Below are 72,089 nucleotides of genomic sequence, written 5' to 3'. Positions count from 1 at the left end.
CAGTTGCCAGCTCTTCCATGAATTCTATCACTAGCACATAGAGCCCTGTGGAGAGAAAGCATCCCTGTCTGGTCCTCTGCCCTAATTTTAGTGGCTTGGAAACTCCTCTGTGTGCCATTATCACCTTTTCTGGCTCATTGCAGGTTGCCTTTATCATTTCTATAAGGTTTTCCCCTATTTTGTCTTTTTTCTAGCACCTCCCAGAGGAATTCTAATCTGGCTTTGTCAAGGGTTATTTGTAGGTTAAAAAATACCATCCCTGCCTGTGTTTCCCTCCATTTTTTCCTCTTATCTACCTATAAACTCTAGTAGGACCCACCAGTTCTTTTTTCCTCTTTTTCCTTTCATTGAAAACTTTGTTCCCCTCCTGTATTATTCTCAGCAGAATCTTATCCGCTCTTCTTGCTAACAATTTTGCCATCACCTTGATTTCTATGTTTATTAAGGAGATTGGTCTGTACTCTCCCTACTTCCACCCTGTTTCTACTCTCACTTGGGATCCATAGCACACTGGCACTTTTCATTTTGTCTCTTTCCCTTGTTTCATTTGTCCTTTCATGCTCCCTTTTCATAGCTACTCACACTGCGTCTCCACCCTACTTATGGAACTGTATTTAGCATCCATCTACTCCCCTTTCTCTTTTTCATTGCCATCTCTGCCTCTTTAACCCATCCTCCATAATAATTTTTGCATTCAGTTTCTTCCTCTGTATTCCTTCGTTATCCCTCTGCTGTCCTCTGTCTATGACCTGTCAGTGGATGTCGTTTTCCTGTTATATTTTTTGGTACTATTCCTTAAAGGCTTCTCTAACCCTGCTGTACTTCTCCATGATTTCTTCCTTTTTTTCCCTAATGATCAGTACCTCTCTCTCTCTCTCTCTCTCTCTCTCTCTCTCTCATATTTTCCTTTTTCATACACTTTTGCTAGATGTTTTTGCTGTTTCTCACTAATTACTCACAAGCAGTCATTCCAGACCATTGCTCTACTTACACTGCAGTTTATTATCTTTCCTTTTGGTTCAGTTTTATTAATATTTCCTCTGTCCTTAGTGTTTTTCTATCTGTATATGTTCCATATTTCCTTTATCCCTTACTAAGTGCTCCTTACAGTTTTGTTATCGCCTCCTCATCTTGCCTCCTTTTCCATCCATTCTTTCTCATAATTTTCCATACCATTAATAGTTTCCCCATTTCTGTCTGTCTATAGTACTCTTCTCTACTGTCTCCTCTATTACTTTATTTTATTTATTTATTTATTTTATTTACAGTTGTTAACCGGGAAAGTCCATTGAGCCAAAACAGCCCATTTTCAATGGAGGCCCGGGGAGAAAAGCTCCACATACATTTATACAATTGTAAATTTAAATGCGAAACATGAGATATTGCATAGTTTAAAAGGAAATAACAGATATGCAAGAGTATAGAAGAAATGGATCTATATTAGATATTCGAACGCTTAAAAGTTCGAATCACTAAAGAACGAACTTTAGTGATCGAACGCTTAAATGTTTGCATATACATAAAAATTAAATAAATAAAAGAAAAACTAAAGGGTGTAAGTAGGGGAGCAAGCCCCCCTGCACCCCGTACATCTCCCACTACTTAAATATACCAACTTTAAGATTGTGCTATAGTGTAGGAAATGGGAAATTTTCCGTTTCTGCACTGTAGCACACTGAAGTGCGATCTTGGAGTTGGTATATTTAAGTAGCAGGGAGTGTGGGGGGTGCAGGGGGGCTTGCTCCCCTGCTCAAACCCTTTACTTTTTTTTTTTTAAATATTCTTTTTATATTCAAACTTTTAAGCGTTCGATCACTAAAGTTCGTTCTTTAGTGTTTCGAACTTTTAAGCATTTGAATATCTAATATAGACCCGAAGAAATATATTATAAACAGTAAATAAAGTTAAACAAAAAAATCACAGAGAAAAATACAATGTCAGAGCATTTAGAGGCAGTATCAACAATAACAAGTTGTTAAAGCATAGTGTAAAACATTTGAGGCCAATGCTTGCCTAACTGTATTTAACAATTGTAAAGCATCAATGAATACAGATTTGCAAGTCTTACTAGTGCATAATTATGCTAGAAGTAATAGGGAATGAATGAGAGAGGAAGGTAAGAGTAAAGGTGAAGAAGTAGAATAAAAATGAGAGGATGGCAGTAGGGAAACAGGGGTAAAATAGGGAAGTCAGGTAGGGTGAGAGCATGAGCATTCCCAGTGAGATGAAAGGTGGGAGTGGAGTAAGATCTTAAAGTCAGAGTGGTTGTTGGGTGGTACAATTGTGAGGTGGAAGAGAGTTCCAGTGGTTAGGGAGAAGGACAATAGAAATTTACCAGGACTATGTGTGGATTTATACACTTCTAGCAGGTACTGATTGTTGGACCTGAGAAGTCTATCAGGCAGATGCATTTTGAGGGTACTTTTTCTAGTTGTTGCTGATTTTACTGGTCTTTCCACTTGTAGCTCACCCCTCCCTATCCTAGCCCCTCCCCTTGTACCCTCTTTGCCCTTAGTGACATTACTACCACTACATGATTGACACACACGCACGCACATATCTATCTATCTGTCTATCTATCTATCTATCTATCTATCTATCTATCTATCTATCTATCTATCTATCTTTCTATCTATCTATCTAGCTATCTAGCTATCTTTCTATATATATATCTATCTATCTATCTATCTGTCTGTCTATTATGTATTTCTGCATCCTGCCTTCTATTTTGACATTTTTTTAGTTTCCTTTCCTCTTTTCCTAGTATCCAATCCAGTTTACTGGCTCAAATCAAGCAATAGCTGGTAATTGTATACTTTCCTGTTTTCAGTGTGTATTTCTCTCTGTATATTCTTTTACTTTCCTTTCATGTTCCTTTCTAAGTTGCTTTTCATCTTTATACTATACTCTCTTTTGCCAAACAGCCTGCCTTTTTTGTGATATAGTATGACATTGAAGTCACCGTAATGATTTCCTGTCCATCCCTTTTTATCTGATTCCATTTTTCAAAGAACCTCATGTAAATGTCAGGATCAAGATCCTTGTCTGAGGCATTCAGCTGCCCTATTGTCCATCTCTTCCTCTTTATTCTTCCTTGCCAAATGATCCATCTCCACTCTCCACTATTCTGAACCCCTTGAATCACTACAAGTAGTCCCTTTCAGAAATGGTTGTCCACTCCCCTCTTACCACCCCCTACTTTAATGTCTGTTTCTCCCTTGGGATACTGTGGGCTCATGATCTGCACTCCCTCTTTTCCCTTTAAGTTGGCCTTCTGGAGCAGTGCCATATCTCCTTGCATCCTACTCATCCTGCTGTGTCCTTTTTCTGCTTTGATCAAATGTGAAGTTGTCCCTTCCATGTTCCAGGCTATAGCCTTCAGTCTATATTCATGCCTTCCTGTTCTCTTTGGTTTTGTGCCCCCCCTCACCCACTGCTGCCTTTGAATGGCTCTCCTGTCCTCTTCTGAGTTTTCCTGCTGAGATGGACCTTCTGTTCTTAGGTCTTTGCTTACACTCAGCTCTCTCCTCCTTCTCCTCCTATAGAATTGGATTTTGTTACCATCCAGCCTGCGATTTGAGTGCCTCTGGGCTTGGGTCATTCACCTTGTCCTTTTTTCCCAGTTATGTTTTGGCCCTGTTCTTCCTGCTTTCACTCCTCCGTGATTGCCTCCTATCTGTTGTTTGCTTCTGTTTACCACTCCCCTTAGTCACTACTTGGTTTCTTTATATTTCCTCCTCCTTTTGTGATGGTTTCATGTATTCCATTTCAATATACTATAATACATTGCATTCTGAACCTAAGACAAGTGGTTCCATAATTATTCATTTACTATTTTCCCTAGTTTTCATTCAAGTGTATCAGAACACTTTTTACTACTGCTTTAGAGTTACTACATTTATATGAAAATACAAACATTATAAAATATGGTACCATGTAACAGCAATCTTTGTGCCCCCTTCCCTTATCCAGTACCTTTGTTTTACTTCCAGAGGACTGTGCACTGAAAAAAAAAGCTTTTACCTTTTAATAGTATCCCGTGTTTACAAATCCCATCTGTCCTTTTCTGTCTGATTCCCCTTTCTTTTTCCTGACACCACTGTGATTTTAGTCTCTCATTTCTTTTGAAAAGTAGTCATGACTCAATGCCTGAAATGATGGAGTTTACTGAGTATATCCACTCATTTTCTTTTCTTCCATGCTCTCCAATTCTTAATGGCTTTCATCATCTTGGTCAATATTCTGGTCCAATTTTCCTTCCACTGTTCTGTTACGCTTTTCTTCTCTTCTCCTTTGACCGATCCAGCCTGCTTAGGCATTCTGAGGTCCAGCTCTGGGAGTCTGAATCCCCTGCAGCAGCAGTTGTTGGGCCTTTTCTTTAATGGTATGTTTTCTTTCTTCATCTTATAGCTGTCCATGCTTTTCTTGTGATCACTATCAGACTCTGCCCTTCTGCCAGTTTTCTGTCTTGATCTGCTTTTTTTACTTCTTACTTAATGTTTTTTTATACACTCCCCTCATACTTCCTCTGTTTTCCATGTTGTCTCATCCATTTATATCATCTGCAATATCTAAGATCTTGTCAACATCATCTTGTGTGCCTTTGTTCACTTCTTTTTTCAGTTCCTTTTTCTCCACAGATGCAGTCGATGGTCTTTATAACACTAATAGTTCTGCCTCCTCTCTGGCCCTGAACAGGTTTGTCTGTTAGTCCATTTCTGGTGGGGTATTCAAATTCATTACTTTATGTCTGTTGCTGTCCTTTCACTGTTCACAATCTCTGTAACAAAAGTCTGTTTTTCTTCTGTGTGGAAGCTGTGTCTGTTTCCCTCATACATTACTGTCAAGATAGCAGAGTAGTTAATCCATACAGGAATTCCCTGGTCTTTCAATTGCTTCAAGTCAGCTATCCCTTTTCTTTGTTTATGCAGTGATGCAGAATCCCTTTTCTTAGTTTATGCAGTGATTCCATGAGTTTTAAAGGTATACCATTAAAGGGTTTCAGTTTATGTACTCCTTGTCTTGTAATTGTTCGTAAGTTTATAACTGTGCAGGTCTGTTAATATATGTCTCCTCTTGTACTTCCGGTTCAACCAACTCTGGATTTTTTCCATTATCGGTTCTTGTAAAATTAGTAAGAGAAGTCTTGTTTCCAGTAATTCCTGTAGCATTCTTTCCAATTCTTTATCTGTGACATGCTCTAACACCATTATTATTTGTATGTTTTTGTTTCCTCTGGATCTGTTTTCTAGATCATCTGGTTTTGTTTTTTGCCATTGTAACTTTTCCAATCATATATGTCAGCCTTGTACTATGTTATGGCATCTTTGATCTCAGAGTTGCTCTTTAATTTTTTAAGTCATGGATTACATGGATTGTTTCTATCAGCTTATTCACTTCTCCTTTTGAACTGGCTATTGTTTTCCTTCTTGGACCTACATCATCAGTGACTGCCATCGCTGTCAGTTATCATTCCTATTTTCTCTTTATACTACATTTTGTGATTTTTTTTCTTGTTTATTTACCCAGAACAGGTTGCTTAATTGTTTTTTTTTCACAGACTCTTTGACGAGAGCTTTAAGCTTTAGCAGCCACTGTGCTTGGGCTGTCAGAAGCCCATAAAAAGTTGAATGATTTTGAGAAGCATTGTGCATTTCTACAATTAAAGATGATCAACAGGGCATGCGAGGACCATTTACATATTTTTTTTTTTTACAAGTAAGGATGTGAATAGTAGCTAAAACCTAATAAGTACCTTTTGAAGTTAACATTACTAATTGGGCACTACACAGGCTTGATATGTTTTTGGCAGATTGAGGTCTGAAGGTATAGATTGCTAAGCACAGATCTGAATTAAACCAAGCTGTCTAAACATCTAACTGAAGGAGGATGCTTATTTCCTTTTGCATGTGGAAAGTACTCAGGAGTTCTGTCTTCAGTCCTTCAGTTTGCTTTTGGGTAGCTTTGGATAGAAAGAGTTGAATTCTCACCTTGGACTGTACCCAGTTATTAGGCTGGATAAGTTAGTGCAGCGATTGTGATGCATTATGTGGGCAGCACAGCTAACGCTACTGCCTCACACTGCTTGGTTCCCCAGTTTATTTCACTACTTTGTACCATATGTATTGTGTCTGCATGTCTTACCTTTGTCCACATGGGTTTTGGTTTTCTCGCACAGCTTAGAAACATAACATTGGTGACTTAGTAATTGCCCAAATTACCTGTAGATAGCAGTGCATGTCATACATGAAGAGTATGTGTGTGCATTCTGCAGTGGGCCAGTTCCTCTTTGGGATTAGTTTGTCAGCCTTAAGCTTGTGTTAAGACAAGCTTAAACTCTCCCTTGGTGCTGTACTAGATGAAATGGGTTGTCAAAGAATAAATGAATAAATCAACTTCGTGATCAACACTCAGACAATCAAGGAAATCATTTTATATTGCCCATACAATACTCCATTTTTTGAAATTCATCCTATTTACACTAACACAGTGGTGTGTCAATGAGACAATACTGCTTTCAAAACTGGCAGATCCAGTGTAATCAGCACTGAGATTGTCTTCCAAATGCTTATTTTATTGAGATTCCCTAGAATTGAGCTAGCATACATAATTCTAAGCAAAAAAGGGTATGAGCCAGTGCCTACCTTATTTCTGAGATCAGAAAATGCTTCTCAGCATGTTTTTTTGTAAAACCTCATTGCCAGTTATGATCCATACATACTTCTAGCTTCCATCTTGGTCATCTAGGCCTGGATTTCAGAAAAGTGCAACTGAGTGAGCTGTGGTTGTTCCTCAGAGTAAATAATTGGATCTGGCTTGCAAGGGAATCAAACCCTGGTTGCATTTCAGATATGAAACCATCAATTCATCAGGAATGCCAATATGGACCCTAGTGGAGCCCATTTTTGGACTGCAGTGAGTCAGACAGTATATGCTACTATGCTACCACATGCTTTCTTCTTGACAGTAAGTTAGCAAACCATTTCAATGCCAATTCTCTACAATCATCCTTAATTACCTAGATAAAAGCCTTGGAAAAATTTTAGGAAGACATCTGTTGTACAGAGGCCTGTATTTAACTTAGTAAAATCTCTAACCTTAACAATAACAACTATATTTAGATGTTAAAGGATGCTGAGTGCGCATGGTTTATTATTCTGTGAAATAGAAAGTTGGTAATTTGCTGTTTTTTTTCTATTGTCTTAGTCAAAAGGCTAAATAAAGGATGATGGCCATCGACTTTTTACATCACTGCTTTTGAAGAGGGGAATAATCATAGTTTTCCTCCAAGTATCTGATAATACCCCTTCTTTAGTGTTCCTTTTGATCAGAATAATTACAGTTACCAGATGAAAGGTCACAGTTTATATCATATTGTCCACTGGTGGTTCAGCTATGGAAACAGAGGCATTGTATTTCATTTTTTTTTCTGAGTACATTATGTGCAGTTTGGAAGTTTGTTTGTATAAGCTTGAAATATCCCCACCTGTTGAGAGTTATTTTTCAGTGGCAGATGACTGTATAGCATAATGCAGTGTATACATGTCATATCTTATATTTATGATATATATATATATATATATATATATATATATATATATATATACACGAATCTACTTCAAATTATTGAATACTTACGTTAACGAATCCCATTTCAGCAAATCTCACTTCATCGGTTCTCATTATATTGAATTCCCAGAGCTATGAAAAGGAAACCACAGGAAAGAAACACTGGGACACCATGGTGAACTTTGCCCTTTCTCCATTGTAGTGCAGTCTCGGAGCTGATATATTTAGTTGGGGGTGTGGTGTGTGGGTGGGTCAAGCCTCCCACTTGGAAGGTTTTTCGTAGTTCTGGGAGCTCGATACAATAAGAGTCGATGAAGTGAGGTTTGCTAAAATGGGATTCAATAAAGTAAGTATTAGATAATTTGAAGTAAATACACACACACACACACACACACACACATATATATATATATATATATATATATATATATATATATATATACACACACACACACACACACACACACACACACACACACACACACACACACACACACACACACACACGAGTATGATATAGTACTGTGATATAATATAATGAGTGGTGTTCTGATACCAGTCTGTGTCTTAGGATTCATAGAGTACTGCAACATAAAATACCTAAAATTCATTATCAGCATCATGCAGATGGTAAGGGAGAGAGTTGTGCAAGTCAGACACTTGCATAAAGGTTAAATAGATGAGGAAATGGTGTAATCATGAAATAGATCTGGAACAGGGGGAGAGAGAGAGAGAGAGAGAGAGAGAGATGCCAGGTCAGGGACTGGAGCAATTTATTTAGCATAACAGGCAATAGATGCAGGTAACCTATAATTGCAAAGAATATCTGTTAGGTGAGTAACTGAGGTATGGATTTATAAGACTGGGAATATAGGACTTTCACAGTTTAGTGGCATAGATCACTATTTGATAAAAGACATCAGATCAGGGATGAGACACAACAACACTGGCTGCAATCTGGATCTGTAAGATCATACACTAGTAGAGCTAGATTACAGTTTTGGATGTGGAACTGTTAGATGTTAAAATTATACTGAGGTATCACATTCATTGGATTAGGGTGCAGGGTTACACTACAAACAGGGGGTGATCCGGAAGTTAACATACTGTTAACCAAAGGAACAACAATGATGAACAGGGAATGGGTGTGTGTCAGGCGATCAACAGTAGTTTCAGCGAGTGCTGAACGATCAAGGAAATTTAGGAGAACCAACTTTTTCCAGTAGTGGAGATGTCTTTTTGTTCTACTGTTATGTCACTTTGGAGAAGATATATTCAAGGTTTGGGATATGTGGGGGTGTTCCTCCCCCATCCCCGAGGTTTGCCAAAAGTTTTTTTTTGTTTTTATTGATTAGCACTCAATGATCGATTTGCCAACTGAGCAACATGAGTCTGTAGGAAGTATAGTTATTCCACTAAGATAGCAAAGTTGGATTGAAACTTGTACTTTTAGACCTATGACTGGCAGAGGTAAGCACTATCAAGTGTTGCTGGTTATAGGATCTCTACCAACAGGGTGGTAAGGAAATTCTAGCAACAGTACTGGGGAAAAAATATTTCATCCTTCCTTCCTGCAGTGATGATTAATGCATTAGCTATGGACATGGTTGTGTTTTTATCTCTAAAATGACACCTTGTGGAACATATCAGCATAACTGCTAGCATTAGGAATGTTGTACATTTAGGACTGAGATCTTATACACTATGAGGTAGGAACTTTCATTTTACAACTGCCCTGAAAATTGTGCTTTAAATAATAATAAATAAATAATAAAATAATAATGGGTAGCATTAACAGCGGAAGTGACAAGAAGTGTTGTTGAATATCAGGCAAGGCAACAGTGAGGCAATCTACAGAGCAGGGTCAGGGGCACAGGATACGTGAACACGTCTTACTTTTCAAGCAGCATTGTACATTAATGTAAAATGTCTTTATGTCAATGTTGGCAAAAGATAACTCACAAAACATAAAATAATATTATGTGAAAGAGCACTAAATCCAGTGTGTCATACAAACTATAATATTCTTATTACAGATTGCTTCATCTAAGCAGGGCGTACTGTGTTTCCCCCACGTTGACAGCTGCAAGGACATAAGTGAACAAATCAACACAAGGCTGGGTATAGTTCAATAAATTTCAAATCTGACAGATGATAGGAGTTCATCTCACCTGCAGTACAGGCCTGGCATGGCTATACAGTTTGGAAATGCTTAGGCAAGAAGGTTACTTAACTAGAGCAGAGCATAACAGAACATCTATCTGTACACAGCATATGATTCTCATGATAAAGTTATTGCTGAAGAACTCAGGCTTTTGATTTGCAGTCCAGCACTTCTGTGTAGAGGGGTAAGGACCTGTCTAATGAGACAGCTATTATTTCTTAGGGAATAACTGCTTTTCTGCCTTGATAAAAACATGCTTTGAGTTGCATTTAATTGATAAGATTATAGGCCATAAGGTGATATTGCTATATGAAATGCATGGTGATGAATGATATAGCAGTAACAAATGGCTGCTGGAAAATAAACTCTGTACAAGACTCACTGAAAACGTGCTAATTTAGAAGAAAACAGATAATGCAAAAAGTGCCCAAAACGAGTGAGAAATTTACTATATATATATATACATATATATATATATATATATATATATATATATATATATATATATATATATATATAATTGCACTTATTTTAAAAAATAAAACTATTAATGCATACATCATGTTACTGCTTTCACTAGCAGCAGTATACCACTGATTTAAAAACATCTAATTCCTTTTTCTTCTGCTGTACTGAGATCTGTTATTCTGACTATTACTAATTCACATCTGTGAAATACCATACTATGCATTTTGCAGATACTGCACTATTGGTTATGTTGTATATACAGGAGTTAGAAATGATAAACACTGTAAATATTTGTAAATGCTGTAAATACTGAACTGTTGGGCATACATATCTAATGTTTATGACTGATAATAAGTCTTATTTTGAATTAAATGTAAACACTGGTGCGATTTGATTGTCTTCCCTACTGAATATTATGTCAATTTAAATTTTTAAACTTTGTCTTGCCTATTGATTTGGGTCTAGTCGGAAAAGGATTCTGAGGAATGGCTTGTCCAGCCACTAAATGCATTAAATAAATAATACATTCAAATATTTTATTATTAGCCTGATGGGAAAAAGTTGTAGAAGGTGAAGAATATTTGGTTAATGCTAAGATAAGCTCATAGACATCAGCCTTTAAAACAGGTAATTTGGTCCACAGCACACCGAATTGTAATAGCAGAGGGTATGAGTCTAAAATTGTTTAGGCTCATAAAACAGTCAAACATTTGTTTCATTATTTGCAGGATGATGAAAAGGTTTGTAGAAAGCAATAGTTTTGCCTTTCCTTTCTGTCATGTTGCAAAGGCTGAGCTATCATATATCCTTTTATCACACATGTTAGTGGAAAAACTGAGACTCACAGAGATGTTATTTCCATACCACTCCCAATTAGGTTGGACATGAGTAACAGAATGTAAGCTCTCAGACATGGTTATAAAACGCCAAGTTAAATGCATGAAGGAAATCCTTCACTCCAGAAAACTGTGTTGGAAATGTTCTGCTTAGTTTTATTCCAAAAGTTGTTAGCTGTGCGACAGTATCTTGTCCTGGATGGTTTAAAATGAGGTAATGGAGACTTAGGGCTGTAATTTCTCAAGCAAAATTTCAAATAGAAAAAATGCCAATCACTTTCTCACTAAAGTAATTGAACTAACATGATATATATGTAATAAACCCTTTAAAGAGGGAACTAGACAGTAGGTGCAAGCCTTCAAAATAACAAATGTCTTCAGTTGTGCTTCTTCCCCTCCAACCTTTTGGGGAAGGAAGAAAAATATCCAGCCAGTATTGTAAACAACCTGCCATTATTGAGAGCGTTTTTTAAGAAATGTAATATTGGGATGGTTTCTTTATACTCTGACCTTTGTTTAATCCATTTAATTCCCTACATCTGAAAAGACAGTATTTGATAGTCATAAGTATACAGATTGAACATTGAATGAACCTGTGATTGAATGGCAATGCACTTGAAAATGTGAAATGAATATAACATTACAGTTATTAGACTCACAAAAGATACATTTTCTGTTCCCACCATACCCTTTACATATAACTATCTCCATGATCACACTACTACAGGAAAATCTGCAACTGAAATGAAGTGTGTCTTTTTTAACCTTACTGCAGTTTGTATGACTATTAAATAGAATAGACTAGTTATAATATTGTAACTAATGAAATATAAAATTACAAAAAAAAAATCCCTTCTGAGGGCTTTGCCCCTTTAAATTCCTTTACTTTTATATGCAGCCCACTTTGACTGTTACAGCTTAAACCAGTGTGATAATGAAAACTTTTTACTAACAAACCATTACAGACTACAAATGTGAAACAAATGAGCAATCCATTGTTTTAACTAAGTGTCCTGTAGCCAGAATCGTTAGCACTCCAGTACAGCTTGTGTGTAACTCCCTGAATCCCTTTGCAATCAGAAGACAGAGGATGACAGAAGTGGGCTTGATAATCAGAATGAATGCAGCATAGGCTTGTAAGCAGAAAAAGAAATACATCTAATAAATAGGGAGCCTAGGAGTAAAAGGAATAATCCATCTGCTGTAATATTTGCCAAAGACTGCTGTGTCAAGACGCAAATGGAAAATGTAGAGAAACGATTATGGTGAAATGAATGTGAACAGGAAACTTCTTCAAGCACACAAGAGAAGCATCGATTAAGGCCAGAAAGCGAAAATTAACTGACCATGTAGACTTGCAGAAGGATCCCATCAGTAAAATGTTATTGTGAATGTGAGTAGATCCAAAACACAGAATCTCTGGATGTTTTCTTATTCAATCTCTATTTCTTTTACTATATCTAGAGTATAACTGATTTTCTTTTGCATTCACTCTCTGTCTTACATGCTTTTAGCTGGTCTTATAAAAGGACTGTAATACGTAGTATCTTACTATATGAAATACAGACTCACCAGGTGGCATCTGAAAATTATTTTGATTTCCTTTCAACGTTCAACTGAATGAGTTGTGTACATTTGTCTTAATAAAGAATATTCATTAAAATTTAAATACAGTAACTGTGAAAAAGAGGGAAAAATGTGTCTCCTTCAATAAGACATTAAAAAATGATGAATTTGGTCAATGTGTTGCCTGTATCACTGATAATGCAATTAGTACTGGATGTGTGCCTTACTGACAAGATAAGCTAATAGGGTAAGTGAACACAGAATAAATATGATGTTTAGGAAAATTAAATATGGAGGTATTTAACTCTCCAGTACTTCTCTCATCACCAGAACTGATCATAAAACTAACGTATGAAAAATGTCAAATTACTTCAGCCTGTTTCTATGGGCTTAACAGGTTAGTTATTTTATAGTGTTCACTATTATACCTGATACCATGAGTTTTTCTGTGGATTTATTGAATAACTGTTTTTGTGATGTTTACTAGTATACATGATGCCATGAATTAAGGTCAAACCAACTGTGATAGTTAATAAACATTGTGATTATAATAAAATAAAAATAAAACATTATTTATTACACTTGCTATGTCTATTTCAGTTACTGTGACAACTAAAATGATTTGTTTCATTTGGCGAGCTGGTGGACCCTTTCCAATCATGACTATAACTAAAACGCATTGCTGACATAATTACACTAAATGAAGTTTGTAACAGACTAATTTGTCACAGGACATCTTTAAGGGGAAGGAAGGGGTTATGAACAGGTAAGGGATGGTAGGCTTAAGGAGGATGGGTAGGAAAAGGCAGGCTTTACAGGGAGAGAGGGTGAGAATGGGTTAACTAGTGGAAGGAGAAGGGAGGAAGAGAGGTATGAAAAGGGGAGGGTTGTTATTGCTTTTGAAGTGAGGAGTTGCTGGTTCAGGTTCCCATTTGGTGTGATTTTGTGTGCAGGATCACATCTGAGACAACTTGAGGTATCTGGCAGTAAGGTAGGGCTTTGGTGGTTGCCAAGCAAGAAGAGGTAAGTAGAGTTTTTCTGGTTGTTGGGTTTCTGAGTCTGTTTTTTTTTTCTGTTGCATTGAAGTGTTGCTTGGGTGGGGGGTTGCAGTAGGCCTGGGGAGAAGTAGGGGGCAAGCAGGTTAATGGTGAGTTTATTCCTTCTGGTGACCAATTAAATGAGGGTCTTCCCTAGTCATGAATTGCCTGGCAACTACTTCTTAGACAGGATAGGACAGTAGGGTTGCAAATCAAATGGGTGTTGCAGCAAGTTTACTTATATATCCCTTTCCCGTAGTCTAGGCATGCATTTTCCATTGTGAAGGAAGGGCTGGAGTCTCTGGTAACATGATTATCTAGATTCTAGCTGAATGGAGCTATCCTGGTTGTCAGCTTGGTGGTGTATCAGAAACGGGAGGATTTTTTAACATTACAGAAGTTTTATCCAACATTTTGTTTGGTATGGTCAGAGATTATTCCTTGTTTGACTTACAGAAGTTTTATCCAACATTTTGTTTGGTATGGTCAGAGATTATTCCTTGTTTGACTTAAAGAGATGCTAGAAAGTATTCTGCAGTTGAGTGGGCAAGGAAGTTTGTAAACTTTAGGTTGTCAAAGGAGTTGGAGGTGATAGGGGTGAGTGTCATATGGCATGATGAGTTTGCTGATAGGGATCCTATGTGGATCAGGGAGGATGGAGTCCATCTTAGTGACTTTGGTGTGGATTTATTTAATCTGAATTTGGGTTTGTTTTTGGAAAGGCTGGTTAGTGAGTGGAGGGAGTGAGGGGAACAACCTGTGTTAGGCTGGTGGGCAGAGAAGAGAGACAGGCTTGCCCCACTTCTGTTCCCTCTCTGGTGTATAATTGGAGGAACGAAGTTTGGAGTGGTGTAAGTAAGTGTGTGAACGCTGCTTGCACCAGGTGGCTTGGATGGAAAATGAAGGTGAGTGGTTGAACGCTGTCTGAAAGATGAGAATAAGCAAGCAGATGGAGTACACTGCTTATTCATTAATGGTGAGTGGGGTTACGCTGCCATTATAAATGGTCATTTAACGTTTGTCAATGTGCAATAAAGGAAAGTTATGTTTAATAGTGGGAAGCATTTACTTATGTTTAAGCAATAAAGGTCTTTCGTGTTTTGGTCTGTTTATTAAAGTGGAACGTGACAAATAATTAATGCACTTGTTTATGTTTGGAAAGTAAATGCCTAACAATGTGTGAAATATGCAATAACACATTAACTCATTAACACCTATGTGGTATGGAATGTCACACCTTTAGCAGCCTACACCATCTTGCATTTTAGACCATTTTCTGAAAAATAAACTTAAAAAGCATAAGATAAACAAATGTAAATATTCTGTCAACAATAAAACCTATTAAAAATGTACAAATAGCAATGTTATTAGTAAGAAGTATTCTTTCCAGTGATAATAGACAGTACATTCATAGTCTTTTCTATAAGTACTATATTATAATGCACATACATCTAAAATCATATTTTACAAACTTTCACAAATATATGTTCATATCTTGAAAACTATAAATCCTAAACATCTATTGTTAAAACATTTTTGTTAACCAGGCATAAACTTTCACATTACAAGAAATTCCTCTGTTTATGGAGTTGTTTACAGAAATATGATTATATGTTTAATAGTATAATTGGCAATACAAATAATACTGGATAACTCTCAAGATGTGCAACTTACAGTGCAAATATTAAAGGAAAATCTAAGTATTCACCTAATATGATGCAACACTTTGTAAGTCACTTGTTTTTTAAAGTATTAAGCACATTAGAAATATTGCTTATCTTCATAATTACAAACAATTAGCAATAGTATAGTGTGATATAAACCAGTATTTAATTGAATTATCCTGTCTCCCACATTGGTATTTCACACCGTACACCTCAATAAAATGAAGGTCTCCCAATTATGAAAATATGAACATAAATATGAAAATATGAATAATAAATGATAAAGATTAATTTCTTCACTGCAGGACATCCCAGACTAATCTTAGTGTCATTTTGTTAATACCTTCTTGCCCTTTCTAATGCTGCCTATTATTAGTTAGTAGTCATTTCATTAATGAAGCCAGCCCCAAAAACTTCTGGACACCATAAGGAGGTATAGGTGTGAACTGGAAGCATACAAAAAGGTGTTTCAGGCTTGAGTGATTTAACAGCAGCATATACTTAAACAGATAAGTAAAGTAAGTGATTTATTTTGTGCACAAGTATTACTTATGTGCAAGTGAAACATAGTTTCTTAGAGTGAATATGTATAAACTGCAGTAGAAGAGCAGTCCAAATATAATTGGAGTTAGCAGATACTGATTTAGAAAATTAAAAAAGGCAAGATTACAGTTATGGTGTTAAATAAAGCAATTATATAGCAGACAGTCAAAACATGTGTTTTAGTGATGTTCTAAATGATTTTAAGTCTTGGCTGTTCTGGATTTCAGAAGCAGGATTTTCCAAACTGCAGAATCGAATGTGAGGAAAGCACTCCAAATGATACGTAATGTAAAGGGACAGCTGCAACATGACAGTGAAGAATTGTTATTTCTGAAAGAATAACAGGTTGAGAAATTATTTAAAAAAAAGGCCAGGTACAGAATAGAAGACTAAAACAGAAGTTTGCACATGAAGGTAGAAACCAGGTATAGGGCCTTCATACAAATATGAAGGGTAGTTTTAGATACTAGGAGGTTACAATGATGAGGTCTGGTTTCAAATAGATTATGGAAGTGACAACATTTGATTAAAGCTTTTTGCAACATGTTTGATGAGTTACCTATATCAAGTAGTTAAAATAAATTTTCTCATCTTGGCATCATTATGTGTTTAATTATATATTCCCTCGCTTCTATGCAAGGTAGATTTAGCATAATTTTTTTGTAGTGCTATCATTGTGTGCATTGGAAAACAGAAAATGGTTTAACAGTATTCCTAGGTATGGGTACAATTCATTTTGTGAAAAATACAAACCATTGAATCCCTATTTATTGAACTCAATAAATCAAAAGCTAAATTCAGCAAACAATTACTTCTGTGAATTTTTTCTCAGGGAAACTAGTTGGCCATCATTGGGAATTTGCCCTTTTCCTCACTGTAGTGCAGTCTTGGAGTTGGTATATTTAGATTGGGGAGGGGTGCAGCCCCCCACTTGGGTGGGTTTTTAATTATGTGGGTGTTGTGATGGTCATAGGCTGGTCCACTAGTTAGTTTCCAGGGGAATAATTTGTGAAAGTGATCATTCGCTGAATTTAGCTTTCGATTTAAGTTCAATAAATAGGTATTCGATAGTTTGTGTTTTCAACAAAATGATATAGACCCCCTAGGTATTTGTAGTTATAAGGGTATAAAAGATGATTGCCTTTTGTTTCTAGCAGTAGCAGAACTTGAAAGCATATCATTTTTTTTTGTTTGTTTTTTTTTTTACTGATAAGTCCTGTACAGCTTAGTTTTGGTTTTAGAGTACCTGATTGTTAATCGTTTTATTGACAAACAGTTGCAGACACTGAGGAAGTATTCTCAAAAGAGGATTTGGAGTGTGTCTATGTTATATGAGGAGTACAGGAAAAGCAGGTCATCCATATATGGATGTAATAAAGAAGGAGAAAAGAAGAGAGTCAAGTAGTGACCCTTGATGAACAATGGAAGTGAAAGTTGCCATTAAGAAGAGGGTATCACTGAATGTAACATGGAACAATTCTATTATTAAGATAGTGTGAAAAATGTGCTATTTCTAAGTAGGTTCCCAAGCTGAAAACACGGAGTTGTGGTCCACAGTGAAAGGTTGTATTACGATTGAAAAAGATAACTTTTGTGAAGAGACCATTGTCCATGTTACTATATATATCCTTGTTCTATTAGTATCTGTAATAGGAAAAACAGTTCAGTAAAATGCATGCTGTTTTGGTGATAAAGTATACTTGTCCTGGAGGATTTATACTACCTACTGGCAGGATAGCTTCATTATGGTTTGCCTAACAGCTTTTCTTAAGAATTCTGGACAAAGTCAAAAATAATTTGGGGACAAAGGCGCCAAAACACGGGCATTTTTTAAATATTATTCTAATTCACTTAAAAAGTTAATAGAACAACAGGTTTTATATAAACAAACATTTCAGTGCAAAATAATCATGGAACATTAATGCCTGGCATTACTAGCTAACTGCAATCCCCTGTAATTTACCAGAAAATCAAAAGTTTTACAAGGATCAAAGCAAGTATATGTGTCAAAATCTAGGGCAGTTCAGAGGTATATCTAATGTTGCAGTGATTGAAACTACTCTGTACTCCTCTGGGTATGCAAAGATTTTTTTTTGAGGAGGAGGTTGGAGTAAGAGTATCAATTTTCCATTCAAGTGGAATAATGACAATAACTAGGATGAGTTTGGGTATATATGTGAGTGGGTGGAAAAAGGCTTTAGCTGTGGTTTTCCTAAATTTTTGACAGAGGCAAAAAGGGAATACATTTGATGAGTTAAGATGTTTTGTCAGCATTTTGCAAATTGTATTACTGCCGAGTGCTTTGAAAGTAGAATGAGGAATGATGGAATATGGATGTACTGCAGCAACAGACAAGTAGATGCTATTAGTTTGGTTTGGGTAGAATGGCTATGAGGCAATTCAGATCATTGGCAGAGGATGGAAGATTAAGACCTATTTTGGAATTCCTTAAGCAGGACAGTGTTGGTTTGTTTATTAGGCCAAGAAATCTTTAGACTTCTGCTCAAAATATATTTTTAGCTCTAAAGAAGATGTTTTTAGTGATGTCTGAGCTCTGAGAGGTTTAAAGAAATGAAATGCGTGGGTTTTGGTTTGCTTGCCATTTTTCTAGAACATATCCAATTGTTGTATTTGTACATTTGATTTGGGGGTAACAGTGACTATCTTTTTCCCCTGCAGAGGTAAAAAATGGAAGAAATATTACTCAATATGCTTCTACTGTGGAAAATCATAACACAATCATTGACATTACAAGTGTTCTATTGTACACATTCCCATTATATACTATGTAACAGGACAAATGTTTCTACCCCACAGTACTCCTCCCTCTGAACTTACATATATATATATATATATATATATATATATATATACATATATATATCTATCTATATATATATATATATATATATATATATATATATATATATATATATATGTATATCACAACTTCATGATCACACAATATTGGGAAATGTTGAAAATCCCCAAAACTGTATTCAGCAATCTCATGCAATCGGTTGATTTGCTGCAACATGAATGAGGGAATGATTACAAAATATAAGTATTTATTTTCAACTGTTTTCTGCACTTCTGATAGACTAAAACAATATTTGTTACATATCTGTTTAAACTGTGCAACTTTATTTTAGGCTTAGTGAATTGAATACCTACCCCTGTTCGTATCTTTGTCTCCCTTTATTCATCTGCTTGTTCTGTTCATTTTACTTGTTGCTGCACTTGAAAAGCACTAGCATAGAACTGAATCTAGTACTGTTTGTGACCTTTGGAGTTTGTAGTACAGTTAATCATTTGTCTAGAGAGGCCTAGCTGTTGCTTTGTGGGAGGGCATTTCAGTTTGGTCTGATCTAGCTCGAGTTACTGTTACAGAGTTCTGTTTAGGATGTTTATGATTCACTAATTTGAATTTTGACTGATTTCTGTTTCTCTGCCTTAAATAGCCAGTGTTTAAATCAGTTTGTACTAGTTTGCTCAAAGCTGCAGTGAGTTAGGCCTTCTGCCCATGCTCTACTGTTTTCCAAAAACTGCTGTGAGACTACAAAAGATAAGTGCTTATTTTCAAATGTTTTCTCAATTCTGATTACCTAAAACAATATTTGCTGCATTTCAAGGTACACCATAATGGAGACCCACAGGGGTTGCAGGCAACTGTTTTGGAACAAGTAAATACTAGGTTTAGTACTGATGAAAAAATTAAGGAACATTTAAGAAGGAAGGAAGCAATATTTATTTTAAAATATGATACAATGTTTCCAAGAGGTTTGAACAGGGAATTCTCTTGGAAGTATTTAAAGTAAGAAGGTTAAAAAGAATATTAAAATTTAACCTTTTTAGTTGGCTTTTTAGTGAATTCTTAATTGGATGATTATTTAATTACTTAAATGCATGTATTTAAGTGTATGCTTACCAGCAGAAAGATGTACTCTGAAAATGCTTTTCTGAAAGCCGAGGCACTAGAGAAGTGTTATTTGCTCTTAATTGCAAAGGAGTTTGACGTTTTGCTGTTAATTTTTATTGCAGAAGTTATTTTTATTTTAATAAATTAGTCTGTGTACTAAACTGAGTGAATTTATCTGGCCTGGAGCTTGTGGTGTGATAATATTTGTTGCATATCTGTTTAAAATGTGCAACTGTATTTTAGGCTTATTGAATTGAATCCTTACCTCTGTTCTGATCTTGTTTGCTTGGTGGCTTTTGGGTTGACCACCTCTACTATAAATTTGATATTGGACACTCCTCCCAGTCCCATTGCATCAACTCATTCTACTGAGTACAGTGAGATCAGTTGTAAAGACCCAACTATTGCATCAGCTCATTCTACTGAGTACGGTGAGAACAGTTGTGAAAGCCCACCCCTTTAATTTCTTAACCTTGAATTATGTTCTGTCTCCTCATTTTTTACTTAAAAATGTGCCTCTTCCTACTTCATTTTGCTGCTTGTGCTTAGGTGTTCAACTGCATTTAGTTTGCCACATTTGTTCCTGCCTGTCCTTAGCCTGATTAAATTGATGACAGCATTCTACTGAATTGCTGCTTTATTTGAGCTATTTTTACTGTTGTGATAGTGAGCTAATTTAACAGATTTGCAGTGTTTTAAAGCAATTTACTGATTAACTGCATTTTACTACTGTTTAACTGTATTTCATTGCTATTTACTGCAATTTAATACTGTTTAACTGCATTTTACTGTACCTCATTACTGTTTAATTGTATTTTTTCATACTGTGAGTTTTGCTTTTGTCTCTAAGTGGTTAACCTGTGCTTTTTTGTGAGTTTTACTGTGTTCTTCACCCTTAAATTGAGTAGCATAGTCTGGATATAGGTTTGCGGCATCTGGCACTATTTGTTTTTGCCTTCTGTGTTTCTGGCATCCGTCTTTATTCATTTATTTATTTTACATTTGTTGACGGGGCTAGTCTAACTGGATACATGTCCATTTTCAGTAGAGGCCCAGGGAGATAAGCTCCAAACTATGCTAATATAACAGTATTGCAAAGAATGAAAAGACACAAAAAAACTCTCAAATAAAACATTAATATACATTATTTCTGTAGGTTAACATTGTAGAAACTTCATGAAAAGAATCATAGGTACACAGTTTAGTAATACAGTAGTTCTATATGCAATGTCAAGGTTAAGGGGTTGACCTTTGACACGTAGAAGAGTAGGAAAAGTAAAATAGATTAAAATTGATTATTAAGTTTGTTCAGAATTATACACTCAAGTAAAACAGATAGTATACATTCAAAGCTGTAATACAGGTGCCTGGAGTAGGGGTAATTTTCCAATTAAATGTACTACAGGGTAGCTTGCAGACACTAGAAGACTTGAAAAATTAAAGCCAAAGAGAGGCTTAGTAATCAGGTTAGGTTATTGATGGAGGGTGAAAAACAGGAATGCTATACAGTTAGTTTTAATATGGGTTAGTGCATGGGCATTTACAGTCTGTTTTTCTGGCAGCCATCTTGTTTTGGTAGCAGCCTATTGTCTCTGCTTGCGAGAGTAGCAGGGCTGCCTGGACCTTGTCTGGCACAAGCTGATTGTTAAAGAAAGCAGATGCTAGCAGGATTGGCTAGATTTCTATGTTACTAGAAGTTTCTGTTGTTTATAGTATTTAAACCCCATGTTTGCACTGGTTTGGGCTTGTTTGCACATCACACATCACAGTTGCACTTTTTAAACCCATTTTGAGGTATCCCAGCTACAAATTTTCTCTTAGTAGCACTTGTGTGATCACCTTGTAGTACTTCTCTTAGACCTTCCACCTTTACCCCCTTAGCTCTCTCTGGCCTCTCTCCCTCAGGTTCTGACATATTTAGATGGACAATTTCCTATGGCTTCTCCTGCCAGTCTGGTTGCTATGGGCATCCTGAGTGTAGCAACTGCTTCATGTACACGGACAATCGTTTACTATTACCACCTAGGAACACAATTTGTGAGAGATGCAATTACATTATGAACCTAGAGACTATGTTCTCTCCCTCACAAATCAGTAAATCTGGCACTGAGAAGATTGTCAGTACAAGCACCACACCTCAAACACAACCCACACCCACATATGTGGAGGTCCTCAACAAAAACATACCCAAAGATAAGAGGTCTCCGAGGCAAAAACACACGTGAAACTCTACTGCCCAACACAGCACACACCAGACATATTCCACACACCTGTGTCTCTCAGCCACTAAGGCCTAAACATAAGCCCAGTATATTAGTCAAAAAATACAGATGTGCTCCTCATCAGGCTGGATAAGGAGGAAGTCACGGTTTGTTGTTTGTCACATGCCGGAATCCACCATATCATCCAGGTCACTCAAGTCTCTCAACAGCAGGTACTGTTATGACTTTGTCATAGTCAGTGTTGGCGTGGATGATTGGAGATGTACCTCCCTGGACTGTATGAAGAGAGATATGATCTTGCTCGCTGAATATGTGTCCCAGGCAGGGATGTTCCTAGCCTTAAAGAGCATTCTACCGTCATCCAAAATGATGCCTTAGTACAAACAGAAAATGACTGAATTTAACAATTAGCTTAGTTTCTGATGTCATTCCAAGGGGATCCAGTACGTTACAGCCTGGGAAGACATGATCGACAGACCACAATGCTTTGCCATAGATGGCCTGCATCTGTCTCCCTTGGGCTTCAGGCTACTGGCAATGGTTCTTGCCTCATCCACAGTGCTTTTTATAGGCACTGCCATGAGGTCAAAACTACCAATTTGGAAATTTCAGCAAAATGCAAATTCATGCTGCTAACTTCTAGGAGTCTAAACATGAAACTGCATTCATTGCAAGCATTCTTAACCCCAGAAGGAGCTGACATTTGTGCAGTCACAGAAACCTGAAATAAAATCGATAATAAAAGGAAAAATGCTGTCCAGGATCAAGAAGGAGCACGTGCCTAAGAAAGCAATCTGTCCTTTGCCTGAACAAGCAAATAAGAGCACTAGTGAAATCCTCCAAAGCCAAATTGGCCAAATCTACTAAAGACAGTTATAAGACCTTCTTCACATATGTCCCCAATCTCAAAAGAAGCACTCAGGTCTGCTCAGAAATGGTGGTCAAGGACACCACATACACAATTGCAATAGATATAGCTACCATGCTGGCAGAAAGGTTCAGTGAAAACTTCACCCCTCTGTCCCCCCATCAGTAAATTAGGACATCCGAAGTACCTGCCCCACTCTCCTTATCTCTAGGGAGCTAGTCATTGCTGCCCTCTCAAAGGCAAAATGTACAGCCTCCATGGAACCTGATAACATCCCAGGCTGCATCCTACATGAACTCAGGCTGGAACTTGCAGCACCATTAGGCATCCTATTCAACCAAAGCCTGAGTACTGGCTTCATCCCCAGCCAAGTGGAGGATAGTCACTGTCATCCCTTTACACAAAGGTGGAGCATCCACAGATCCTGAAAATTATAGACCTATCAGAATAACTAGCCTGATCTGCAAGGCCATGCAATGGATTATACTGAACCTCATTAAGAAGGACATTGGCAGCCTCCAAACACTCAATCCCACACAGTTTGGTTTCATCAAGGGGAAGTCATGCCTGTTAAATATGGTTGACGTCTTTGAGACAGTCACCAAAACAATGGACGAGGGGAAGGCAGTGTACACCAACTACCTTGACCTGTCCAAAGTCTTCAATACTATTCTCCACTCAGGTATAATAGGTAAATTCTCTCAACTAGGCATAAATCCATATGTTACCAGATGGGAAATAAACTGGCTCACTGATAGAGCCCACCTAATTAAAATAGGGGAAGACACCTCAAGCAGTAGACCTGTAATGAGCGGTGTACCCCAGGGATCAGTCTTGGGGTCTCTGTTGTTTGGGATATACTTTTCTGAGGTGCAGGTCAAAATCAGTGGGCTGTGGCTGACCAAGTTTGCAGATGACTGCAAGTTGGGTGCTGTCATCAATTCCCCTAGTGATATGGACATCCTCCAAAAGGGTCTCTCTCTAACAAGTGGCTGGTGTGAGAAGCATGTCCTCAAACTGAATGCCAAAAAATGCACCATCATCCCCTTTAGGGAGAGTGATGTCCCCACAAATTATCACATGAATAACAAGGTCCTAATCATGCAATCAGCCATGAATGAGTTGAACACCCAGGTTGATAACAAACTGACTTTTGACTACCATATTGCCTCCATTGTACAGAAAGCTTTCTACATAGCCCACCTTATTAGTAAGGGTATCTCATCCAGGGACAAGGAGGTCATAACATCCCTGTATTCTTCCTTTATAAGACCCATTATTGAGTACAATGCCCCCTTCAGCATGTACCTCACAAAGCACATGCAGCAGCTGGACAAACCCAAAGGTTCCTCACCAGGATAATCCAGGGCCTCAAACATCTACCCTACACAGATAGGCTAAAAGCTCTGTCCCTCTACTCAGTCTCATACAGATTCCTCAGAAGTGACCTCTGTCTGACATACAAAGCAATCTCAGACCCTGCCTTGATGGGACTGCTGCATATCTGTAAGTCAAGCTCCACTCAAGTAACCCGGACGTGTGGACGTGTGACCTCAACCTGCTCTGTGACATCAATAGGTGTTGGTGGAACAGATTAGTATCTCAGAGACTCCCCCATATGTGGAATAGACTCCCTCTCTATGTCAAGCAGAGTACTTCATTAACCCTTTTTAAGCACAACCTGGATAACTAGATGGGGAACAAAAAATACATCCCTGGGATTCCACCTGTGTCCCTGTTGGACAGGGGCATTGGATGCTGACTTGTTGGAACATGGGCTAAATTCTTGGCTAGGCTTGTAAGGGTCTCAGAGCTAATAGCCTAGTAACTTCCTATGATCCTATTTCTGGCATTTTGAGCATCTAGGCATCAAGAAGAAGCCATGTTCACAAATTTGGATACGTGCTTATTAAAAAAGATTTCTACTGGCAAGGCAGCTTGATATCACAGTATGTAAAAAACAAGTAATCTACATGATGCAGCACTCAGCTATTAACAGTTATGTGTGTGAGTCTTACATAGACATATGCCAAGTATTGCTGAACAAACAGATGCAAGTACCTCTTTGCTCAACATCCTTGCTTCCTCTTGCCTTCTTCTTGTCTGTCCCAAATTTTCCTCATCAGATTGTCTTTTGCTTTTCTACACATGTGCCCAAACCATTGTAATCTGTTCTCTTTGATTTTTTCTGCATTTGGAGCTACTTTGGCTTCTGCTCTTATGTCCTCATTTCTTCATATGTACCACAGTGTGCATCCTACTGCCTTTCTCAGGCACTTAATTCCCATCATATCTAGCTTCTTCATCTGTTCTGCCTTTACTGCCCAGGTTTCTGTACCATACAGTAGTACTGGTCGCACCACTGTCTTGTACGCCTTACTTTTCAACTTCTTTTGGTCATAGACTACACCTGATACTCTATGCCAGTTGGATGCAGCCCCTCTGATTCTAGCTTTGACCTCTTCATTCAGACTACCCTTCTTCTCAACCACCCCTATCCGATACTTGAAGCTGTTGTTTCACTATCTTCCCTACTATCTCTACTCTCAGCTTCTTCTGAATTCCCCAGTTTCCTGCCATTAACACTGTCTTAACTGTGCTTAGTTTCATCCCATGTGCCTTCAGATTTGCATTCCATTCTCCTATCCTTTGCTGAAGTTCTAGCTCAGTGTCTGCCTGTACTGCCACATCATCTGCATACTGCAGCTTTGTTGATCTGTCCCCGCCAACCTATTTGCTAATGTAGTCTATCACCAGTATGAACAGTAGTGGGCTCAGAGCTGAACCCTGGTGTACACCCACTCCCACTGTTAACCCCTCTGTGAGTCCGAACACTGTTCATACTTGAGTCATTGGGTCCTTGTACATAGCCTGCACTAATTCTATCAATGTTTTGGGGACTTCAAACCACCACAGTACTGCCCAGATCAGCTTTCTTGGGACCTTGTCATATGCTTTCTCCAAGTCTAGGAATGCCCAGTTGGGATTTTCTCCTCATCTCTAGCTTCTTCTCAAGTATCTGCCTCAATGCAAACTTCGGGTCAAGTTGTGCGGCATCTTGATCTGAATCCAAACTGCTCATCTTCCACCTTACATTCTACTACTCTGTGTATCCATTTATCAATCACCTTTTCCAGAACTTTCATGCAATGTGGTAGGAGTTTCATGCCTCTGTACTGCCCACAGTTGTGGATATCCCCTTTGTTCTTGTACACTGGCACACGTATGTTTATTCTCCAGTCATCTGGGACATGCCTTTCTCTCCACACTGCTATTAGTACCCTCAGGAGCCATTTATTTCCTATCTCACCCAGCATCTTTATCATATCTGCTATGCCTCATCTGAGCCTGCTGCTTTCCCTGTCTTCATCTTCCTTGGTGCTGTTCTTACTTCTTCTAAGGTGGGCACCTCTTCTTCTCTCATTGTAGCAGTTTCTGGGGCAGTACAGCTTCTTTGGGGTTATCTTCATTCAGAAGCTGTTGGAAATACTCCTTCCATCTGCCTTTGATGTCCTGTGGACTGGTGAGCAGGTTGTTGCTGGCATCCCTTATGAAGGGTGTCTGACTATCTTCTTTATCTTTCTGTCTTTGCCTTGCAAACTGATACAGTTTCTTTGTGCCCCTTACTGAGTCACTTTCCAGAAGTTGGTACAGTGCCTCTGATGCCCTATTCTTTGCTACTGCAACTTCTTAGCATCTTTGTTAGCCAACCAGTAGTCCTTCCTAACCTGGTCAGTCATTTCTATCTCCCACTTCTTACTGGACTCCTTCTTTTTTTTGATGACTTCCTGGACTTCTGCATTCCACCACCAGCTTTCCTTATGTACCTTATTTCCATACCTGGCTTGGCCACATATCTTTTCTGTAGTCCTAACACATGCTGTTTTTAGGCACTGCCAATCATCTTCAACTCCACCTATTTCATCCTCTTCTTGGGTGCTAGAGCCCTGAGTAATTCCTTGAACTGCTGTACTTTCTTTCTAGTCAGCTTCCAGGTCTTTAGCCTGGTATCTGTTGACCTTAGAGCCTTCTCTGACCACTGCTTGCAGCTGATTGTGGCAACTAGTGGTTTATGCTGTGGACCGACTGCTTCACTGCGGACTTTGCAATCATGGATTTTACCCTAGTGCCTTTTCTGTACTAGGAGGAAGTCTACCTGAGTTGCATGTTGGCTACTTTTGTATGTGATCTTTTAACGGTCTCTCTTTTTGAGCCATGTGTTTGCTACTATCAAGCCATTTGCCAGACAGAAGTCTAGGATGGATTCTCCTTCTTTATTCCTGTTGCCCCACCCATTTGGACCAGGGTGGTTCTTATATCCTGTTCTGTCTGTCCTGATATGTGCATTCAAGTCATCCATTATCAGCACCAATTCATGTTGTCCTGTTTTATCTGGTAGGTCCTGCAACTGCTGTCTGAATGCACTCTTTCCTCACTATCACAACTCTGTTGTGGGGCATATGCTGAGATTATGAATACTGCCCTATCTTACACTGGAGTCAGATTGCCACAAGTCTGTCATTAATTCTGATGATATCCCTCACTGCCTTCTGAAGTCTCTCTCACCAGAATTCCTACACCATTTCTAGCTTGTCCCCCACCTGAGTAGTAGAGTATGGATCCCACTGCCATTCCATCTCATCTCTTGGATACATAGGATGTCCAGCCTCCTCCGTATCATCATGTCATCCACTTCCAAGCTGCATCCTGTCAGTGAACCTACATTAAGCGTAGCAATTCTCAGTTCATGTTTGACAGGTTGGTTGGTTTTGCATCCAGCTTTCACTCAACAGATCTATCCCAGGTAAACAAGGCTGGGCAACTAGACACCAGCCAACCAGTAGCTTAATGATGCAGGGCTGCTGGGCTTTATGGCAGGCACACACTGGCCAATAGGGGTACATATACCTCTCCCACTGTTACCAAGGATCCCTGGCATGGGTCAGTGTAGGCCGGGTCCTCAACCCATGTATCACTGGTAACTACCTATGACCAAATCACATAGAGCCATATTTTACACTGTCAAGTGGCTAGCCCTGCCACAGCATGCAGTCTTTGATCCATGTTTTCCTATGAACCACAGTAGATACCCAAAATGTCTGGTCTGTACAACTATTCCCCCTATAGAGCAACATGTAGAGTCTGTGCTGCTGCCAAAAGCTCCATTCATTAGTGAGTTCGAGCTGGAAACACACAACATGTTTTTCAGACATGGGAGAACCCCCTTGGAGACACAGGGAGAATATGCAAACTCCAAACAGGCACTGGTCAGATGTAAGGATCAAACTTTTTACCTTGTGCATGGGAGGTGAAGACCTTAACCATTAAGCCATCTTGGTATATAAATTTATTTGTCATAGATTTATTTTTACAGAGATTTTCTTTAGCTGTGGGTGCACCAGCTTTATGAAGCACTATTAGCCAACTAGTCTGCTCACTTTTCTGAGTTGATGTAATAAAGCTACAAACCTCAAGAATAAATCATTTGTGTAATGATTCATGCAAATATATGCATGATGCATAACATAAAGGTATGTGAAACACTATAAATTTATATTACTTTTATTGACTTAGTCTGTGACCCTTTTCCAGGGAGATCTGAAATAGTATTTATAATGACTAGGGCACATCTGACAGTACATTGGGGAAAATGCCCTGCTTTCTGCATGTGAGTATGCTTCATGTGTGCAAGGCACTAGATGATGATGTGGTGAATGTGATGGTAATAGCTACTTGGCTGATAGCACATGAAAGTATTTGGTCTATGAGGAAGTTTCATTTATTTCTTCTGAATTTGTGCTGTCTTACAGATTATATAGTGCTTTGAATGGCAGTTTTTCAAGAAGTGGAGTATTTCTGCATTTGAAGAGTTCATTCATTACATTACAGTAACCATGAAACACCGGCAGACCAACCATTTTGCAATTAAGCCATGATAAAGGACAAATTATTATTTCCGAAATGTCGACACCTAAACGTCTAAATCTAATAAACACGACAGGCCAATTATGCAAATCTGTTTCCAGGGAAAAATTTGTGTGGCCAACAAAAAAAACAAACAAACTCTAAAACCCTAATCAAGTGAGGGGGGTTAGCCACCCGCAACCCCCCCAACATGGGGGGCTGTGCCCCCCCAGCTAAATATACCAACTCCGAGATCACTCTATATTGGGGAAAAGGGTAAATCCCCGATGACAGCCAAGCAAATTTTTTCCCAGGGAAAAAATTTGCGTAATTGGTCTGTTGCATTTATTAGACTTCAACATTTAGGTGTCAACGTTTTGGCATTCGACAACTTAAGCGTTCGAAGATCTCATACAAACCTGGGCTACATGCACATCGGTTTGCAAAGTCCATTGAACGTGTGAGAGAAATTGATAAATGTAGGTTTTGTAAAACAGAGATGGAAACAGTCACACACCTTGTTTCTGGTTGTGACATACTAATGGCAGAAGTCTAAATCTCAAAATGCACTCTCTTGAGGCACTCCTAAAAATGGAGAACATTGATATCTGTGCAGTAACTGAGACCTGTTTCAAGACTCCAGAGAGCATCCCTGCAATACCAGGCTACAACTCTTACCACACTTTTTGGCCACCAAACCAAGACCGAAACACTAAAGGTGGAGGAGTGTCCATATAAACCAAGGATATTAACACCTCCAGGCTAGTTGCCCAACACAATGCATCTGAAATTCTCCAGGTGTAACTAACACTAGGTAAGACTGCAATCCAAATTGTAGCTTGCTACAGATCCCCCACCATGACCTAAAATTCTCACTACACCTTTCTAACCATACTGGAAAATATTAAGATACAACCAAACAACGTAATACTGGGTGATTTCAACTACCCTGACATTAACTGGGAAAACTACTCAGGTATCAACACCCTTTCCCAACAGTTCTTGGAAATCATAAATTCCAGCACCCTGGATCAACTAATCCATTGTCCCACCAGGGGCCCCAATATCCTAGACCTGGTCATTTCCAACATGGGAGATAGATGTTCCACACCAGTGGTCACACCCTCTCTGGTCAGGTCTGACCATAAGCAAATCATCCTTGACATCCACATCCCACCCTCACCCCCAGTAAGGAAACCTGTAAAAAACTTCTCCAAAGCCAACTTCATGCTACTTACGTCAGAAGTGACAATCTTCATGGCACCCATGCAGACAGAAGCTGAAAGTTCGACTGCTGAATCCTACACTAAGGTACTGTACGAGCACATCCACTCATGCATGAATTGTGCCATCCCAAATAGAACCAAGATGCTCTCCTCCAAAAAAGGAAGCCAATCTGGTGGTGCCCTGCCATAAACAAACTATACAACAGAAGGAAGAAACTGTTGCCGAAAAGAGGAAAATCCCAGGATGTAAAAAACTCCCTTACCAGCCTCAGTAAGAAGCTGAGATACCACATAAAATCCAACAAAGCTAGTTATGAAAATAAAATTACCAAAGATTCCAGACAACCACAAGGCATTCTATAGTTATGTCAAGAATCTAAATGGCAATGCTCAGATCTGCTCTGAGCTACAACAGAATGGCATTAAATATACTGATCCCAAGGGTATTGCAAATATCCTGGCAGATCAATTTAGTGCCAACTTCACCCCCCTATCACCCCCTAAAAGGCCCATCTCAATACCAAAAGATTGCCAAATTCTGATAATCACGGCCACACAGGTAGAAACCATACTCTCCAAAGCTAAGAATACGGCATCCATGGGACCAGATGACATCCCGGGCTGTGTACTACATGAACTACAAAATGAACTGGCACCTCACCTAAGTGTCATGTTTAATCATAGCCTCACCTCAGGCTTCCTGCCCACTCAGTGGCTTACAGCTACAGTTATCCCACTCCACAAGGGGGGATCCACCTTGGATCCCAGGAACTACCATCCCATCAGTCTAACGAGCCTGATCTGCAAGGGCATGGAATGCATTATCATGGAACTTATAAACAAAAACCTGACTGACTTCTTCAAATCAGTCTCCAGAGCTGTGGGTGAGGGTAAGGTGGTTCACACAGCCTATCTGGTCCTCGCCAATGCCATCAACACCATCCCCCACTCTGGAATCATAGATAAACTTACTAAGCTGGGCATAAATCCCTACGTCACACGATGGGTTGCCAACTGGCTTACTGACAGAACCCAGACTATAAAGGTAGCTGACTCCAAATCCAGCTCCAGACAAGTGACAAGTGGAGTACCTCAGGGTTCAGTCCTGGTACTGCTCTTGTTTGGCATCTGCTTCTCTGAAGAACAGGCCAAAACTAAGGGACTCTGGCTAACAAAGTTCGCAGATGACTGCAAACTGGGAGCTATTATTGAATCCTCAAATGATGTGGATATTCTACAAAAGGGCCTTACAGAAACAGATGCTTGGTGCCAGAGCCATGGGCTCAAGATTAATGCCAAGAAATGTATAGTTATCCCCTTTGGGGAAAAAACATGTACCCATGAATTACCATATAGGTGGCAGTACACTAAACACCAAAAGTGTGATAAGAGACTTAGGGACATAGGTGGACAGTGGTCTCACCTTCGATAACCACATTGCCACAACAGTCAGGAAATCCTTATATGTGGCACACCTCATCACTAAGGGCTTTTCATCCAGAAAAAGGAGGTCATTGTCTCACTTTACTCATCCCTCATTAGACCCATTATAGAGTACAACATCCCGTTTGGTATGTACCTCACAAGACATCTGCAACAGCTGGAAAGGCCGCAGAAATACCTCACTAAAAGAATCACAGGCCTAAAGCAGATGCCCTATGCTGACCATCTAAAAAATCTCCAGCTATACTCTGTGGTATATCGTCTACGCAGAGGCAATCTCTGCTTAACATACAAGGCCATGTCAAATCCTGAGCTGTTGGACATGCTCCACTTAAAGAAATCCCAATCCCTCAGAGCCACACGCTCGAGGGATCTAAACCTTGTCATCACAATGAACAAAACATGCTGGAGGGATAGGCTCCTTACCCAGAGACTCCCCATACTCTGGAATAGACTGCCCATACATGTAAAGCAGAGCACCTCCTTAGCCGTCTTCAAAAGGAACCTTAACGATTGGATTGGAGATAGTATATTCACCCCGGGATCACGTCAGTCACCCTGCTAAACAGGGGTTCAGGGAAGTTAATATTGTGGGAAGAAATATCCGGGGAATTGTTTGGCTAGGCTTGTATAGGCCCTAGGGCCGATAGCCTAGCAACAACCTATGAACCTATGAAAGATTGTATACTGGAAGACACAATAATGTGGCAAGACTGTTGCAATGGGGATTGTGCAAACATTATGGCATTGAAGCAGCTGAAAAATACTGGAAATGTGAGCCATAAAGCATCATAGAAAATGATGAAGTCCACATCACATGGGATCTCCCCTGACCAACAGTTCCAAAGATAGATGCTAGAAAACCAGAAATAGTGGTCCTTGAAAAGAAGACAAAAGTAGAATTGATCACTGAAATCTCTATAACCATTGACTACAGTGTCTTGTGTACAGACAGACACAAAGTCATAAAATATCATATATATTTGCAGACAAAAACAAGAGCAATGTGGAGGAAAGCTGCCCAGATAGTTGCAATAGTAGTGGGAGGAACGAGTCTTATAAAAAAAATCTATAATCATATTTAGATATATATTTTTTTTATTTACTGGGAAAGTCCAACTTGGAACTAAGCCAATTTTCAGCAGAGGCCTGGGGAGAAACACTCCAGATGCATGTCTTTGAATTGTGGGAGGAAACCGGAGCACCCAGAGAAATCCCACATGAACGCAGGGAGGACATGCAGACTCTACACATAAGGCACCCCAGCCAAGAATCGAACAGGAGAACTTATTGCTGTGATGTGACAATGCTACCACTCTACCACTTCACCATCTGGTGTTAGCAATGCATGTAACTCAGTACAAATTGCAGAAGGAGTTACTACTGGGCACCTTCTGGGTGCTGTGAAGAGCACTTTTGGTTGACATCAAAGATGGAAACAATACTAATTTCATGAACTTTAATCATACTTTGACTTAGGAATGGGGTCCATTCCCATCATGGTATTAGAAACACAAGTGATTTGGAGAAATTAAAAAAAGATTTCTCCCTTAAACATTAGGACTTTATCACTGGATCTTTAATGTACTGGGATGGTGTGGAGAGGATATATACAAAATCTGCTTTGCAACTCATTTACTTGAGAAATCATCAGATCAGCGTTCAGTGAGTGTGTCTATGTGTGTGTGTGTGTGTGTGTGTGTGTGTGTGTGTGTGTGTGTGTGTGTGTTTGTGTGCATGCGTGAGTGTGTGTGCGCGTGCAAGCGAGTGTGTGTGTGTGTGTGTGTGTGTGTGTGTGTGTGTGTGTGTCTGTGTGTTATAACTCAACAATACAGAATAGAACAAAAACATTAATGTCTATTAGTTGTAGAATTACTATAGCATCTTCATTCTGCCTGGCATCAGCTTTTACCTGAAGGAATTACAACAAATATTTCACTATGGTCATTTCTGTCATGTGCTGTTCTTACTGTGGACTTTAACATAATTTTTCATAATTTCCTTGATTGCAAAATGTATTCCTGGCATAATTACAAGACATCGCATAAGAGCTTGTTTATTCTTTGGCAGTCCCACTTGCACAACTGCTTTGAATTTATCAAGGTCCAGCTTCAAGACTTCCTATATTAATCTATTACCCACATACCTCAGTTATGTGTCTAGGATTCTACAATTATTTTTATTCAGTTATAATGTGCTTATTCTCATTCTTTTCAGTAACTTAGCAAGACTTACATAAATATTCTTCTCCTTTAGCTATATATGCTCAGTGTGTCATCAGTAATACAAATAATACCATCATACCTTTGATAATTTCTATAACAGCTTTGCAAACCACTTCAGGTACTGCTGATACATTAAATGGAAGTCTGGTAAATCTTCACTGTCTGCATTTTCTGATATATGAATTAAAACCACAACAACTTGAAACATTTTTCATTAAGCTTATTTTGCCAAAATTCCAGACTAGCAACAAAAACAGGTAGTTTGCCTGTGAAATGGTAGATATTATTTCTTCAGGTATGCAAAGCAGATTGTGCTCTTTCTTTATAGCTGAGATATTTTGGCTCTATATAAATACTAATGTTATCTTATTTCCAAAGAGTATTATATTCTCAGTGCAGCTCACCTTTCTACTCCTCTAAAACCTTCTTTGCAGTATGAACTACTGGTGCTACTGAAGGTTTTTTCTGAATGTGATTAATTTCTGGAAAACAGTACAATTAATAAACAGATAGTTATACTCTCACTAAATTGCCAGCCTGCGCATTTTTGACCATATTTATACTGTAAATTCTTCAGCATACAAAGCCTCTGTTATGTTAAAGCAGATTAAACAGAAGAAACATCTCCAATGTCAACTATATGGAAATGGAGAGTGCCTTTTTATTTTTATATTTACATGCAAGCAGTTCCTTACTCGTTTTTTTTTACACAATGACCTTAATAAATAAGCAACTGATACATCAGTGATTTCGCTTTACCCTTTTTCAGATTCAGTGCTTGAGATGTTTGAACATATACACATCATACTTTCTATTGCCATGTACTCTAAGCATCATTCTTTTATTATTATTTCTGGGATTCACCCTTGCCAGATTTCAAAATGATTCACAATAGATTATTTTCTGTGCCATATTCTTGTATACTATTTACTCTGCATATAATCTCAAAACTGTTTTATTTTATTCATTTAGTTAGTTATTTTTTTTTAGCAGGGTAGTGCACTAATCTCAATGGACTATTTGCAGGCACAAGGCAGGTGAATAGAATCAGATAAGAAATGAACAAAACATATTAACAGATGCACAGATATGTTATAAAACATATACAGTACATATTTGCATTTGCAAAGTATGCTGCAGCATTTAGTTCAAGAAGCTGTTTACAAAGTCAAAACATGGATGCAAAATGGAATGAAAAATTTGATAAGGTGCATTCTTAGATAGATTATGCTATAGGAATAGCAGCAAATCATTACATACAGAGTTATGAAGACATTAGATGATTGTACCCATATTAAAGATCCTTGTTTGATAATTTGTGATACCATACAACTGTGTCTTTACATTAATACAGCCTGAATTCACCAAAGTTGCAGTTTTTGTCTCAGTTCTTTAATTCAGTATCATAAGCATCAGTACGCTCTAGTGAACATATACACATCATACTTTCTATTGCCATGTACTCTAAGCATCATTCTTTTATTATTATTTCTGGGATTCACCCTTGCCAGATTTCAAAATGATTCACAATAGATTATTTTCTGTGCCATATTCTTGTATACTATTTACTCTGCATATAATCTCAAAACTGTTTTATTTTATTCATTTAGTTAGTTATTTTTTTTTAGCAGGGTAGTGCACTAATCTCAATGGACTATTTGCAGGCACAAGGCAGGTGAATAGAATCAGATAAGAAATGAACAAAACATATTAACAGATGCACAGATATGTTATAAAACATATACAGTACATATTTGCATTTGCAAAAGTATGCTGCAGCATTTAGTTCAAGAAGCTGTTTACAAAGTCAAAACATGGATGCAAAAATGGAATGAAAAAATTTGGATAAGGTGCATTCTTAGATAGATTATGCTATAGGAATAGCAGCAAATCATTACATACAGAGTTATGAAGACATTAGATGATTGTACCCATATTAAAGATCCTTGTTTGATAATTTGTGATACCATACAACTGTGTCTTACATTAATACAGCCTGAATTCACCAAAGTTGCAGTTTTTGTCTCAGTTCTTTAATTCAGTATCATAAGCATCAGTACGTTCAGTGAACACCATATAACCTCAAGAATAGAAAGACAGGATATATGCCAAATTCTTTCACTGCCTCCTCCTCTGTACCTCTGAAACTCCTCTCTCATGGATGCAGTATTCTCTTTTTCTGTCCCTTGAAATTCAAACACATTCCACATCTGAATATACCCTTATTTGCAGATGACATAATCTTTACTATGCTTCACAAATGACCACAACAGGCAGGCTCCTTACCACATATTGATTTCCCTTATTTGGAATGGGCTTTGCAATAATAAACTCACAAACTATGCAAATAAGTTAAATAACATGATGTTTTGGACTGCCAGAAGCTGTCTAATATTACCATCCCATGTATCTCTGACCCATTTGGTACATTGCTTCCTTTTAACGCAGAACAAAATTATCTTAGTGTCCTCTCAGACAGCACTTTGTTTTCTACAAATACATTGAAATGATCACTTCTTCTGTCCAACAACAGCTTAAACAGGCCTACAATATCTCTTACTGAAGCACAATGGGCAATGTTCATTAAATTACTTTTCACTACACTAGAATACAACTCCACTCTGAAATCAGAATACTACATTACTTCAAACCACAGAAAATATGATTTTTAGATTTATCCACTTGACCTATGCAGCTAAACATATGTGTACCTCGAGAAACAAGTAAATAAAAGATAAAAGATCACTTAGCTGAAAAATAAATGCACTTGCTTCTGAAATTCGGGTTAATTCCACATCATATTGCTCCTGTATATCTCCTGTTACTAAATACTTCTATCAAGTGTTGTGTTACTTTTGGCAAGATCATATGTTTATAAATGCATATATTTGCTTTTTATGTAATATGTTCCCCTTAATTAGTTAGTGACTTAATAGGACATTTGTATTTTCTCCTTGTCTTTATATATTACACTTTAGTAAACAAATAGCAATTATTTTACATAGTTGTTTAGCTACTAAATAACTTGCATTGAATATTGCACATTTTGTTTGCATTTTAATTTGTTGCTGCCTGTTGCTTATATTGTACAGATTATATGTCTAGTCTATAATGCATTGATACCCTGTATTGAGTGTTCTGCGTAGTGGCATATTGTATTAACAGGTAGCCCAACTACTGAAAAGAGTCTTGTATCAGTCCATCTAACCCAGTTAACAAATAGTCAAACATGCAATAAATCATTATTGGTGACTGTAGCAGCAATGTTTCTCAAAGGAAAGACAACATCACTTACTTTTGATTATTTCTGATGAAAGTTACCATCTGGTATTTCAGAAATACAGCAATGGCACATGATTTTGCATGTTGCCAGCTTCAATGGTGTTTACTTTAAATCTGAAAGCGGCATGCAGAATACTAGAAGACATAGTATACTTTTATAAACTCTTAATGGGTCTGTAAATTCCACACATATATTGTACTGGTTATTACATATTAATTTTATATATATATTTTTTAATCTGAGTAAATATTGATTTAACAGCATTGAGTACCAATGAAGCAACATTTACCATTCTGAGATTTTGTATGTTCATTTGGATATATATTTAACGCAAGTATGTATTTTGTGGGGTAATGAAATATAACTGTGGAAACATATGGATGTTTTGGGAAGAGTGTATGGTCTGTCGGTATAGAGCTGGTTCTCATGCTGGAGAATATTTTGAGCTTGATGGTGATATTACTATGACTTATTCTCTGGTGATGGCTCCTGTTAAGATTCTAAACTTTTTAAAATAGTGTTATAAATCATTTGCATGGGTGGCCATGGTGGTGCAGCGGTTAGTGTTGTCACCTCACAGCAAGAGGTTCTCCAGTTCGAACCTTGGCTGGTGTGCCTTCTGTGCAGATTCTGTATGTCCTCCCTGTGGTCATGTGGGTTTCTTCCGGGTGCTCCAGTTTCCTCCCACATCCCAAAGACATTATGTAGGTGGATTGGACACTCTAAATTGGCCCGAGTGTGTGTGTGCCTTCTGTGGAAGGTTGGGTGCCGGGCTGGCAACTTAACACCGTAAAACTCTACTGCCAATCATGAGCAAAGAGGTGATCCACTGTGGTGATCCCTAACTGGGAAAAGCTGAAAGAAAAAGTTATAAATCATTTGCATAGATCCAATGAACACATGCCAGATACTACTATAGACTATGAAAGAACACTAATGCAGAGCCAGAAATCTGGTCACTTATTTTCATATTGCTCACATGTCAGGCAGGTTATTACTGATATGATTTTAAAAAGAATTTCAACCTGTCAGTTATGAGTAGATAATCAAAATCAGATAATACTTTAATAAAATACAGTAGTTATGAGAGTTTTGTCGATAGAATGCGACAGGCACTTTATACAAACATCATCAATTTGCTTAGTTTTTCCAGTGATAGGTTATAAATGATATTCTGAATGAGAGGTCAGATCAGTAATACATGTGGCAGATGTGGACTCCACTATCAAAAGGAAAAAAAATAAGTAAACGCATACAGCAGAAGGACGCTGGTCTGGAAAACATAAATCGAAGTGCTATGAATCATTGCACAGAGTTGTAACTCCTTTAATTACTTGTCTTCAGTATTCACTTTCTGCATGTATTCTACTGAGAATCCCATTAAACCATTTCTAAACAGGTCAGGAACCAGGTTGACCTGTTTCTTTCCTGGACAGCTACTTCATACTTTTCAGTCAATAACCATCAATATTATTCTCCAAGGTGGATTGTGTGTATCTGAGAGATTAGTGTCGTGAGTGGGCTGTCTAGCTCAAGCATGCATGGTCAATCATGTGGCAACCTTACTCTGCTGAGGAAAGTGGTTCACTAGCACCATGGACAGCTACCCAGCCACTATGCTCTTGAGTTGCCTCATACAATCCCTTGTTCATTTTTTCCCATACAGGTAGCACTTGACAAATTGTTTTATCTTATTATATACTTCTACTTACCTTCTTAAATTGTGATAGCTAATAAGCATTTGTTGTGTTAGCACCACCTCTACATCTTATTTCTTTTATTTGTCCTTTTTATCTTAAGTATTCTAACTTCATTCACCAGAAGAGATCTGGATATTTATTATATAATGCAGTGTTACTTGCCGGTCTGGATTACAATCCAAGTTACATCACTTGAAAAGCATTCCTGATGTGATGTTTTAATGATTTCCTATGGAAGCAAGGAAAACAGAGCACTGTAGGAATGATACCAACCTTTCAGGAACTCTGACAAATTCCACAGCTGATAATAGTAAAGCAATGTTTTTAAAACTGCAACTTTTTCATAACCTAAACTTCACACCTGTATTCAAGTTTTATAAGAAATGGTTTAACTGAAGCATAGTATGCTATTCATTTATAAAAACAAACAAAAAAGTTCTGAGTCTGTGGCAGCAAAAGAAGTACTGTGCAAAACTGTTCACTTTAAAAATGTCCTAAGTGTATTGTGCCGTATACCAGAAATGAAGCCCGAGGGATATGCTTGACATCTACTTGCAAGCTAAATGGACTTGGCCAGTAATGGTGGTGTTCCCAGAGTAAGGGCATTAATTTCCTAAAAGGAAGCAAGCTGCTGTTCTTAGATATAATTTTTCTTGTGAACAGTCTTTTTTTAATGGTGACTGTGTATGGAAAGTTGTAATTGTATGAAGTTAGTAATTGCCCCAAGTCGAAACTGACTCATGGCAACTCTATGGGTAGACTCCATAGGATTCTCATGACATATATTATGGCAGTAGATTGCCAGGCTTTTTTTGTACAGACACTGCTGCTGTCAAGTTGTGCCCCAACTAGGTTTCAAACCCATAACTACTAGTTGGTAATGCTGGGCCTTAACCTTTGTGCTGTCAGGGTGGGGTTTGTAATTGTATATATAGTTTCATATTCATATTTCTTTAAAATGATTTTTTTTTAAAAAAGGTACTCAGACTAATAAAATAAGTGGCCATTATGGTATATTCAGTAAGAGAAATATAAAAGTTGCTAATGCTGCTGGAAAAAATGGAATACAAAAGTAGGAGAAACGACTTATCTCACAAAAGTGAGTCTGCTGACATTTTATGGGCCAGACCCTTTTTGTATTATTTCAATGTATAGATTTCATCTGAAGCACAGCTGTGACTTTTCTAGCAGTTTCTACAGCTATGGTTAAGCAGTGTATTGATACTTCAACACATATGTGTGCTCAATGGCCTGATCATTTTGAGAAAAGTACAAGAATTACACATGTCATCTAACTAGAAACATATGAGACAACCTGTCAGATTCGAATGGCACATGTGGATGCTGTCAAAATGATGTTGAGTGCTAGCAAAAATACTCCAAAAGCCTACATGTGACAAGTTCCCTGGATAGAGCAGGTGCAGTGAACTGTGGCAATTTCTTGCATTTAAATAAAATTCTCCCAAGCACAATAAGCGTCCTGAATGTAGTACAGTCAAAGGGATGATCTGCTTGAGTGAAAATAATCAGCAAATCCATAGGGAATTTTTCAAAGAGTATGAGCCAGCTGATTCCACAGCCACTTGAAGTGTTCAGATGGACTCTTATCCATTTCACTATAATGCTAAGAGAAAATGCCGGCTCACAGAAAAAAATTAATACTGCAAGTGACAAACTGTGAGAGGTTTTTATGGGCTCTTTGTGGAGCTGATAGCAGTATTACTGTCAGTGGGAGCTGTACTTGAAAACACTACTGGATATTTGTTTATAGACTCTTAAGTCAATGTTAGCAGTGGAAAGTATGCAGAAGGAAATAGTTGCATGAAATAGCCTATTTATTTTAACATTTCTGATATCTAACTATGCAGTTATGAAAAATATATTACAGTGCTATAAAATATATGTATCTGAGAATATAACAGATGTGTCTGTTAGAGAACTGAATTCTACCTATAATGAAAGATTTAAAGTGATGAAAACTACTGTTTGATATAACAACAGAAGGACTTGGAGGAGATGATGAAATTTGGAAATGTTACCTTACAATAAGTTTGCTTAAGGTAATTTTAAATACGTTTAATTGAAAATGTTAATACATAGAGAAGGAAATGGAGAAATTTCACACCTTTTTTGATGTATGTTAATAGAAAATAGCTAATCAAGATATTCAAGCTCTCAGTTGGCATTGGAGCCAGAAGAATTAGAAAATGCATTTTTGTAACCTAGGATTAATTTGCAACAAACTGTGTATAAGTATGCAACAAGTCTTGGACATACAGACAGGCATTATTTAAAAGCTCCTTGACAGGGAAACCTCTGGCAATTCTACCTTATGCTCAGTTTTTGAAAAAAAGTTTACATAATGTACATACATAATGATATAAGAAGTGTTAATATCAAAACCACTGCTGTCTAATCTTGCACCCATAACAAAACATAATCACATCTTTTACGGACCCATAACAATGCAGTGTTATATCTTTTACTGACAGATGACTTTGGGCCATTAACTCATTGTGACTGCTGTTGTAAGTTTACCCTTACAAAACAATTAAGTTCTTGTTCTGCACTAGTTTAAATTGAGCTCAGCCGTGCAATTTTGTTAAAAAAATAAACTATGATGCATGATGCTAAATCAGTTGTGCTTGTACAATTTCTTGATTGCCTTTGAAATATGTAGATTGTGCTTATCTTTTTTTCATTGTGGAGGAAGTAAGCTAATTAAAATATATCATGAAAGACTGAAACTGATTTTAGTGGATTAGGCAGTAATTATCTTCCATTTTATAAAAGCAGCATATTAAACCTGTAATAATGGGCACTAATTTTGGTCAGAAGTCTGCAATTTGTTAAGTGTTACTCACTGAGTGCCACCCAAAAGTGTTGGTTTACATTAAGTATAAGATGCAGGATGGTGACTCTCATTTTTGAAGGGCTTCATACACTGGCATCCACTAACCATGGTCATAATTGCTATCCATAATACTGCTATGATATGTAGTGATGTTGGTGGTGGCATGCATGTTAAAGAACACTATTCTCTGTGTTATCCCCTTATGGTTTCCATTGCTGAACAAAGGAAACAATCTGAATTGACATTACTCTGAAAGAAGTGGGCCTCCCCATTGTACCTGTGTGACACTAGAGTGTCCCAGACCTCTATACCCCTTCTATCAATAATCATAGCTCTATAACTGCCAGCCAGCCACTCATTCATCATTGGTCAACATTGCACTCTAAGCTCCATACCTTAATTTTCAGGGATTAGGAGCCTCACATCCTCACCCTCTCGTATAGTCTGGTGATTGTTGTCTTATGAACAGTACTACATTCAAGATGACAATGTAGTACAAGCAAATTAACAGGTTAGAGTCAGGATACAAAACCACATAAGAGGCAAAATGCTTTGTCTTGTAGTCCTATTAGTCTCTCCTTCTAGGAAAGTGTAAGGATGAAGTTCCTCCAAAGAGAAAATATGAATTTTTGTGTTTTTGTGTGTGCGTATGATGTGCTGTTTTGGCCATTGGGGTATACCAAATCTGCATATAATAGATATGCCTTTTTTAGTAGACACCATAATCACCACATGACAAATTGGGCTTCACTATAGGAAGTATTATGAATAACCATCTTCAATACTTCCAGGTGGTTCAGGATATGGCAAACCTAATAACCATGTCTTGGAACAGAAGTGTTACAGGTCAGGATATAGTGATTGCATCAAAAAGGTCACAGCACTCATATTTAAAGAGATAGTAACCAAACAGATGCTCATGTTCACCTTCTACAAGATGTACAACATGCACCGTCTTCTTTCCATATCACTTTGTTATCCAGCTGACCCATTGTGCCATTGTTTGAATTAGTATGCAAAGCTCTTAAATGAAGAAAAATTTAGTTCTACAAACTTTTATAATAATACCCATACGTTAACCAGGGAAGGCTATTAAATACACAATACCTTTTCAGGGATGACCAGGGAGCAATGTTGGGTTAAATGATTTGCTCAAGGTCAGACAGTAGGCAGATGTAGGCTGAAGAATTCAAATCCTGTACAACAGGAATGTCAGCTCATAGCCATAACCCTCTGCTCCAACTGCTGTATGTTCTTCAGACTAAATTATTACAAAGCAATGGGGCTAATGCATATGTCTTGTACAGACTCCCAATGCTGTGATGCATAGTTTGTTAACAGTATAATGTGATGGTTTTACATTTCTCCCTTCTTCATGTGTAGACAATCATGGGGATGGTGTATGCAAGTTTAGGGGATGGAGGGCTTACAACCCACATCTGGGGGTGCAGGATACTTTCTCCCCTATAAAACACTTATAGTTTAATTTTTTGCTGTTGATTGTCTCCTTCATTCATTTTTTGGCATTGAGGATCAAGTTGTAGGTGTTGAGTTTTAGTAGTGGAATCCCAGCTAGGAATTATGTGGCCAGTTGAAAACAATGCACTTCCCTGAGATTCAGTGTAAATGACTTATTGTGCTTATGTATGGTTTTGTACAGGTATTCATTACTTTGGTCACAAATGGAAATAATGAATTCCATTTTTTTACATCTGGCTACCTGAACCTGAATTTACTGCACTCAAACATTTTCTGTTTTCCCTGAGATACACTAGTGTAGAGTCAGGGTATTAAATAAGGGGAATAAAAGGGGCATTTATATATATACATGGGTCTACCTGAAAACGCCGACAATGAGATAACCGACATGAAAATACCAAAAAAATTTTAAAAAGTACAAAAACACGAAATTTCACATGCCCGACAAACCAAAATCCTGACAAACAACAAAAAAATACCTTTCCCAAAAAAAACACACACAACACAAGCACACCAAAAACCTTACAAACCTACACTAAACCTTACAAACACAACTATCTATGCACTAACCTTAACCCAAACCCTAACCCTAAGGTCCGTCACTATCGCACACTTACCTTACCCGCACCCTAACTCACTTAATCCGCCCCTAACCCTCAAGTCCATCACTATCGCACACTTACCTTACCCACACCCTAACCCTAACTCACTTAACCTGCCCCTAAACCTAAACTCCGTCACTATCGCACACTTACCTTACCCATACCCTGACCCTAACGTCTGTCCCTATCGCACACTTACCTTAACATGTCGGTGTTCTCAGCACCGGGATTCTCAACTGTCGGTCTTCTCCGTTGTCGATCTTCCGGTGTCGGTGTTCTCGTTGTCGGCGTTCTGTGTTGTCAGCGTTTTCAGGTAGACCCATATATACACACACACACACACACACATATATATATATATATATATATATATATATATGGGTCCCATTCAGTACACCGACACGCCAGAAGGCCGACACTCTAAAGAAGGAGACGAGAAGACCGACGACACAGATGATCGACAAGGTGAGATCCCGACGGACGAAACACCGACATGGGAAGGTGTGAGCGTGACTTGGTAAGTGTGCGATAGAGTGAGGGATTTAGTGTTAGGGAGCGGACAGGTAAGTGTGGGATAGTGAGGGACTGTAGTTTTAGGGGCGGGTTAAGTGAGTTAGGGTTAGGGTGAGTGTGCGATAGTGACGGACTATATGTTTAAGGGTGGGTTAAGTGAGTTAGGGTTAGGGTGCAGGTAGGGTATGTGTGCGATAGTGATGGACTGTAGGTTTAGGGGTGGGTTAAGTGAGTTAGGGTTAGGGTGCGGGTAGGGTGAGTGTGCGATAGTGACGGACTATATGCTTAAGGGTGGGTTAAGTGAGTTAGGGTTAGGGTGCGGGTAGGGTAAGTGTGCGGTTGTGTCGGACCTTAGGGTTAGGGTTTGGGTTAAGGTTAGTGCATGTATAGTTGTGTGTAATGTGTAGTTTACGTGTTGTGTGTCGGTGTTTTGGGTGCCGGTGTTATGGTGTTCAGTTTTGTGCGTTGTCGGTATTGTGTGTTGTCGGTCTTTTGGTGTCGGTGTTTTGGGTGTCGGTTTTGTGGCGTGTCGGTGTTGTGATAGGGATTCATATATATATATATATATATATATATATATATATATATATATATATATATATATATATGTGTGTGTGTGTGTATATATGGGTCTACTGCTTTTCATCGAATACCACGTATTCCAAAAAGAGCAGTAGAGACCGCTCAGTTACGTGAAAGTGCATTTATTCGAAAATGCACTTTCGCAAACACAGCTTCTACAAATGGATCGCACCACAGTGGAGGACAGCAGGAAAACATGCTATGCCCTCCACTGTGGTGCAGTAGTTATGGACCTTGGGGTTAGGGCATGGGTCATGGTAAGGGTATAGCTAGTAGGGCTTTCCCCTTACCATGACCCGCACCCTAACCATAAAGTCAGTGACTACCGCACCACAGTGGAGGACAGGCTATTCTGTAAAATAGATAATTTCCCCTAGCAGCTGCTGAAGTACTTCATTTCTCACTGGAGGTGGGTGGGCAAGCTTTTCTTTTCTCTTAAACTGTAGCAAGCATCTGCTCTCTGTGTACTGTAGCAAGCATCTGCTCTGTATACTGTAGCAAGCAGCTGCTCTCTGTGTACTGTAGCAAGCACCTTCTCTGTGTACTGTAGCAAGCATCTGCTCTGTGTACTGTAGCAAGCAGCTGCTGGAGTACACAGAGAACTAATATTCTCCAGTTCTGTTGGGGGATGTTCTCTCCCAGGATTGTACTGAAGAAAAAAAACTCATTAAACTTTTAAACTGTAGCACACAGATTGCTACATTTGTAGTATGCAGCATGTGTGCTGCAGTTGAAGCCACACATACATCACTAAACAGCTTCACTTCAGACAGCAAATGCAGTAACAGCATTTAAGTATTGTCATTGCACTGAAGACCAATCAACATTTGCCGATCGCATCCCCTAACACTTTGTGCCCAGAATTGCTGCCTCCCTTTACCCCACCCTGGCTATGCTACTGTGTGGTAATGCATATTTACTGTGTGATATAAACATCCGTTATATATATTATAAGTAGTAGAGTCCACAGACTGCATGGCAGTGCTTTGTAATACATTACTTTATAGAACATTCAGCCTGGGATTCACATTGAATAGTTATTACCATACATATATTGAATATACATCTTCTATCTTCCTCTGCTGTATGTCAACTCAGACATGGTTTCCTGCAGGCCCGTACTTTGATATGCTGTGGGAAGTACTGCTGATCTGCGCCCCTGCACTACATTGTGGTTGACACTATCCTCATTAGTGGATGGTAGGTACAGAGAGCACCTTTCTGCAGTTTGTATACCACATTACTGGGGTCAGCCTGACATATACGAGGAGTATTAAGATGGACCTGTGTGGACTGAGCTGTAGGTTGTTAGCAGTGTTATTCAGACACCTTATTTGTTTTTTCATGAGGCCGAACATTCTTTCAACACCCATCCATGTTTATTTTTATGCTCTGATGTGGTTTTCCACCATTGTATGAAGGTGGCAGATTGAGTCATTATTAAAAACTGCAGCAAGCAAGCAAGTGGCATCATCAGTGGAAGACCTTTGCATACCTTACATATGTACTTCCTTCTGTATGACCTTCTCTGTTACAGTAAGCTACTGCATTAGTGCTCTGTGCTGTGTGCACATTAGTAGTTACTTCTGCAACATATAACAAATGGCCTCAGTTCTAGTCTCAAAAATTATAGCCCATTAGAAGAATTCCATGGGAGAACAGTCATTATAAAAACGACCAATTTATTTGGCACAAACATTTGTGATAATGTAATTTGCAGTGCATACACGGCAGCAGCTGGGGTGATACCTATGCTTCCTGATATATTTCCTTATCTGAAATATAGGAAGGGCCTTCAATCCACCATGAATGTAGATAGACATGTTGACTTTAGTTTCTGATGATATGGCTCATTTGCACTGATTTGGAGAGAGCATACCTGTATGGCATATGTCATCAATACAAGACCCATTCTTAAGACCCTTTTCAGTTACACCAGCAAATATCTGTCTTATGTGGAATCTGTGCAGGACAGCCTGATTTGGTAGTCAGATCAAATAGTTTCCTCTTATTCTTGTCCAACTTTTCTAGTCATAAAATACAAATGCTGTGGTGATCATCTACCTGCACCCTGGCTTCAGATTCTCAAAAAACTGTTATATGCAATTTCATTTGTCTGATGTTCCATATATCTTTTTTCCATGCAGTAATACACCCATACAACTGTAAGGAAGCTCAAAGATGAGTATAACCTTGAACTAGCCACTAAAGCAAAAAATAACTACAAATATTTATATAAATTATGTCAGAAAGTTAAAAAAGGCTAATACACAAAAATGTTAAGAGCTAGTCCATAATATTACTTCCCACTGAGGCCGTAGCTGACAAACTTAGTGCAAATTTTACTCAACCAATAGTTATAGCTAATCTACAGATTCCACAGTCCCAGCCAGTTCCTTTAATTACCATGGAACAGGTCATCTCAACCCTCTTTAAAGGTAAGAACACTGCATCCATGGGCCTTGATAATATAGCAGGTTGTCAGATTATCATTGTTTAATATAAGCCTCTCCACTGGACACATTCCTGAATCCTGAAAAACAGCCATTTAATGCTGTTATACAAGAATGCAGTGACTAAGGGCTGCTGTAACTTTAGACACTTTAGTCTCGCTAGTCTGATATGTAAAACTAAAGAATATATTTCTTAGAGCAAATTAATCTGGCCATTGAAATTCTCTTATCTGGACCCACATCAGTTTGACATTATCAAAGAAGCATACTGCTTTTTTAACCACATTCATTTATTTCAAAACATCTAAAATGCAATGGATAGCAGTTATGCAGTGCATACAGCATAGATGGTCTTGGCCAAGGCCTATAATTTTATTTCCCCTGCAGGCATTATTGACAGACCTGGAAATCTGAATCTAACTTCTTATGTTGTGTGGTAGATAGAGAACTGGCTGTTTTCTTTCAAAACCTATATGGTTAGGTTAAAGTTGCAGGTGTCACGTCTGAGGATCAATGTTGGGCTCTCTCCTGTCTGAAGTGTATTTTTCCAATCTTCAAGCTAACACTCTTTGTCTGTAGACATCTAAGTTTACAGATGACTGTAAGTTGATTTTCCACTGACTCACATTTACTCCAACATGGGTTAGAATATATTAGCAACCGGTGTACGGATAGTGGTCTCAATTAAGTGTAAAAAATTTAGTATAACTCATTTTAATAAACAAAACATTTTCATATGCCTTACTCATAACACATCCCTCCAATGAGACAATTTTGTAAGGGATCTAGACACTCTTGTTAATGATTCCTTATATTTTGACCATCATGTTTCTGCAGTAGTTCAGAAACTCTCTTATCTGTCGCACCTAATTTGCAAAGCATCACCTCTAGAGCCAAAGAATTCATATCTCATCTGACCTGTTATTGAATACAACACCCGTTTTGGCATGCACTTGATTATACAAACCACTGAACTTGAGAAATCTCAGTGATTCATAACTAAAAAGATCAGTGGCCTAAAAAATCTGAGTACTTGGGACAGACTGGCAACCCTCTCTCTGTACTCAGTCACTTAGAGACAGCTCCATGTTGATCAGTTTCTGGCCTTTCAAGTCATGAAAGATGCAATTCTCTATGACCTTCAACTCTTTCCCAGAATAAATGGCTCCTCAAAATCACAGTTAAAGGAAGGAAGCCATAATCAGCATATAAATAAAGCATTTTGATGTGGTTGATAATTTCCCAATGAATCCCTAACCTCTGAAACAAATGGCAACTATGTAAGGCAGAGTAGCATCCTTACTACCTTTAAGGTAAATGTTGGCTGATAATAATAAAAGAATGAATGATCGTATGTGTGCTCTTACAGTGATGTTGTTGATGTGGAGAGGTCAAGAGAGGTCACATGACCATGTGCTATATAATAAAGGAGGAAGCGAGGGTTGTTCCGCTCTTCTGCTTTTAACCAGATTGCTTTCACGTGTGTTTATTTTCCTCTGTAATGTATGTCTAACCCGACTTTCTTACCCATAAGATGATACCGCCAACAGGTAATGGGCCCAGGAGGGAAGTAGGAAGCCGATGGCATAGACTATATTTCGACGGGGATAAAAAGAATTACGAGTTGTGGGAGACAAAGAATCTGGGACACCTGCGCTTGCTAGGGCTGAAGAATGCCATTTTGCAAAATGTGCAGCAGGACGCAGAGGACTACGAGAATGAGGAGGAAGTTGATGATGCTGAGAAAAATGAGGAGGCATATGCAGAACTAATACAGTTCTTAGACGACAAAAGTTTGTTCTTCGTCATGAGAGAAGCCGCAGATGATGGTAGAGAAGTGCTTCAGATCCTGAGACACCATTATGCCAAGAAAGGGAAGCCATGGGTAATTAGCCTATATACCAAATTAACAAGCCTCCAGAAGGCCACCAGTGAAAGTGTCACAGACTATATTATTAGGGCTGAGACGGCCATGACGGCACTTAGAAATGCTGGGGAGAAGCTCAGGGATTGATTACTAATTGCAATGATTCTGAAAGGGTTGCCAGAAACTTTTAAACCATTTGCAGTCCACATCATGCATGATAATGATAAGTTGAGCTTTGGTGAGTTCAAAACAAGCTTGAGAAGCTATGAACATACCGAGAAATTTAATGCCAACGTAAGTAATGATAATGTGATGAAAGCAAGTGGCCTTGGGGAAAGAGTAAAAGCACGAGAATGCCGGAGAGAATATAAAGGCCAGAGACAGTGGTGTAGTTTGTGTAAAAACTCTAGCCACAGGGACAGTAACTGTAGACGAAAGAAGAAAGACAATGTGAAACAAGCAACTGATGTGGATGATCACACTTTTGTCTTCAGAATAAATGAGCATCAAATTCATGAATTAAAACAGAAGGGATTAATGGTGGACACTGGTGCCACATCACACAATTATTGACTTGAAAAAGTTTAAATACTTTGATGCAACTTTCCAACCAGAGGAACACACTGTGGAATTAGCTGATGGAACAAGAAACTGTGGGGCCACACAGAAGAGAGGTAATGCAGAGATGTGGCTGCTAAACACAAAGGGGAGCAAAGCAAAGATGATGATGACTCGGGCGCTGTATATCCCGATGTATCCACAAAGCATTTTTTCTGTTAAGGCAGCAACATCCAAAGGGACCTCAATCAACTTTAAACAAGGCCAGGACCAACTCATCTATAAAAACAGCACTGGGTTTGACATAATTGAGTGTGATAGACTCTATTATTTAGACACATATGATGAAGAAAACGATAGTGAGATACATTACGATGCATCTCAGAGCTGTTATGACATTCAAGCATGGCATAAAATGCTTTGTCACTGTAATTTTGAAGATGTGTCAAAGTTAGAAAAAGTGGTAAAAGGAATGAAAATTAAAGGTAAAGTTGAGAGACCTAACCTAGATTGTGAAACCTGTATGCAAGGGAAATTTGTACAGAGCAGAAACAGAGAACCAGATGCAAGAGCAAAATTTGTGTTTGAACTAATCCATACTGATTTGGCAGGCCCAATTGAGCCAGTAGAAAAAGATAGCTTTAAGTACGCTTTAGCATTTACTGATGACTACTCGGGTGTAATATTTGTCCATTTTCTGAAAGCCAAGAGTGATACGGTCAAGGCGACTGAAAAGTTTATTGCAGATTCAGCCCCTTATGAGAAGGTAAAGTGTATCGGATCAGATAATGGCACTGAGTTCATGTCAAAAGATTTTCAGTCACTATTGAGTAAAAATGTTATAAGACACGTAACATTTGCACCTTACTCACCCCATCAGAATGGGACAGCAGAGAGAAACTGGAGAACACTGTTCAAAATGGCAGGGTGTATGTTGATAGAGAGTGACTTACCTAAAGAGTTGTGGACACATGCAGTAATGCTGCTTTTATTCGCAACAGATGTTATAACAGGTGTGTGGGGCAGACCCCATTCTTCATGCTAACAGGAAGAAAACCTGATCTTTCAAGGATGAGAGAATTTGGATCATATAGACAAGATAAAAAAAAAGTTAGACCCAAGATGTGATAAGGGGATCTTTGTCGGATATGATAAAAACAGCCCATCATACCTGGTCTATTATCCTGACCCAGAAAGGGTCCTTAGACACAGGTTAGTCAAGTTCTTTACTAAGAATGTCGCTGATTGCCAGATTCAGACAGACCCAGAAGTGATGGATGAAGATCTTAATACCAGAAGAAGTGTGCATGTTAAGTCAGAATCAAAAGCTGACAGTCAAGACATAAAAATAAGGCAAGAAGAGGAAAGGCAGGATACACAGTCCTCTAAAAGAGAAAGAAAGCCACCTGCATACTTGAAGAGCTATGAGTGTAAAGTTGAAAACGATGATTATGTGACAGTTAATGTTGACTATTGTTACCGATTAATATGCAACACACCGCAGAGCTTTAAAGAAGCCATGACTTTGTCTAACTCAGAAAAGTGGGTCAAAACCATGAAGGAGGAACTTAATTCTTTAAAGGAAAACAACACATTTACACTCCCCACACTGCCAGAAGATAAAAATGCAGTGGGGGGTAGGTGGGTTTTCACTGTAAAAGGCAATGCAGATAATACTGAGACTTACAAAGCTAGATATGTAGCTAAAGATTACAGTCAAGTCACTGGTATAGACTACAATGAAACATTTGCACCAACTGTGAGTATGACATCTGTACGAAGTCTAATGTAGATGGCAGCTCAGTATGATTTAGAATTGCACCAGATGGATGTACGAACGGCCTATCTACATGCTCCTATTGACTGTGAAGTGTATATGGAGTAATCTGAAGGTTTTGAAAAGAAATCAAATAATGATGAAAAATGGGTTTGTAAACTGAATAAGTCATTATACGGATTGAAACAATAAGGGCATAACTGGAACAAAATGTTGCACGATTATCTTTGTGAAAATAGTTTTATCCAAAACCCCGTAGACCACTGTGTATACACTAGACAAGCTGAAAATGATAAAACAGTCCTAATTATATGGGTTGATGATCTCATTATAGCAGCTAGTGACAATGAATCAATAAACGATGTAAAGGAAGTGCTCAAAGCTAAATTTAAAATGAAAGATCTGGGAAAGTTAAGACATTTTCTAGGCAATGATTTTACCCAGAATAGCGATGAAGTAAAGATGAACCAAAAGAGGTACATCACGAAAATTCTTGAGAAATTTGGTATGTCTAATTGTAAAGTAAGAAGTACCCCTTCCGAACAAAAAACAAACTTTGAATATGACAGTGAATCTACAGATTCAAGAAAATATCATGAGCTTATTGGTAGTTTGATATATGTTATGACAAGCACGAGACCTGATCTTAGCTGGATTGTAAGTAAGCTTTCACAATATTTGTCACAACTGAGTGAATCTCATTTAACGCTAGCCAAACATGTTAAGATACTTAAAAGGTACATTGGACAGAGCTGTGTTACAAGAAAAGTGAAGGGAAACTTCAGCTTATAGCATACAGTGATGCAGACTGGGCAACAGATCAAAATGACAGACATAGTACAACAGCTTATTGCTTTAGCCTCAATAGAGATGGGCCTACTATTTCATGGAAATCAAAGAAGCAACAAATGGTAGCTTTATCTACATGTGAGGCAGAGTACATGGCACTGGCAGCAACAACACAGGAGACTTTGTACCTTGTGCAGCTTTTGAGTGGAATGGATGGAGAGTGCAAGTATGTGCCAGTAACAATATTTGAGGACAATCAAGGAGCAATCGCTTTGTCGAAGAATCCAGTAAGCCAACAGAGATGTAAACATGTTGACATTAGGTATCATTTTGTCAGGTCAGCACTTAATGATGACAAAATAAGCATTGAATATTGCCTGACAATGGACATGGTTGCAGATATTTTTACTAAACATGCTACAAAGTCGAAGATTAAAAAGTTCATGTATTACATATTTGGAATGTGAAGGAAAAATTATCCAAAAGTTTGTTCTTAAAATGTATTTGTATACAGCGTAAGAGCAAGTGGGGGTGTTCGTTGATAATAATAAAAGAGAGTGAATGATCGTATGTGTGCTCTTACACTGACGTTGTTGGTATGGAAAGGTCAAGAGAGGTCACATGACCATGTTCTTTATAATAAAGGAGGAAGCGGGGGTTGTTCCCCTCTTCCATTTTTAACCAGATTGATTGCCTTCACGTGTGTTTATTTTCCTCTGTAATGTATGTCTAACCCGACTTCTTACCCTTAAGATGATACCACCAACAGTAAACCTAGATAATTAGAAGAACATCCTCAGGTTCTCCCTGTTTTATCTTGTCCCACCCCCCCCCCCCCCCCCCGGTGACATGAGGGAACATTTGAATATGGGTTTTTGACTAGGCTTGCAAAGTTCTGCAGGCCGATTGCCTAGTACTTACATATGCGGCTATAATTTATGTGCAGGCTTGTGGCTTGGCATTTTGGATTTTGCCTGCTTTCACCTACATCATTCTGGAATTTCTTTTTGTATGAGTTACCAAAAGGGCAGTAGAGCTGACTTGCACATACATTTGTTCCTATTTATGAATCAGAAGCTGTTTTTTTAACCATCCTGTAACTTGTTTATAATTATCACCCTGCAGCTGTAGGGAATGATGACTTTATTAGAAATGCATATAGTAATGCAGCATATCATATGCAAATAGAAATACATATATGTGTGACTTGACAAACACACCGATCGGTAAGATAGCAATGTGAATTATGAATGCATACGTTACTGATTGTCATTTATTTTCTTGATTGAAATAAATTCAACTTAAATATACAGAATGTTACAGACACAACTACTATATGTCACAGAAGGACATTAATTATGCTTGATTCCAAAGGATTGCACCTTTATGTGTCTTTTCAACCTTGGCTCAGTGTGTATTAGCTATTTTTGTTCTTTTTCTGTTCAGTAAATGACAGATGCAACTGAGAGATTTTGTGTGTGTGTGTGTGTGTGTGTGTGTGTGTGTGTGTGTGTGTGTGTGTGTGTGTGTGTGTGTGTGTGTGTGCAGGTGTGTGTGTGTGTGTGTGTGTGTGTGTGTGTGTGTGTGTGTGTGTGTGCATCATGCAAAGGTTATTTCAAAATTAGAGAGTTTTCCTACTGAAATATAAACAGTTATTTATCAACCTATAAAATAATTTAAAAAAGAAATATAAGTAGTTGCCAAAAATAAGGAATATAAACATGAATGCAGTATTTGCTGACTGAAATATTTTTGTAAAACACATTTCATATCATATACGTAATGTATATAAAATGCATATAAAATGTAATATATGAATAAAATAATTTAGCATTCAGCTGCTTTTGAGTTTGAAACACTAAAGTAACTGAATTATACAGGCATCATAAATAATAATAAATGTAATTTCTTCTGTTTTCAGATTTATTTTATTAGTTTTATGTTAATTTGCATATAGAAACTTCTATAGAAAAAAATATTTTGCTGGAGAAAATTATCTAGGATGTGGTTCACATCCACATCCTTCACAGAGGCCCTTTTTTTTTGCTACCCAACTTCTGTGGATGTGCACCCAGACATATAGTAAACAAAGAAAAAATAGATGCTTTTTTAGCTCTTCACATGTTCTCTAACTTTGTTAATGACCATATTAAAAGCAAATGTCGCCCATGTAAAAGGTTGCCTTTCTCTTCTCTGAAAAGAGAAAACAGTACAAATTCATGAGCACTTGTGCTAGAATGACAGCTTTTGCTTATAGACTAAAATTAATATTTTGCTGTTTAAACAGATGACCATGTCAGGATGAAGAGGAAGAGAGTTATCAGCAATAGAAAGTATTAATTATCAGAGGATGATAAAATAAGTACTGCTCTTTCTCAAGCACAGGAAATACCTCTCTGAAATGTAATAGGTCTTGCATTTTGCAGAATGTGCATTGTCTTTCTGGGTGGAAAAATATCAGCAGAACTCAGACTAATGTGTGGAGATTTATCTCTGGGTTGATGTTACATCAGACTATATGAAAATGGGATAGACTTGTATTAGACCATGGTTCAATGTGACTCTCTGGCAGAACAAATTTATGAAGTGTAGATGTCTCCAGACCCATAGTCCTTAGAAATATTCTATTAACAGAGGTTTTTAAATAATTTTTAACACCAAAGAGTGTTGTCTTTATTGAAAAAAAATACATATCTATTTGCTTTCCTTTTATTTCCGGTAGTGCAAGCAAAGGTAGAATAATTTATACAAATGTGATTTCTCTTTTTACATTGTTTATATAAGCCACATCAGATTTATAGTACTTTGTTTGCAGTTAGGTAATGGATAATGTTACAGTATTTACAAAACCAAATATCAGTATTTAATATTTCTGATGTGTGAATTTTTGCATGAAAATGAATAAGCCTTAAGCATGGGAAATATGGATATAACAAATATATTGCAATATTAGAATAGTCTGAAATCCCATCTGAATTTAATAGAGCTGGTGGTACAAAGCGAATGAACACATTAGTCTTAAATGAATTTGGTACTGCATTCAGCAACTAGATAATAGTGTGCAGACAATTATGGTGACAGGCAATTAGCTTTCTTCTCACCCTATAATAATTCAGTGACTAGAGTGACACAGATACAATTATCTGTTTGCAAACATGTAGCTAGTTAATGAATATTTTACATGATGTGCAGAAAACTGACCAAGAGTTTGTCAGATTCCATTATTATTGGTTAATTATTGAGATATATTATTTTGTAATATATCTTTCCTTTACAGTCGTACATTTACAGAACCTATCACACATGCACATGTAAGAACACACAAAAACACACATGATGTATACATATACACATGCACACAGCACTCTACCCAAATATATGTATGCAGGACTATACACATGGTTTACCTTTATTTTGTTGAAAGCCGCATTTGCGACGTGCCCAATGTCAAAAGTACGGCTGCAAAGAACCACAATGCCGATTCACCATGTGTTTGAATGGCAAATAAGCGAATGCCTTTTTCCCATTCAAACACATGAATAAAATGTCGGAAATGGTTTTCCAGCAAACCATTTTGCATTTTTTAAATGCTTTTTTGCATCATTGTGTAAATGTATACATCACATTACATGAAGATATAGCATGCATGCTACAAAAAATAGATTAATAGTCAGGCATAAAGGGAGAAGGATAGTGGCAGACAGATGAGTTTGAATCCCACCACTGAGTCCTACCAAGAGACACCCATATATGAAGCACTGAGTTATTTGCTTTGTGTTCCCTCGCCACAAGAGTATGCAGGAAATATACACCACTGCCCACTAATATTGCATATGTTTGTATTTATGAGTTTGGATATGATTTGTCCCATGCCTTTATATATAATAATTGTGAGACTGACAGGTTGATAGTAACCAGTGTCTGAAAAAGAGATATGTTTATCACTGCAGCAGCTCTCCTGGAACAAACCCAATGGCTAAGCTACAGGTGAAATGACCTAGAAGGGGTTCAGATAGTCTATAGTTCATAGGTTCTTAGATATGTTCTAGGCTAACAACTGCAAGGCTCTGTTTAACCCAAGTCATGCATTCCAAATCTCTGAAAAGTTCTGGTACCCTTAACAAGTATAAGCAGGGGCCTGGGAGATGAACCATATACAGGCTGTGTCCATTAGAGACACAGGTGCAAACCAGAGATGAATTGCCTGTTCCGCATGTATTTGTCTGAGTTACACTGTAATTGGGTTAAGGAGGAACTCTGTTTCACATGGATGAGCATCCTGTTTCAAAGAAGGGATAGCCTGTGGAATACATACATGTCTCCCCAGCAGGTCCTATTTATATTGCAGGCAAGGTTTAAGTCTTTAGAAGGGGTACTTCTGATGCTGTTTTTTTTTTTTTTTTTTTTTGCAGATAATCAGGAGTTCCATCAGATGGGGGTCTGGCAATGCCTTGTATGCCAGGCATACATCTCTCCTCAACTCAATAGCCTGTAGGAAACAGAATACAGGGATAGTGTTTTGAGGCAGTCTGCAAAGGACACGTTATTTACACCCTGTATTCTTTTATTGAGGAAGCTCTGTGGACATTCTAACTTTTGGATATACCTGATTAGGTATATACCGAAAGAGGAACTGTACTCAATGATAGGTCTGATGAATAACAAATACAGTGGCTTGATGACTTCCTTGGACTTAGATGCCATAACTTTGCTTATAATTTGCACAACATAGAATGATTTCCTCACTACTATAAACATGTGATGGTCAAAGGGTAGACTACTGGGTCAACCATCACTCTGACACCAGTTATTAGTATGTTTTAGCCCTTCCTGAAGAACACTTGTGTTGGTGGTGAATTCAAAGACAGTTTCTAGTTTGCAGTCATCTGCAAATTTAGGGAACCAGGGGCCAGTGACATTGGCCTTGACTTCAGAGAAGGAAATGCCAAAAAGGATCAGTTCAAGGACTGATCCCTGAGGGACTCTGCTTGTGATTGACCTCCTTTTAGAGGTGGACTCCCAATTTCTAACCTCCTAGGTCCTGTCTGTGACCCAGCTGGCTATCCACTGGGTGACATAAGAGTTTGTACCTAACCTCTTGAGTTTGTCAACAATGTACGAGTGTGGTATTGTGTCAAATGCCCTGGCCAGGACAGGGTAGACAGTGTGAAACATTTTACCCTCATCCACTGCTTTGGTGACCTTCTCAAAGAAATCCACCAGGCTGAGTAGGGATGACCTGCTCTTGATGAAACCAAATTAGGATGGTTCCAGTATCTGGAGGTTTCCTATGTCATTATTGATCATTTCCATGATAAACTTTGCATGGCTTTGCATATGAGACTAGTGAGACTGATATATCTGTAGTTTCTATGGTTTGTAGCTGGCCCACCTTTGTGCAGAGGGATGACTGTTGCTGTTCTCCATTCATGAAGCACAAAGCCTGTTTGGAGGCTACAGTTAAATAGTAGCTCCAGATGACCTGATAGATCATATTTCATGCTATTTAAAAGGCATCCTCAGATTGTGTCTGGACCCATTGATGTAATGTTCTTGGCCTTAGAGAGACCTGTACCCTAGTGATAGCAGGAGGAGTTATTTTTGATGGTATATTCTGAGGGAAGGCTGATGAGCAGAGAAGGGTAAAGTTGGAGCTGAATATGTTGGCCAGTAGATTTGCTATATCTTCTGGCTCAGTATATGTGGTTCCACTAACAATGAGCTCTGCACATAATTGTGTATTGCCTTTGAGGTTGCAGACATAGCTAAAGAATGTCTTGTAGCTGTCATTGGCGTGGAAGGACAAAATTGCCTCAGATTCAGATTTGGTAGGCTTTATTTATCCTCTCAGTTGTTGTATTTAACACCAATGAGACTGCAGCCCTGTATGCTGTAAGGCTTCAGGAGGGCACTTTTTTAGCTTTAGACAAGGATTATAGGACTTGTTCTATAATGATCTTGAGAGGAGGTATAAATGTGAGTGACAGTGAGAGGAATGATAAGGCTAAGTAGGCTGAAATTCAAAGTAAATTTGTTGTGAAGATATCTGTTATGCTGTTTAGACTAAAGTGAGGGATTTTATTCTGGAATAATTAGTGCACTGTTGGGAATTGTTTCTTAATTTCCTAACATAGCTAAAGAAGGATTTATAACTTATTTTGGTGTCTTTGGTTTTTTAAAGTTCATACATGGCATTACATTTCCTAATGGTGCTCTTAAGATCTTTGCTGGGCTGTTTCATTGTGTTTCTAAGGTACAGGAATTGGGTTTTGTATAGTTATTGAAGATTTTTCTTCTATTATATATTTTCATCAAATTTGTGTTCAGCCATTTGGATTTATTTTTAAACTTCTCAATGTGCTTCAAAAGGACAAGTACTCTATAAACATGTTGAGGTCTTGGCAGAAGTTAAACATGCAAAAGGCCACATTTTCAACTGGATCCATGAGTGGAAGAATCTTGGGGAATTTTCCTAGGTTGTCTTAGAGACCTCCCTAAAGGCTAACATGTTTGGAGGGTAAGTATCAAAAGGACTAAGGTTAGATTATACCAGGATTGCAGTGATGCAGAGTAGGGAATAAGAAGGGAGCTAAGTTAGTAATGTTCAGATCAGCAGTATTTGGACCCCTAATGGGGGAGTTAACAATTGCCTCCATAGCATTTACATGAATTATGTTCACGGAATGCTGTGCTTATTTATTTATTTATTTGGGATGTACACGTTAGTCGGTGGTTGGGTAGTTAAACTCTTCTTACATAATAGCATTAGGTTTCATAGAAATTTATTCAAGTGCAGTATAGTAGTTATTGTGGATGTGGCATCAATTCAGACGTGTTAGGAAACAATTTAGTAGTTGGTTTAGTTGACTGTGAATTTAATCTACAAGACTGCTAAATTAGAATTATATGTAATCTGACATGAATTGAGGGGGACTCTCACAAAACTCAGATACTTACTTGCAATTATCTTTAGGTCTAAAAGCATGATAGATGCTGAACACTGGTATTGAGTGAGTGCTTTCTATCCACTGGAACAAAAATATGAATATGTTCAAATTGGAAGACTGTCCCAAGTACTAGCATCTTTATGTTTAAACTCCTAGCACCAAGTAATGCTACCTTGATGTTGTCTGGGTTTGAATTTCTTTTTTAGGTTAAAATATCATCAATTAAAATAGTCACTGATGGGAAAGAAGTAATTATTCAGTGCAAAGAGATTTAAAAGACTTCAACTCATATCCTATAGCCAAAGACTACAGCAACTCTGCCTACCTTGACCTGGCCAAAACCTTTGATACTATTTCCCACTCAGATATAATAGATAAACTCTCTCAACTAGGCATCAACCCATATGTTACCAGATGGGGAGCAAACTGGCTCACTGATAAAACCCTCCTAGTCAAAATAGGGAAAGCCACTTCAGGTAGTAGACACGTAACAAGCGATGTACCCAAGGGATCAGTCTTGAGGCCTCTGTTGTTTGAGATATACTTCTCAGAGGTGCAGCCCAAATCTAGTGGACTATAGCCGACCAAGTTTGCAGATGACTACAAAGTGGGTGCTGTCATCAATTACCCTAGTGATGTGGACATCCTCCAAGAGGGTCTCACCCAAACAAATGACTGGTGTCAGAAACATGGCCTCAAACTGAATGCCAAAAAATGCATCATCATCCCTTTCGGGAAGAATGATGTCTCCACAAATGATCACATTGATAATAAGGTCCAAAGTGTGCAATCAGTCATGAGGGACTTGAGCACCCAGGTTGATAGCAAACTGATATTTGACCACCATATTGCCACCATTATTACGGTAAGCTTTCTACATGGCCTGCCTCATTAGTAACTTTATCTTATCCAGGGACAAAGTGGTCAGAACATCCCTGTATTCTTCCCTTATAAGACCCATTATTGAGTACAATGCCCCTTTCAGCATGTACCTCACAAAGCACATGCAGCAGCTGGAGAGACCACAGAGGTTCTTCACCAGGAGAATCCAGGGCCTCAAGCATCTATCCTACACAGATAGGCTAAAAGCCCTGTCCCTCTACTCAGTCTCCTATAGAGCCCTCAGAGGTGACCTCTGTCTGGCATACAAAGCAATCTCAGACCCCATCCTGATGGGACTGCTGCTTATCTGCAAGTCAAGCTCCACTCATGTAATACACAGGCGTGACCTCAACCTGGTCTGTGAGATTTATTGGCGGGACAGATTTGTATCCCAGAGACTCCCCCTTTTGTGGAATAGACTCCATCTCCACGTAAAGCAGAGTACCTCATTAACTCTTTTTAAGTGCAACCTGGATAACTGGATGGGGAACAGAAAATACACCCCTGGGATTCCACCTGTGTCCCTGCTGGACAGTGGAATAGGGTGCTGACTTGCTGGAAAATGGGATAAATTCTTGGCGAAGCTTGTAAGGGCCTCAGGGCCAATAGCGTAGTAACTTCCTATGATCCTATGATCGTATGATCCTGTGAACTCTGTTTCTTCACTGGTCGTACTGCATTCTTAATTGTGACCTATGCCTGGTATGTTGAGCATTAAAGAACTCCTTGCAACTTGAAAGACCTTACTCAGAATACTCTCCTTGTGATCTGAACACAAGAGGACACTTGACATTAATTAAATATTATCATCAATTTTAACAAGAAGCATTGCATCTTGTATCTCAAAAACCACCATACTTATAGAATAACCATTTCCCCTTTTGAAGTGAACTCAACCTATCATTGCAAACTTTCAAGATGGAATTGGATAAATACAGGGACAAGTAAGTTGCAACAGGGGAGCCAGGGCATAAAGGTCCCCAGTAGCCAATAAGCTTTGATGTTGTTCAGCAGATCTATGAAACTATAAATTAATACATTTAAAAATAAATCTGACATAAAATAAATGTACCTTGTTGTAAAAAATGCATGCATTTCATAGAAAACTATCTATTTTATACACGGACTCAAGGACAGTTGAAGTGCAGATACTTTGCATACTTCTGAACTTTGACATTGTTATGCCATATAAACAAGTTAAGTTTGAACTGCACAGACACTAACATTCATGTAAAAACTTCACCACTATAGCAGTAAACTAAACAAAACCACAGCGTTTTGTAATTATTACTTACTATTATTACTTGCAGTATTTGAGATTGGTGTCTTTTCCCAAAGACTTAAAAAACAGATATGATAACACACAGCAAAGGCACATATGATTCTAAGTTACAAAGACACGATAACCAAACTCAGGACAAAGTCTTTGTTTAAGATAAGAACATGGAGCAGGCATTCAGTGAGAATCTTTAGTTACCACACGGAGTTTATAGTACAGCTCCACTTTACTTTCGTGAGCTGTAAAATTATGCATTTTTGATGTAAAACTTTTTTTTTATTTTTCTGTAGCACTCATTTACTCCTTAATAAGCTAGTGCTAATTAGCTCTATTAACACCTTTTCCCTTTTAAATGGCACTAGTGTTAATGATCTGCAAGTAAATTAAATTTATACAACTGTGCCTGAATTTGACTTTGTGCCAACCTTATTTTGCATGTAGCTTTAAGCACATGTAATTATCTGAACTAATTGCACTGAATTCATTTCAATGACCTCTCTGTGTCATAGAAGTAAGCTAAAAATGTCTGCATTTACAGTGTCTCAAAATTTGTCATTAACATTGCATGCCTAAAAATAGGAGCATATAATTCAGAAATCACGTAATATTTTATTCCACACTCATGAAAGAAAGATATGGCAGTAAAGATAAACTAATATTCACTCAGAATAAAACTGCTTTTATGATGGGGGAAAGGATTTAAGTAATAAGGTAAAAAAATGTCAGAATTGCTTGGCAGCTCGTATACAGAAATGCAGGTTTGAGTTTTTTTTCCTTTTTCTTAAACTAAGAGAATATTATTTGGCTTTCAGTATAATACCTCAAAGAGAACATTGTTTCTGCATATAAAATCCCAACCAGGTGTTTCTCTTGTCTCAAATATTTTTGTAAGTTATTGGATCAAGCTTCATCTCTGCAGAACATGCAGGTGTTGCTATAAGGTTAGTAAGTTATTTATTTAGTTTTAGTTGCTTAGTTAATTTTTCTAAGACAAAACATTGATCGCAACTGAATATTTTCATTGTCGGTACAGCTAAGTTCAGGTGAAACATTCAAATAAAGTCTGAATCGTAACAGCAAAGTCACACAAAGGCTGTATGCAGCATTTTACACTGATGTTCTCACCTAGGAGAGAGGGTGATGGAGCACCACATTTTGTTTTAAATAGTCTACAGAGCTCATATATTCCCAGCTGAGACAAAATTGATAAGAGGAACAGCATGTTGAATCTGTGCAAAAATAATCTCCTTAGTTATGGCAGGTTTTGTAGCAAAGGAAAGAAAGTGTAAAAATTCCCATGCCCAAAATTGAAGGAATTAATTTTAATTCAGCTTTTCCTCAATATGGTTTAAGAATGTTTAATTTCTTCAAGGCAGAAAATGAGGTACTTGAATGGGGTCATTGTTTTGCTTCGTACATTGGTAAGGTCTTTCATTTCTTAAGTTTTGGGGAAGTATGGATTTGGATTTAGTTGATTTTTAAATAAGTTTTTATTTTTAATTTATAACCCAGTTGGAAATGTTATGAAGGTCATTTACTAGTTGGCTTTGTATTATGGAGTGTGGAAGAACTGACTTCAGTAGACCATTTTGTCATCATATTATACAAGATTAAGGTGAAACAGGTTTGTGGGTATTTTGACAATGATGACAAAAAAGTAGGGGAATCAGGAAAGCCCCTTGTGGAAGTCTTGAGGAGAGGAGATTTGCAGAAAAGGAAGGGCAAATTTTGTCCTGAAAGATCTATTTATGAGACTTTCTAAGCATCATGTTTAGGCCTCTGGACTGATACCTGTATTCTCCATATCATTGATTAGAAGATTGTTTTCCAGAATCTCAAATGTTCTTTGATAGACATAAAAATACTGCAACAATTAGCATTCTTTCACTTGTGTTATTTCAAGTACCAAAAGGGAAATTGGCTAGGCTTAAAATGGTCCCCAAGAGCAGCTAACCTAGTACTTACCTATGGACATATATTACATACAGTATACGATATATAATATACATACAATCTAATCTTTCAACTAAACTAGAACTCACATACAATAAAATAGCCAGATTTGCAGCTAATCCACCCTACTGCTCACACCACTGCTTATCTTTAAAAAACCTACAGTGGCTGGAATTTCAACAACTCCTTCTGTCTCAGCTACATCTGACACACTCCATTCTTAACCAACCCAACTCCAGTCCTGCTCTCTACCCTAATATCTCTCTATACTCCAAATCATTCTCTGCATAGTTTTGACCAACACCTCCTTTAAACGTAGAAGCTCAATAAAAATATTGGCAAACTTCTCTATAATTACTCTGTTACCAAAGCATGGAATAAATCGCCCCTACACATAAGAATGGTCACTAATACTACCTAATCTTCCTCTCCACTCTACTACTACTAACCCCTTCCTTTCAGTCCTCCCCCCGATATCTAATAATCAATAAAAAAATATGTCAGTCCTACATTTCTCTGCTCTGAAGTGATGTTGTACTTTGTCCCAAAATTACTTCATACCTATACATAAGTAACTGTCTGAACAATTGTATGTCAAATATGCATTGGGTATTACCTATGATGATTCCTATACTAACTTATATCTTCTTAAATGTAATTATTTCTGTAAATATGAAATTATCACAACAGTATGTGTTTTGGTTGTGATTATAGTATGTAATTGTATGTTGTGATCCAAATTCTACATTTCCTATCTGATTTTATATCAATTATTGTATCTTTTGGAGCTTTTCTCTTTGGGTCTCCCCTGAAAAAGGGCAACTTCCCAGTCAGACTAACCTGGCAACAAATGTCACATATAATAAATAAAATAAAGTAATATCTCATTAGAGATGGTCCTTTGTGCTTTGACCTGCTTCCCAAATAAATAAATAAGACTAAATAAGTAAGCCATTCAGTGACTGAAAGATTAGACAATTGTTTTGCAGTTTTGAGAGCTGGGTATATAGTTCAGGTGGGTAAAACAGAGATGGGATGTGAATGAAAAACAGTGTTTGGTTTGAGCTGGTATGGTAAAGGTTTTACCAGTGCTAGTTTCCAAATGATGGGCTTTATATTCTGTGAAATTCAGACACTGCGAATATGTAAAAGAAGAATGGTGACATATTCTTCATGGCATCATATTTGCCTTGGTTGAAGGTTATCATTACCTGTTGGCTTATTTGTTCATGGAGTGGTTGAATGCCTTTCAGTTTGTTCAACTTGATTTGCTTAAAATAAAATAAAAAAAAAAAAATCATGTGTAGGAGGAACATGAGGCTGGGTGGGCTGGTTCGGGGATAGGTTGGGGATAATTGAGGTACATTACTAAATTCTTTAAAGAACTGTAAAGTTGGCCATGTGTGCATTGAAGATTGTCAGAAGTGACAGTGTTTCTAGAATTTTTACAGGGAGTTGTTTATTTCAGTACAAAATTGGTTTAACTAATGTAATAGGCATTGTCATGTAGACATGAGATAGCATATACATACATGCATACAGATATTTCAAGCATGGGCATTAATGCCCTTCTAGCTTGCCAATATACCAAAACACTTGCTCTCATAATAAATGCCCAGGCTGTTCTTAAAGATATCTTAAAGATATCTAAACTAGTACTTGTTTTAATGTCAACAATTGGCTGAGTTTCTGGTGTCATTCTAAGGGGATCCAGTATCTGTCTGCCTGGGATGACATGATTGACAGACCTCAATGCTTTGCCAGAGATGGCCTGCATTTGTCACCCCTGGGCTTCCAGATACTGGCCAAGGCTCTTGCCACCCCTATAGTGCCTTTTTTAGGTGGTGTTCCAAAGATCAAATTACAACCATAACAGCTACAAACCAATGCAATCTGATGGTCATGCTGTTCAATGCTATAAGTCTAAATCTCAAAATGCACTCGCTCAAAGCACTCCTTAAAATGGAGAACATTGACATTTGTGCTGTAACAGAGACCTGGGTCAAGCCAGCAGAAAGCACCTCTGCACTACCAGGCTATAACTCATTCCACCCCTTTCAGCCCCAGAACTTGGACTGAAGCTCGAAAGGTGGTGGTGTTTCCATATTCATAAAGGATGCACACACCTCCAGACTGGTAGCTTAATATAACGCATCAGAGATATTTTAGGTTCAGCTAACATTGGGTAAGATAGCGATTCAGGTCATAGGCTGCTACAGGTCCCCAACCATATCCCAAGACTCACACTCCATGTTCCTTAGCACCCTGGAGAATATTAGGGTCCAACCTAACACTCTTATACTGGGTGACTTCAACTACCCCTCCAGCAACTGGGAAAACTACTCATGTACCAGTACAATTACCCAACATTTCCTGGAATTCATTAATTTCAATTCCCTGGACCGGCTCGTTCTTACCCCCACTAGAAGTAGCAACATTCTTAACCTGGTCATTACTAACATGGGCAACAATTTCTCTACACCAATAATCAACTCCTCCCTGGTTAGATCTGATCACAAACTAATCACCTTGGAAATCCACACCCCCCCCCCCCCTTGCAAAGGTAACAACCATGAAAAACTTCTCCAAAGCTAACTAAAAGCAGAGGTGGCTAACTTCACAGCACCCATGCAAATGGAAAATAGTTGCATGATCACCAAATCATACACCAATGCACTGTACGAACACGTACACAAATGCATGGATCTCACCATACCCAATAGAACCAAGACACTCTCCTCCAAAAAAAGAAAGCCAATCTGGTGGTCACCTGCCATAAACAAACTCTACAACAGAAGGAAGAAAGACTGGAAAAACTCCTTATCAGCCTCAACAAAAACTTGAGATCCATCATCAAATCCTCTAAAGCTAAATATGAAAACAGAATTTCAGCAGATAGTAAAAACAACCACAAGGCCTTCTATAGTTATGTAAAGAACCTCCACAGCAATACCCAGATTTGCTCTGAGGTATTGCACAATGGCACCTCCTATACTGAGCCAACAGATATTGGCAATATACTGGCAGACAGATTCAGTGCCAACTTTACCCCTCTCTCCCCCACCAACGGACCAATCACAATACCAGTAGATTGCCAGGCACCCAGTATTACTGCTGCACAGGTTAAAACAGCACTATCCAAGGCTAGGAATACAGCTTCTATGGGACCTGACAATATCCCTGGCTGTGTTTTACATGAACTACAGAGTGAACTGGCATCACATCTCTGTGTCCTGTTCAATCACAGCCTCACCTCAGGCTTTGTCCCTACCAAATGGTGCACTTCTACAGTCATCCCTCTCCAAAAAGAAAGAGCGACTACAGACCCTGGGAACTATCGCCCCATTTGCCTGATGAGTCTGATATGCAAAGCTGTGGAACACCTCATCATGGACCTAATAAACAAGGATACAGGGAATCTCCAAACTCTGGATCCCACACAGTTTGGTTTTGTGAAGGGTAGATCATGCCTGCTCAACCTGGTCGACTTATTTGAGTCAGTCACCAGAGCTGTGGATGAAGGCAAGGTGGTTCATATAGCCTATCTTGATCTGGCCAAGGCCTTTGATACCATTCCCCACTCAGGAATCATAGAAAAACTCACTAAGCTAGGCATCAACCCCTATATCACTAGATGAGTTGCCAACTGGCTCAGAGACAGAACCCACAGTGAGAAAGTAACTGACTCCAAGTCAGACTGCCGACCTGTCATGAGTGGAGTCCCACAGGATTCTGTCCTGGGTCCTTTCCTGTTTGGTATCTACTTCTCTAAAGTCTAGGCCAACACGAAGGGACTATGGCTGACAAGGTTCGCAGACGATTGCAAGTTGAGAGTTATTATTAACTCCCCAAAGTGATGTTGACATCCTACAGAAAGGCCTCACTGAGACCAATGACTGGTGTCAGAACCATGGCCTTAAGCTCAATGCCAAAAAATGCGTCATTATCCCCTTTGGGAAAAACCTGGTTCCCATGAATTACCACATCGATGGTAGTCCACTAAACACAAAAGGATTTATAAGAGATCTGGGAACACAGTCTGACAGCAACCTCTCTTTTGGCCACCACATTGCCACTGCGGCCAGAAAGTCCTTCTATGTGGCATATCTCATTACTTAGGATTTTGCATCCCGGACGAAAGAGGTCATTGTCTCCCTCAACTCTTCCCTCATTAGACCAATCATCTAGTACAATGCCCCATTTGGCATGTACCTCACTAGACACCTGCACCGACTGGAGAGGCCGCAAAAGTACCTCACAGTGCGATCTTGGAGTTGGAATATATATTTAGTGTGGGGGGGGTGGGGGGCACAGCCCCCCACAATTGCAGTTTTGAGTTCCGGGATTTTTGATAATGTCAGTGTTCGGTAAGATAAACTTTCGTTTATCTAATATAGACCCACTTGTTTTATTAATTACAAATGGTTCTGTGTTTGATTCAATTTTTACTCTTAGTAACGGTATGGAAAATACAAGTGTGAGTTGATAGAGATACTTAAATGTTAATGAATTTGCATGTATTATCAGTTTATCGATGCTGAAGAGAGGGGTGGAGTGTGAAAAGAGGAATCAGCGTTGAATTTTTGGAAGATGGGTGAGTAGCAGAGGAAACAATGGAAAGGCAGGGTAGGAGTGCAAAAGCACAGAGAAATAATGTGGTGGGTAAATGAGTGGTACTGAACCTAGTGTGAATGCTGTGAGTTATAGTAAGTGTAAATATGAGTTATGGAGGTTGGAGAACAGTTATGTGAATAGTAATGAGACTAATGGATTCTATATATGTGGGATAGAGGAGTCAGTTGACAAGATAATTTACAAATTCTAGTGGAGATTTAAAACTGATGGCAGCTGCCTGAGCTGATATCTGTATAATGTAGTTGTCAAAACTGACTGTTTGTTTCACTGAGAACAGTTATTATTTTGATGATATGTTATGGAACAATGCAGTATCCAATAGCATTGTCAGTAGAATTGCTTTTGCAGATACTCGAGTTAATGAAAGTTTTATTTTTAATTTGTTTTTCAAGAAATGGAGTGAGAAATAGACCAATAGTACAAAATTCAAGGATAGAGCTTGTTCCTGGTTAAGCTCGATGTATGCAAGGTTGATAATTAGCATGATGACAAAGGTGGCTGAAGGAGACTGCTGTAGTTTAAATGCAGGGTTACTGTGAGATGCCGGAGCCCGGAGATGTGGTAAGAGGAGAACAAAGTAGGTAGCCATTCAATTGAAGTTGCAGCAATTAGTTTACAGACATGTCCCTCAGATACCTTAGGTCTCTAAAACAAAAAGTATCTTACTAAAGCTACTTTACAGAATAAAGAATTGCCTCAAGATCGCTATTTGGATTAGAGTGGAAAATTCCCGTTATTTTCAGTTTTTCTCTTAGGTAAACGCATCATTCTTACTTTATTAAGACAGCAAGGCCATGACAAATTATGTTGTATCGGTGTAATAAATTGTATAGAGTTAATAGATTTTACAGAACAGAGCCAGTCCATGAACCATAATCATCTTGCCAATTCTCACTGTCATAGGTCAACACCTGCCTCAAAGAGGACAAAACAATTCAGGCACGTGACACGTTTACATGAGCCCATCTAGTCAAGGTTTGCCAAAGTAAGGGTATCACTTTGTTTTGTATGTACTGGAAGATTATTCCAGAGATGGGGGGGGGGCTGAGTAGGAATATTTCCCATCAGAATGTCTGGTTTAATTGTTGACGGATGTTCAGATCTACAGCTTGCACATTTGTGGAGCCATTTGTCCTGTGGAAGTGTAGGAGCTCATGAAGGGTTGGATCTTTACTAGTATGAAGTATATGACGTAAATCACTGTGCAGTAGTCTATAAAATGCAGAGTATAGTGACAAAGCTTCAAGCCTGGCTTAGCAGTTGGGATTTTTTAGTTCAGTGATCTTTTCAGTTAGGAAGACCACATTCTTTCTAGTTCTGTGATATGCTTGGAGTTGTGCATACTAAAAGGTGCATTATATTATATAATTCATATAGTTAGGACTGAGTATAGATGAAAGGCTACTTCCGTGAATGAATGAGATACCTACAATTATTAATCTGACTAGATAGACATGTGTCCTGAATAATGTTGTGGTCAAAGGACAGGGAGGTACCTATGAAGCTGCAGATACATCTAACAAGCACAACAATGTCAGCCTGAAGAGGGGTGTTGTCTATACTGTAATCTGGGGTAAAATTTGTTTACCAAAAGTAACAATGCTACATTACTTGCATTTCATTAACCCATTTTGAAATCCCATTATATGTATGGTTAACTCTTCCAATAGTAAAATGGTATCTGATACTGAGTAAATAACAACATCTAGTTTGCAGTTACTGGCAAATTTAATTTGTCATATGTCTGGCTTAGTTATTTGAAAGTAGATGTCAAACAGAAGGAGTTCCAGTACTGAGATCTGACAAATGCAACAACATTTTGCTTTCTGAGGCAACCAAACACCCCATCAGCATCAACCCCCTTTTTCTTATTTTGTACATGGGGTTAGGGTATCACATCAACAGTGACCATCACCTGGAGCCAATGTTAATAGTGCACGGTGTTACATATCTATGTATACATGTATACCTACCTATCTGTATAAAACAATCAACCAACAAGAACCAGGAACCACTAAAAACATTTAAAATAACAAACAGGACTTTATCAGACAATTCAAATCATGCAACTCTTCATTTTTATACAATGTAATTAAAATCACCAATGAATTTTATTTTAATCTCCTGGCTCTTAATTTAGGCTTAATATAGATAAATTAATTTACTACTAGAAAATGACCTTCTACAAAGAAAATTTGTCATAACAATTCAGTTGCATCCAACAATAAGAGTTCATCACCCTGACTGTGACCTACTCTGTCACTTTCTAAACTAAAAAAAAAAATAAAATAAAAATGCACTATTATCATACCTCTGAAGAGTACCTCATTATGAGGAACATTCTACATTTTGGGTCTTAAAATGTCAATGTTTCTCAAAGTTCCACATTGAAAGAGTTTCCTACTTGCCTTACCAGTGTAGAATGTTAAACATTTTGAACAGTAAGCCAAACTGGCATTGTAGCTATACAAGCATAATGCTCCCAACAGTGTACTAATTGTCCTGTCCTTAGATGGGTTATTTGACAAGAACTATTGATATAAGAACAGACTGCATACCCTTTACAGGCATAAGTACCTTCTGATTTGTTAGTCACATGCCTTCACTCTTCAGGACATTATCCCTACTTTTTTCTAATCTTATTTTTAAAAAGGAAAAATAGAGATCTGTCTCGCACTACTTTGGAAATCACATTGTTATTGTTTAACACCTTTTAATTGTTGTATAATGTTTTCAGTATCAGTTGCATTTCAAGAAAATTGAATCCACTCCTTGCATTAACTTTCTTCTCTCACATTCTTAAATCCCTCTTCTGTATTATACAAAACAACATAACATATTTTCCCTTAAATGTAAAAAACATATATATAAATATTTCTTTTAACACACTCAACGGGATAACCTCTATGTTAAAACATTTTTATATAACTCTCACACACACACACACAAACATATAGTATGTTTGTGCGTGTGCATATATATTAAATCTAGAGACTCTTACCACTTGAGTTTTAACAATACTCAGTAACATACTTTGTAGATTAACACCACAAAAAGTACTATGGAATGTTTAGCCATCCATCATTGTTGATTTACACACAACTATTTCAAAAATGTATCTCACTCCCTGGAAATTCATGGAAATAAAAACAGGTAGTGGAATTCATTTAGTTTAAAAATTCATTCAATTCCATTTCATCACTTTTCTAAATGATAAAATGTCATCAGTAAATCTCATAAAAAATGTACCAATGAATCATTGAACTTAGAATCATATACATGGTTATGTTCCCAGGCAGACATGAACAAATTTGCAAACATCACTGCCATAGGTGTACCAACAACTACTCCAAATGCTTGTTGGAGCAAATGTCCCTAAAAAAATTAAAGAAAATCAAGAATTAAACTAAAAAAATGCTCACAATGCAGGACTCTTTTTCATTCACCCACTGTTATACATCAAGAAAGATGTAACTTCTGATGTTCCTTCTGCCTGTAGAATCATAGAAAATAGTAGTTTGGCATCCTAAGTATCAGTAAGGTTAATAACTGTACTTCCTATCTAATCTAAAAAGTCAAATAGATATTTTATATGATAAGGAACTTCAACCAACTATGGATGGAGTAATTTCTCAACTATCAAAGCTAGCAGTTCCATTCTAGAACCTGCTGTTATTGTAGGGTGAAATAGAATAACCATATTAGATCCATCAAAACCATGCATTTTAGGAATCCCAAACATCTTGGCAAAAAATAAACAGTTATTTAGGAATAGTGCATTTATGATATAACCTTGCAATAAAATAGTAAATTTTATTGGTACCTTGTTAAGTTTTTGGTTTTGTTACTTCTGTAAAAGTTTCTGCAAAATTTTCAACATTGTTGCCATACTAGATGCTTAGTCACTAGTATCCATAACTACTATTCTGCCCCTCTATCAGCCTTTATATAATGTGTACTGTCAGTGACTATTTATTTTAAAACTAACCATTCTTCACTGTATTGGTTTAAAAAACATTTCATCTTCTGTATCAGCCCATTAAAAAACTTCCTAACGCCGTCTTCACACACTTTTTCATAAATTAGCAAGAAATGATGTAACAGAATTATAAGCACTGGGCTTAGAAAAAAAATATCTATATTTTCATTTTTATCTACAATCAGTACTTTCAAATTCAGTTGTCTTACAAATGATTTCAAATCCTTTAATGTGTTAACCATATTTGCTTAATGATTATGGATAAACATATCACACGTCAAATGGGGAGTTTCCACTTCTTCT

The sequence above is a fragment of the Protopterus annectens genome, chromosome 8.part0 (assembly GCF_019279795.1).
Source record: "Protopterus annectens isolate FY-2018-M chromosome 8.part0, PAN1.0, whole genome shotgun sequence".
Lineage (NCBI taxonomy): Eukaryota > Metazoa > Chordata > Ceratodontiformes > Protopteridae > Protopterus > Protopterus annectens.
Note: the sequence above shows the minus strand (reverse complement) of the source record.